At 43.3% G+C, this 72089-nt stretch overlaps 3 protein-coding genes across 3 annotated transcripts in view; all 3 read right to left on the bottom strand.

Moving 5' to 3' along the window:
• Nucleotides 1–3084: 3084 nt before the first annotated feature.
• Nucleotides 3085–9638, bottom strand: LOC115197586 (aurora kinase B). Its single transcript, XM_029759245.1, has 9 exons — nt 9513–9638; nt 9233–9271; nt 6186–6270; nt 5999–6047; nt 5650–5838; nt 5247–5385; nt 4859–5007; nt 4374–4548; nt 3085–4188 (listed from the first exon to the last, which is right to left on the bottom strand). The coding sequence occupies exons 1-9, from the start codon at nt 9519–9521 to the stop codon at nt 4015–4017; spliced, it is 1008 nt and encodes a 335-aa protein (XP_029615105.1). The 5' UTR covers nt 9522–9638; the 3' UTR covers nt 3085–4014.
• A 3063-nt stretch (nt 9639–12701) lies between these two features.
• On the bottom strand, nt 12702–50960 carry LOC115197585 (alpha-1,3-mannosyl-glycoprotein 4-beta-N-acetylglucosaminyltransferase C-like). The gene is made up of 5 exons (XM_029759244.1): nt 50752–50960; nt 43374–43446; nt 14390–14532; nt 14163–14310; nt 12702–14047 (listed from the first exon to the last, which is right to left on the bottom strand). Coding segments are annotated over exons 2-5 (1479 nt in total). The 5' UTR covers nt 43375–43446; nt 50752–50960; the 3' UTR covers nt 12702–12860.
• An 18206-nt stretch (nt 50961–69166) lies between these two features.
• Nucleotides 69167–72089, bottom strand: part of borcs5 (BLOC-1 related complex subunit 5) — a 6781-nt gene continuing 3858 nt past the window's right edge. The window contains exons 3-5 of the mRNA XM_029759243.1: nt 70650–70793; nt 70310–70467; nt 69167–70069 (exon numbers count right to left, since the gene is read on the bottom strand). Of these exons, the coding sequence (XP_029615103.1) occupies nt 69836–70069; nt 70310–70467; nt 70650–70793 (536 nt within the window). The 3' untranslated portion in view covers nt 69167–69835. The remainder of the gene's footprint in view (nt 70070–70309; nt 70468–70649; nt 70794–72089) is intronic.

Raw genomic sequence — 72089 nt, 5'->3', positions numbered from 1 at the left:
TACAAATTATTTGACTAATAAGAACATGAATATTCCAGATCCCTTCATCTCTCTGAGCCATTTTCAAATGTTTGTCACCCCATGTGGCTCAGTTGCTGTATTAGGCAGGACATCAAGTCCCCATCAGTTCCACTCATTCATCAACAGACTAAAAGGCCCATCTCAGCCTGTCTTCTATGCATCTGTCTCTCTATGTCTAGGTACCTGTAATGGATCTTCTCCCCTGACAGTCCTGATTAGGTGAACCAGCTTGTTTAATGTCTGTGGACTGGGTGCTGACTGTCTATCAGTGCCCTTTACTAAGCATTCTGCCACACACTCAAACCCTGCAGATGCTAACCAGAAGAAGTAGTGAACACAAATACAGACAGGCCAATGGATATTATGGGGATTGTCAGTTATTAATGTGTGGTATCAACAAAGAACACATAGCAATTCCGTCATCTGTAAGAAGTGAACCCAACTACAGAGCCAATGGATATTACAGGCTGTCAGTTCGCTTTTAATCTGTGGTATCAACACCTACTGGCCAATATTCAGTAGAGGTGATGAAACAAATAACTCTCATACACCTAGAGACATTTAAGACTGAAGGGAGGTTCATGATGTGAGAGGACATTGTTATGATTTCCACAGCATTCAGGCATATGTTCGTAATGGACAGGAGGTGGCTGGTGTGGTGTTTCAGGTCTATATAACTCAGCAGGACAGCTCCACAACATCATGGAGTTCTCCTCAGAATGCTATTGACCCCTGTGTGACCACATGTTCTGCTTCAGTGGGCGCCATATTAATCCTGATAGCATTCCATCACTGCCAGTAGCAGATGTAGGGTTTGGTCAACCTTATAGGACCAGCTCTAGACAACACACTTTATTACTGAGAGCTCAGATTGTGGTGTCCAATTCACAGAACAAGAATAAGATTATATTTCTATGGTCCACCCCCCCAGTCAGAAACACATTTAGTTGCTTATTTGTTTACCAACAACCTCGCAATCTTCTCCAAATCTCTCCTTTCCCCTGTCACCAATGGTTGACCTCCACTGTGGAATCTCCTGTATCCACTCAGCCACAGCGAATACACCCATAAACATACATGTTTATATACATCATTGGAATACACCCTGGAGGTCTGTCTGCCCTTGGGCCAGGCAATGGTTTCCTTTATTACCTCCATCAGAGCAATATGGCCTCTGTGCATTGACTGCACGGCCCAGCAGAGTACAGCCCTCATCTGTAATTTAAAATGTAATTTCACAGTCCGCTGCTGCCTCACTTCACCTGTAGCAGAGACATCTGTAGGGAGAATTATATCTGACATCTCCCACCATGTAGTCTCCTCGCTACAATGCTGCAGCCACAGTTCAGCTCAAGGACCATTTCCTCCTGTTTTGTTACTGTTCTTTTTACTCGATGGTTGAACGACTGTGAAGGTGTAGCTGTGTGGCTGTGATAGTGATGGTGTGTGACTGTGATAGTGTGTGACTGTGATGATGTGTGACTGTGATAGTGTGTGACTGTGATAGTGATGGTGTGTGACTGTGAGCTTCAGACCCACTGACAGGATGAGTGATTACTGTGTACGTCCTCAGCGTCTCTAAAGCTCCCAGCAGAGATAATGAGACCCAGGAGGCAATGGGATTTCATTTATCTTCTATTTTCCCCTCTCCTCACACACAAACCGAGCAAACGATCTTGCTGAACACTGGGAGAGACAGACAGACAGACAGACAGACAGACAGACAGACACACACACACACGACTAGACTTATTGAGGTCAGTAATCATTGGATAAAAGGTAGATTTGACGTACTAACTCATTTGGGCCACTCCCCTTGTAGTAAAAGAGAGCAAATACATTAGGGTACTGCTAAAGCAAAAGGTATAAATAAATGGTCAATGTATATGTTAACTGCATATTCAAGCATGTAATACAAATGGGAGTTCTTATAACATTTTTTTTTTTTAAACAGATCTGCATACATTTCTATTGAGCTTATAAGACCGGTAATTTCCTCTAGATCAAATTCTGGTTTCGAGGCGTAGCCCATTTGGCATTTTTTTGGTTTCACACTGTATCACGGCTCATTTACAGATGCCTGTATGATGCATTGCCACACTTTCAGCTAGTCAAAGACTGAGGCTGTGGTCATTCAACCAATGTGGTACTATTCATTTCATTGCAATTTGGGCAGAAATACTGTACCTCAGATGGAAAACGTAAAGTAATATCAAGTTTAATGAAAGCTTTGGATTTAAAGTCAAGTGCCTCGTTAGAGAGCTGAGAGTCCTCCAAACCAGAAGTATTAAGAGAGAGCCCCGTTAGAGAGCTGAGTCCTCCAAACCAGAAGTATTAAGAGAGAGCCCCGTTAGAGAGCTGAGAGTCCTCCAAACCAGAAGTATTAAGAGAGAGCCCCGTTAGAGAGCTGAGAGTCCTCCAAACCAGAAGTATTGAGAGCCTCGTTAGAGAGCTGAGTCCTCCAAACCAGAAGTATTAAGAGAGAGCCTCATCAGAGAGCCGAGAGTCCTCCAAACCAGAAGTATTAAGAGAGAGCCTCATTAGAGAGCTGAGAGTCCTCCAAACCAGAAGTATTAAGAGAGCCAAGAGTCCTCCAAACCAGAAGTATTGAGAGAGCCTCATTAGAGAGCTGAGAGTCCTCCAAACTAGAAGTATGGATGGGAAAAGACAACAGAAGTCTTTCCTCCAGCTATAGATAAATAACTTGCACACCCATTAGATTACCAGGTTCATGGAGAATATATTTCCTAGACATACAATAACAAAATGGGGTTATAGGTCAAGCTAAAAGAGGGTTTAAACATGGGTCCATTCACACGGTATAGAACTTGCCAGTGGCGCTCTGGGGTTGCTTTTAACTGAATCTCCCAAATGGCCTTTTCTTTTTAAACACATGACCTCTCACTGGGTACTGACTGGGGGATGAAGTGTGTGTGTGTGCGCGCTTTGGTTGGGCTCGGGGTCTGAATAAAATAAAGGCTCTTTCAATGAGCATCGCATTCACCTCATAGCCTCCATATTCAATCTCTGCATTGTTCTGTTATCACGACAGCCAGACCGTGTTACCAGACAGTAGAATTACTCAGTGTATTTATTACAGTCACAGCAATGCTTTACAATGTATTAAGAGTTATCCTTATCTTCCTCTGTCAGTGTCCCAGGCTGTGTAACAAATCTATTCACTATAGACAGCACTCCTTTTGACCAGGGCTATGGCCAGCTCAGATACACCCTATTCAGTCCCCAGACAAAAACTGTCACCCCATGACAGGAATCATTTGCAGAACTGAGGATAATGATACTCCCAGTGGACCACAGAACAACACTGACATCAGCTGGAACAAGGAAGGTAAGACATGGAATTTCACCCGCTACTACATTCAGAACTTTAATTGATACTTGCCACTCTTTTCTATAAATCAATTTGGCATCATCCTGTGAAGCAACCAATGCTATTTTTATTTCAAAACAGTTGCAAAAGGAATACATATAAAGAAAAAGCTTGGTAGAGGATGTTTCATGCAGGCTGTATAAAAAGGTATGTTGAAAAGAGAAAAAAAGGAAACCAAAGACAAAGTAAATACATTTATAAAATCTATTTAAGAAAGGCAAGAAATAAATCTCCACAGTAGAGGGCGCCCTTGAATTGTTCTGGGACTGAATGTAAATTAAAATTAGAGTAATCTAGTCGTTTGGTTGTCCCAGCTTAACAGATCTATCTATCTATATCTGCGAGTGAAACTAAAAGTTTGTGGATGAAGATTGTCCGGGTAAGTAAAAAAAAAAAAAGGTGAAATCCCTGAAAGTTGGAAAGTCCCAATCAGCAGGGTAAAAGTCAGTCCTCCACCCAGGTAGAAGGCAGGCTGGAACCTACTGGGTGATGTTCAATTATTTATAAAACATGAATATTTAATTATTTATAAACATATGAATATGTTGGTCTATGGTGGTTTTGGGGTTTCTTGTTAGTGTAGACAGGCTGGAACATTGGAGTTAGGGTTTCTTGGGAGCAAAGACGACAGGTAGTACCCGCCGGGAGTTGCTTTTCACCCAGGGGTGGGTGATGACGCTCTGCAGGGGGAGGCGCATAGAGGGACTGTGGCGGAGCAGCTTAGAGACCAGGTCCCGAGCACCATCAGACACCACCTTGGGGAACTGCAGGTCAACCTGACAGATGGGAGGTCATTCACCGTTTAAAAGCTGTGCCTTGGGTAAATATCTAACTACTACATTCTATTTAAAAACAGATGTTAGTCAGAAATCACAATGGAACTACTCAAGCGATTACACCCGAATTAGGGATAATATTACTACTGGATATACAAGTAATTGACGATAAAAAAAATGCAAACCTTTGTGATGCGCTTGTACGTGTCAGAGTGGCTGGCAGTTTCAAACGGGGGGTTTCCAACAAGGCACTCATAGCAGAGCACCCCGATGGACCAGAGGTCCACCTTCTCATCGTGGATCTTCCCCTCAATCATCTCTGGGGGCAGGTAGTCCAGCGTTCCACACATTGTGCGGCGCCTAGAGGGGGTAAGACAGCAGCTAGATAAGTGACAAGGTTTTCTAATGGCAACATGTCTACAAATAGATAGTCAAGATGGAAGAAAAACCCAGTGAATTCATGACATTCAGTGCATTTGAGGAGATCAGTTTGAGCTAGACAAGGTGCAGAATCTACAGTCTTGTTGACATAAACAAGTAGTTATTTGGGATGCAACAAGGTGATTTGTAGATCAGTGATTCTGTACAGTCTCAAACATACAAATGGACAGTATTTAGTTGTGAAGCAAACATATGAGGCTATAGAGGGTTGGGTTCAGGGTTCTCTCACCTTAAGGATGGGGCATGGACAGACCAGCCGAAGTCTGCTATCTTCAGCTCCCCACGGAGCCCCAGCAGCAGGTTCTCTGGCTTGATGTCCCGGTGAATCACCTTCCTCTCATGGCAGTACAGCAGCGCATCAGCCAACTCCTCCATGTACTAACAAAGGACATACAGATATTAGACATGACTCATTTCCACATTGCAATTCAAATGCAAATAAAGTAATGCCAACTTAAATCAATGGCAAAACGTAGCTACCATTATCAGACCAAAATATTACCTTATTATTACAAATATACTATCTAACAACCAAATGCCATGATTGGAGGATACTGATTATTCAGAATAGATTAATTAGCTTGTCTATGCAACAATAAAATGCCAACTTCTCTTACCGTAGCAGTGCGCTGGTCATCGAAGCGACCACATTTCTGCAGCTCTTTGTACATCTCACCCCGTGGGGCGTACTCCAGGATCAGGAAGACCCTTGAGCGGTCATGGAAGTAGTTGTAGAAGCGCAGGATATTGGGGTGTCTAAAGGAACAGGAGGAAGGAATGATTTAAATCTACCTTCTCCAACCTGAGAAAATAATACACCCTGAATTATAGAGGGAATACTGGTCAGTTTCAAAACGCCAGCTTAAAGCCACTCACTGAAGTACATTTCATAATGTTGGCGTCAACTAGCACGTCAAAACATTTCCCACAGAGAAATCATTATATTAAGGCAACAACCTATACCCTTACTAGGCTAGATTGAAAAAGTTGAGAAAAATTCCAAATCAGGGTACTACTGACCTAAGATGGGACTGAATCTCAATCTCTCTTCGGAGCTGGTGCTCCACACCTTCCTTCTCCATCTGAGACTTGAAGAGCACTTTCAGCGCCACAATGAAATTCAGCTTCTTATCCCGTGCAACGTACACGTTCCCAAACTTGCCCTTGCCCAGGGGCCGCCCGATGTCAAAGTCATGGATGGTGAATTTCCTGATGAGGAGAGACGTAGAGGTCGTAAAACCACACCTTCATGACACATCTAGTTGATAAAACCAAAAAATGCTAAGGAGAATTGACCCTTTTTTCTTAAACAAATTCCAAATGCACAACATCAGGGTGAGGTGACGATATTACTGGGCAAAAGACTTACTTTGCCGGAGCGGCACCGGAGGAAGAGGTGACAGGCTCTCTCCCAGGACCTGTAGTGACATTATAGGGATTCAGAATTGAGCAAAAAACATATTTGGTACATTGTTAGCACCATTAAAAGTGGTGTGATGTGTTTCTATACACTTTTAGATGGTATATCAGGCAGAATGGTAGCTATTGAAATGTACCTGTAATTGCGTTTTTGTCTGTAGCCTCTGGGGCAGATGGTATTTGAACTCTCTGAGGACCCACAGAAACCATTGAAGTTGCCATCTATCAGGTAGAAAAACATCCTAGATTAAACCTAATTGCCTCCAGCTCCCCAGTACTGGTTCAAAGTCAAGAATTCAAAATGGTAGCCAGCCAAATGGGCAACTTTATTTTATGGCAACTAGCTAGTCAGGAATGGAGTAGATGGGGTTCCAACTCCACGATGTACATCACGGTGGAGTTGGGTTGCGACGACTGTGGGCAGAGTGTACCTCCGACTAGATCAAGTCGCCCTCAGTCAATACGAGGAAACAGTTGGTGGTTGTATTTGATTAACGTTTTATTAAGAAGGATGGATTTCAGCAACAAACAAAAAAAAGCTGCAGAGGACAAACATTATGTACACAGTAAGGGTTTCAGAATGTACATTTTAGAAGTACCGACCAACAGCGACACGATGTAGTCAGAGCTACAGGGTTGTCACTAGTTACCACAAAGTCATAATTATGGATAAACCTCACCTTCTTCTACACTGTTTCTTCTTAAAGGGAAATGTAAATGTTTGAACTCCATATTCATCATCTCCAGCACCACCCCAACACACAAACTAGGTGGACACCGCTTCAAAATGAGTGGATTCGGCTATCTGCCACACACGTGGCTGACCGGTGTATAAAAACCAACACACCGCCATATCAATCTCCATAGACAAACATTGGCAGTAGAAGGGCCTGTACTGAAGAGCTCACTGACGTTCAACGTGGCACCGTCATAGGATGCCACCTTTCCAACAAGTCAGTTCAAATTTTTGCTAGAGCTGCCCTGGTCAACTGTAAGTGCTGTTATTGTGAAGTGGAAACGTCTAGGAGCAACAACGGCTCGGCAGTGAAGTGGTAGGCCACACAAGCACACGGAACAGGACCGCCGAGTACTGAAGCGTGTAAAAATCAACGGTCCTTGGTTGCAACACTCAATACAGAGTTCCAAATTGCCTCTGGAAACAATGTCAGCACAAGAAGTGTTCGTCGGGAAATGGGTTTGCATGGCCGAGATACATCACACACGCCTAGGATCAGCATGTGCAATGGCAAGCGTCGCCTGGAGTGGTGTAAAGCCTGGACTCTGGAGGAGTGGAAATGGGTTCTCTGGAGTGATGAATCAAGTTTCACCATCTGGCAGTCCAACACACAAATCTGGGTTTGGCAGATGCCAGGAGAATACCACTTGCCCCAATGCATAGTGCAAACTGTAAAGTTTGGTGGAGGAGGAATAGTGGTCTGGGGCTGTTTTCATGGTTCAGGCTAGGCCCTTTAGTTCCAGTGAAGGGAAATCTTAATGCTACAGAGCACAATGACATTCTAGACAATTCTGTGCTTCCAACTTCGTGGCAACAGTTTGGGGAAGGCCCTTTCATGTTTCAGCATGACAATGCCCTGTGCACAAAGCGAGGTCCATACAGAAATGGATTGTCGAGATCGGTGTGGAAGAACTTGACTGGCCTGCACAGAGCCCTGACCTCGACCCCATCTAACACCTTTGGGATGAATTGGAACGCCGACTGCGAGCCAGGACCAATCGCCCAACCTCACTAATGCTCGTGGCTGAATGGGAGCAAGTCCCTGCAGAAATGTTCCAACATCTAGTGGTAAATATTCCCAGATGAATAGAGGCTGTTAAAGCAGCAAAGGGGGGGGACCAACTCCAGATTACCCATGATTTTGTTCGCAGAGCAGGTGTCCACAAGCTACATGACCAAAAGTATGTTGATGTTGGGGTGGTGTAGAGATTATGAATATCACACAAAAACATTTTGAATTTAAACCTAACCACACTACTAACCTTATGCCTAACCCTGCCCTAGCTTGTGGGTTAGAGATCTAACGCCAAGGATGCTCCGATTCCAACATACAGCTCTGCAAGCGTATTAATGTCAAAATACATTTCTCACTCACCAAATAATAAAAGTCTGTAGTAAGTACAGGCTTAGGAGATCTTATACGTTTTGTTCTATGAAAATCTTTATCAGAAGCTTTTTTTTAATAAGCACATGAATGCTTTAAAATTCAGAGGTTAACTGACTGATATCTCAGAACAAAACATATAATATCTCTTAAGCCTGTGTTAACCTCAGACCTTATTTTCTGCGTTTAGTCATCCGTCACCATCATCTCATGTTTCAGCATGATAATACACAGCCATGTCGTAAGGATCTGTACACAATTCCTGGAAGCTGAAAATGTCCCAGTTCTTCCATGGCCTGCATACTCAGATATGTCACCCACTGAGCATGTTTGGGATGCTCTGGATCAACATGTACAACATGGTGTTCCAGTCCCTGCCAATACCCAGCAACTTCATACAGTCATTTGAAGAGGAGTGGGATAACATTCTACTGGCCACAATCAGTGTGATCAACTGTTATGCTGCATGAGGCAAATGATCATCACACCAGATACTGACTGGATTTCTTAACTATGCCCCTACTTAAAACATACATAATTAAAAAAAAATATATATATATATATATATATCTGTTACCAACAGAGGTATATCTGTATTCCCAGTCATGTGAAATCCATAGATTAGGCCTAATGAATTTATTTGAATATGAACAGTAACTCGGTAAAATATTTGAAATGGTTGCATTTATATTTTTGTTCAGTATACATACCGGCCATAACGGGAGTAAATGAAAATAGTTGCTCAGCGAAACTCCATATTTGGTGAGTAACTTACGTATTTTCACATAACGATTGCAGAGCTGTCTAATGGGAGTTTGGTTTGTTGCTTCCAGTGCGTTAGTTAGGAGAACCGTAATACCCATCATATCTAACGCACAGATACTGGGGCAGCCTAACCTTAAATTAAGACCAAAAAGTTAGTTCACACGATATAGCCATTTTGACTGATTGTGGTAACTAGTGACACTAATTCCATTGATGTAGCTACATCGTGGAGTTGAGAAAACTCGGCTAGGAAAGAAGGGAATCACAAAGGTAAACAGGACCAGTGTGGCGAAACTTACCGGTCTTTGTAGGCCTTTAGGGTCACAATTCTCCTTATTCTGCAAAGATATTGAATAGTTTAACAAGCTAAATTGGCTAACGTCATCATTGGCACTGCCCAGAAGTTGACGTTAGCCATAGATAAATGTTTTAACTAACTAGCTATTACCCTGGCTAATGTTAGCTAGCCAAAGCCATTTTTCAAACAAAGCTAACGCAAGCTATTAGCTACAGTGTTAGTTAGAGACAACAGTAATGTAGGAAGAAACTTTAGTAATTTAATTACAAATAAACTCTTACCTGCATCATACTGACGCATTTAGCTATATGTTAAGTACAATAACTTTAAAACCAAACGGCACCCTGTCCTTTGGGCTTCGACCGCCAATCTTTCAAATCCACTGTCGTTGTGTGTGATTGGCTAGATCAAATGTACAACTCCTCGTCGATTAGTCAGCCCAGTAGTGACGCGCTTCCGTTTTACTTCCTATTCGCGTGTGTTTTTCTGTTGTTGATGTTTGTGGTGTCGAGGTAGCGAGCTAGTTGTGGTGAGTTCCACACAAAACAGGCGAATATGATGACCATAATCAGAGGATCCCTCGCGTCATTGTTATCTAAATATTGTTTTTACACTGGCAAATATATTTATTTACACAATATTTAGATAACAATGACGCGAGGGATCGAGCACACAGCCATGTAATCTCCATAGACAAACAATGGCCGTAGAATGGCCTTACTGAAGAGCTCAGTGATCTTCAACGTGGCCACCTTTCCAACAAGTCAGTTCGTAAAATGTCTGCCATGCTGGAGCTTCCCCGGTCCACTTTAAGGGATGTTATTGTGAAGTGGAAACATCTAGGAGCAACAATGGCTCAGCCGCTAAGTGGTAGGTCACAGAACGGGACCAAAATTGTCTGTCCTCAGTTTGTGACAACCCTCCCACTCTGTCGGCCGTATTCTTTCTCTTTGCTCTTGTTTTCCTTAATAGGATGTCGGTGGGTGGAGCTGGGAGGGTCGTCAGCGACATGGGACACACCTGGGCCCGGGTGTGTCCCGGGATAAATACACCTCTTCCCCATTCATTGAGGAGACTCCATGCAGACACACTGTTAGATTTTAGTTGTGGCTGTTTGTTTGGCACCTTTCAACAACCCTCATTATCACATTTATGCACGCACTCACTTACACTACTGATTACACACACCATTGTTAATTGTATTTAGTTTACGTCAGTTAATAAATAGATTTTGTTATTCCTTATCTTCACGTTGTCTTCCTTTTTGTTATGAACTTCGAGATGGTTTGTGAGAAGTTGATGATCCAGTCTGGTCCCAGATCTGTTTTAGCTCTTGCCAACTCCATTGCTGTCATTGTCAAGCCAAACATTCTTTGTCATGATAATGAGTGACAAGGAGTTGGCATGATAGTACACACACACACAATGGTACTACTGATGAGGCAAGCGCTTTTAATGATCCAGGAGATCATAGAGCCTAATCAGGAAGTCTTGAGGAAGTAATGCTGCCATTGAACCTATTTTCCCAACAATGAAGCAACATTTCTGCTAATGATAAACATAATGTTGATTACTACTGATTTCAAGAGTTATGTAAATGAAGGACAATCTATTTGACTACCAATATGTTTTGCTTTGTGTTCAACAGGCCCTGCCACACATGGATGAGTGTTTCCTGTTCATGACTCGTCTTGCACTGGGCCTGAAGCAGAGGGACCTGGCCAATCGCTTCAGTATCTGCCAGTCCACCGTGAGCCGCATCATCACTTCCTGGGCCAAAATCCTGTACTGCCTGCTTGGCTCCGCCTCCATCTGGATGTCACCAGGGAGCATCAGGGCCCACCTGCCCCTGGAGTTCAAGGACTATGCAGACATAACGGTTCTGGTAGACTTTACAGAGCTCCGCTGCCACTCACCATTCTCTTATCAGCGGTACAGTCTTCCTCCACCTTCAAGGTAATGGTGGGGATGGCACCACACGGCACAGTCACGTCTGTATCTGCACTCTATCCTGGAGCTGTAAGTGTTGAGGAGATTTTACTGTAGTGTGGCATCGTTCCCCTACTCACCACAGACGCGGCCATTATGGTGGATAAGGGCCTTGGTGTGGACGACCTTGTAAGGTTCACCGGCCAACTTCCTGGTCAAAGGGCACACAGATGCCAGCAGGGCGCAATGTGATGGATGATGAAAGGGTAAGGGGGATACCTAGTCAGTTGTATAGGGAAAGGGGGATACCTAGTCAGTTGTATAGGGAAAGGGGGATACCTAGTCAGTTGTCCAACTGAATGTATTCAACTGAAATGTGTCTTCCGCATTTAACCCAATCCCTCTGAATCAGAGGTGCGGAGGGCTGCCTTAATCAACATCCATGTCTTCGGCGCCCGGGGAACTGCCTTGCTCAGGGGCAGAACGACAGATTTTTACCTTGTCAGCTCGGGGACTCGATCCAGCAACCTTCCGGTTACTGGCTACCTGCCGCCCCTGCCGGATGAGACACAGATCATTGCAAAACTGAGGGGACCGGTAGAGAGGACAATGCATAGAGTCAAAGACCACAAGCTCTTTGAGACAGTGATGTACCTGTCAGATATAATCATTCAACTGTTCACAGTGGCATGCCTGCTGGTCAACTACCAACATGAACAACTACCAGCAAATAAAGTACCAAGGCACAGGCGGAAAGGAAGTGAGGGGGGAGTTGGGCCTCTTGCTCGGTCTACTCCTCTCTGGCCAAATACTGTACTGCTGGAAAGGGTTTTGAAGAACCAGTAGGGGGCACTACTCTCCTCTCTTGGTCTAAGTAGAACACAATACCCCACAAATGATGCAGTTCTTCAAAGAGATGTTCAACCAGCGGAGGCTGGTGGGAGGAGCTATAGGAGGACAGGCTCATTTTAATGGCTGGAATGGAATAAATTAAATGGTATCAAATATATCAAACATATGGAAACCACACATTTGACTCCGTTCCATTTATTCCATTCCAGCCATTCCACTGTTCAACCAATGCTCAAGAGCTTCACTAAGGTGTTGTTGGTTGTTTTTTTTTTTAGAGAAAATGTTTAATGTAATTCCAGGAAAAGAGGGCCACACAGCACCCAATTCACCGAAGTCAATACTGTACATGTAGAAAGCTCTACCTCATTCCTCAGAGTGATTTGGACTGTATCACAGCTCCTCTGAAGATGGGAAAAAACAAGTGTTTTGTTCTCCACTTGACAATGAAATAACACAGTCATCTTAAAACACACTTGTGTCACTATAATTGCTGCAACATTAAATACATGGCTGCTATATATCGGCTATTGAGAAAACATATGAAGAAAAGCAATCACAGGTCATTCCTCTGCAAATTAGATATTGACTGGTTTATGAACGGTTTGTCATGATAGAGATGGTATTTTCTGTAAAACTGTGAAAATCACTATTTTTGATAAGTACTCTTTTACAAATGGAAACACATTTGTCTGCATTTTATTTTATAACAAAAATACAACGTTGACAACCCAATTAACTTTCAAATCCTCAAAAATGTACTGTATGTCAAATATAATGGATAATAAAATAAACCATAGAGCATCCAACATATAATCAATCTAAATTAATAGGCACATGAATAAAAAGCTTTAGTCTAAATGGTATGGACCCTCGGTGTCCCATTGACTGGGAGGTTGTGTAGTCCACAGACTTATAGTCCTAATGATCAGCCATTCTTTCTGACTGGCAGTCACCACAATACGAACACACTCAATGTCAAAGGCAATCTTGTGGTCCACGTCTTGAACCTCAATGTTTCCATATTTAAACTCCCCTAACGTGATGTAGGAAGAACACTGCCTTCCTCTCTTTGTCCCCACCAGCTTCTCTCCTACTTCCAGAGCTCCATGGTGCAGGATATCGTTCTGACGATCGTCCGTTCCTGTCACGATTTTTATCTTGCTGATTTTAGTTGATTTGTTAAAGACTATAACAAAGAAGTCTCCGGTAGAAGGGGGTTTCCCCCAAAAGTATTCGTCCACGCTGCTATAAGCCTTGGTGGCGTCATAGTTTTCAAATACATGAATGTTTGTGTACAGGCTAGCAGGAGGGTTGTCAGGGATATCAATGGAGTCTTCTTCAAAGTCATCATCCTTCAACTTGTTCTCTGCCCCTTTATATGAGGAGTAGTAGCCCATGTGCTGGAACAAGGAGGGCTTGAAGCGGATCACATCTTTCTGGGCAAGCAGGTCCCGGAAGTGAATGAGGAGCCAGTCACAGGGCATCTCCTGGTAGAACATGAGCAGGAAGTGGGCCAGGCGTGGCAGGTCTCTTGAGTGGTAGAGCTTCCCTATGTAGCCAAGCTTGGAGAACTCCAGCATCACCCAGTAGGAGCCTTCCCTGGAGGTGACCACCTTCTTCAGGGATGTCAGAAAGTTCCGTGAGCAGCGCACATCATCCTCCAGCATCATGTAGAAATCAGAGAGGTTGGTGCAGAAGTTGAGTAGAAAGGCGTAGTCCACGTTCTGCTTGGAGCGGAATCGTACCCTGTCATCTGGGTCATTGTAGTTCCTTTTTAGCCCATCCAGTGATGGATAGTACTCCTCAGGGGCATGGATCACCAGGAGATGCCCAGCGATGATGTGGTGGGCAAACTTCCTGGAGATGTCCTGCACCAGGTTTTCACACCAGGCCAGGTCAAAGTCTGCCAGGTGGACCACCACCACAATCTCTTTCAGCTCCTCATAACTGGACTGGTCAAAAATGGATTTGATCGTCTCCATGAGGTAATTCCCTTTTTTTCTTTTGACGGATGACAATCCAATGGTTAGATATTCTGTAAAGACAAACATTGATATGACTATATAAATAATAATAATAAAAAAGACAAATAAATGCCTTTCAGGATGAAATACATGTGTATCTACAGGTATATTAAAAGGTACATTTACTCTTTCGAGGCAGTGGGTTCCCAGCGAGGTAACGATATGTGACGTTTATGGTTCCAGAGAAATTAGTGAGGTCTCTGAAGGTGTGAACATATCTCTCAGTGTTTGAAGGATGCATTGGTGTCTCTCTCAGCGGTTTTTTACCCGCCTCCTAAAAAACGACAGCATTGTTACTTAAATGTAAAATACAAATATGACATCATAGGAAGAAAGATCCAGAGACAGCCTACCATCATGTATCCATCCTCCATGTAGAGATTGAAGAAGAGGAGACAGGTGATCAGGACCCCCAGGAAGGGGATGGTGGAGCGTTTACGGAAACACCTCATCTTGTCCAGGGACTTCCACACCAGCTTCATGATGGTGACAGTCACTGGGGAAGAGAAACAACAACATTAAAACAGCCTAATCAGTTAAAGCAAAAGATATCCTTGATGCGCACAGATTTCCTGTAGAGCTCACTGGAAGATTTTTATTTAATCCCCTAAAGCAAGTTGTTTGAACATATTGGTAGTTTTCATTCGCAAAAGACTGTCTGAGTAGGTAGGTATTATTGATCTACATCCCCGTAAAGTCAATCCAGTTTTCTTGAATGTACAGTATGTCTATGTGAGTGCGTACACAGAACTGCCTGTACCATGTGTTTTTTGATGTGCTTGTTTGAAATCAGCAGTGCATGTATGCATATGTAAGGTATGTACAGCTCTGGAAAAAATTAAGAGACTACTGCAAAATTATCAGTTTCTCTGGTTTTAGTGTTTATAGGTATGTGTTTGGGTAAAATGAACAGTTTTGTTTTATTCTATAAACTACTGACAACATTTCTTCCAAATTCCAAATAAAAATATTGTCATTTAGAGCATTTATTTGCAGAAAATGACAGCTGGTCAAAATAATAATAAAATGTGAAAATAAGTTTATATTTATTTTTAAACAACAAAATACTAATGTTTTATCTTAGGAAGAGTTCAAAATCTATATTTGATGGAATAACCCTGATTTTCAATTACAGCTTTCATGCATTTTGGCATGCTCTCCACCAGTCTCTCACATTGATGTTAAGGGACTTTATGCCACTCCTGGCGCAAAAATTCAAGCAGCTCGGCTTTGTTTAATGGCTTGTGACCATCCGTTTTCCTTTTGATCACATTCCAGAGGTTTTCAATGGTGTTCAGGTCTGGAGATTGGGCTGACCATGACAGGGTCTTGATCTGGAGGTCCTCCATCCACACCTTGATTGACCTGGCTGTGTGGCATGGAGCATTGTCCTGCTGGAAAAAACAATCCTCAGAGTTGGGGAACATTGTCAGAGCAGAAGGAAGCAAGTTTTCTTCCAGGACAACCTTGTACGTGGCTTGATTCATGCGTCCTTCACAAAGACAAATCTGCCCAATTCCAGCCTTGCTGAAGCACCCCCAGATCATCACTGATCCTCCTCCAAATGTCACAGTGGTTACGAGACACTGTGGCTTGTAGGCCTCTCCAGGTCTCGCACGCTCTGTGAAACTTGGCGGAGGATCGGTGATATGCATATGTATACATGTAATGTACTGTGTGTTGTGCATGTGTGTGCGCTGAGACATACACACACTTGTACAGTGTGTTGTACAGCCCTCCATCTCCAGCCATTCCCAGTGGGCCTCTGGCAGAGTGCTAATCTGGGTCAAAGTGCAAACTACTGAGAAGGGCCTGGGAGAGGCTCGCTTACACATGAATCATTTCTCCCGTCCTCGTTACGCTCACCACTGATGGAACCACAAAGCCTTTCATGTTTCCTTCTGATCTTAAAGGTAAATACTCAGAGAGCTTTCACTCTGGAAGCAGCTTGGATCAAAAGCCTTATTCAATAGGAGCATATTGTTCCCCAATACAGGACAGAAGTGGGAGAGAGGTTGGTGTACCTGGAAGTGTTGCTGACAGACCTGCAGTATATTGGTAGAAATATGAGCTGTGCTATTGCAGGGGTGGCTGATTACAAATGAACATTTTATGTAATGTACAGTATAAACAGCCTCTGAGATGGATGTATGCTGACAGGAACAAATTGATCGTACTCGTCCCATAAAAAAAACATATTATTGAAGAGGTGAATATATTCTTTACAGACAACTAACTGCCAGCACACCAGTCGAGGTCCACCTTTGGCTCATTTTCTAACAATATCCAAACTTCCTGTAAAATTAATATGAATATACATCGCTGTTCGAGTGAATCCATTTGCAACACAGAATGATAATGAAGAAAAAGTGCTTTCAAAAAAGCCAATTAATCTTATGTAAAACGGCTGCTCAATGCGGCTAATGAGATGCCATTTTAATAAGCGGGTGTGTTGTACAACAAAGCCATTTTGGTAAACACTATTGTTCATTTGTTTGATGACAACATTCAGGTAACATGCAGCCTAGGCGCCAGTCTGTTTCTGCATCAGCCAACTTGTTGTTGCCTTGTCAAACATGGGGACCAGTGAGTCAAGTTTAAAGTTCTCCAAGCTTTGGACCGGCCTCTTCAAATATTCATGCCCAACACTGTGTGTAGTCTTCAGCACATTAATGTAATGTTACAGTGTGGGCTGAAGCACTGCAACCAGCCAGCCACAGAAGAGCTTCACTGGTCTTAAACCTACAATTTCATCAAATCCAACACTAAAAATACAAAATTATACTACAAATTACAGTCACATTTACCCTGTAAAAATGACAAGTAGCCATCATGTGACACCAATCTCTTCAACCAGCCCAGTCAGCTACTTGATCTATGAGGCCCTTATTGACTGGATGATGACTGTTATTATCCATAGCCTTAAAATATGATATTCAACATATGATCATGGTGTACATAAAGCTAAGCCATTTATTCACTCAGCTATAGCAGTCCATAAAAAATGGTCACGTCTCTCTCCTTCCAAATGGCAGTGATGCTAAATATGGTTATGGTGTCATTGAGTGTCCTCTCACATTTCCCTCCTAGCTCAGTGCTGCTGGGCTGTGACGGACTGTGGAGTCCATTTTGTCACCTTGTTTCATTCTGTCTCAGATTGGAAATGCATGGAGGATTATTGCCTGGTGTTCAGGATGAGTGATGATGGGCACTGAGCCTGGCCTGCTCTTTCTCTCCTCTTGTGTGTGTGGGGCTGTCAGAGCTCAGCTGGAGGAGGGAGAAATCCATGATCTGGGTCATGGGTGTTAGTGGACATTTCAGTTTGTTTTATTGTGTCTCGGGGAAAACATTCATAACGTCACTAATAACAAAAGCAATGACTATTGAAACAACAAAGAAGAGGAAATAGGGAAGGAAGATGGGGTACTTTTTCCAAATGATATGGATATATCCATCAGACATGCACACAGGTATGAGGAGCTGGAAATGCAGCTGAGATTTGCTGGCCAATACGTATGTAGCCACAGGATTCCTTTATTAAAACCTCTTAGATATAAGGTGTCCTTTCTGGTACCGATTCCGACCGTCATTTTCGCTTAAAAATCGACATGTAGATCAAAATGGCTTGCATTGAGCAAAACGCCTGGTTCCCACGGACACAGTCATTTTTTTCTGTACCTGTGTGAAGTAGTATGTGAAATCTGAAACCACTTGAAGCTGGGATGTCCCACCTACCATTTCATTCACTCTTCCGACTGTCCATCAACTCTTGGCTCCTACAGCTCAGCCACTGACAAAGAATACTATCGTTACATTGTAGCACATCCCGAGATTTATAGCCATTCATCTAAAATAATTAATAGATTTTAAACCAAAAAACACTTTCTGTTTGCCATAGACTGAGATGAAAGGCGAGTTCCTAACGAGTTCAGGAAGCCAAGCTAGAGCTCTGTGAAACATTTTGACCTAAAGAGACTTAGAGAAAATGTGTATATTATTTAACACTAAACATATCAGTGGAGGCTCCTCTGAGGAGGAATGGGAGGACCCTCCTTTTGCAAAAAGTGAAATTTCAACCACTTAATTATGTCATCATGGGAACCAATTTTCAACATAGACAAACCCTGTATGAAATGTGTTGAATTTGATCATACATACATCATAAATGGATTATTTCTGTAATTTGAAAGTTACATATCTTGAAAACGTCATTGCTGTCAAGCAAAACATGTTAGAACTATGGCAACAATGGACTAATGAAACGAATCCCAAAATATAGTTTTGGGAGGAATTTTCCTTTAATAATGAATATGTTGGATTCATTTCAACCAACATCTAAGTTAAAGAATAGGACTAAATCAAATAAAACTTTATTAAATGTGCATTTAAAGTTAGATTTGATGTCCTTTTCTTTAACTTAGATTTTTGGTTGAGATGGAGACATGAATGCAACATATCAATTATATATTTGTAGACAAACTGGAGTTAAAATCACACTAGGTCACTGGCACAAAATATACATCTCCTTCAAATGTTGATATTTTGTTGTGTTGACAACCAAACACAACTCAATATCACTTTTGCAAATACAGTAAATAGCCTATTAACTTGTCAACAAGTTATCAAATGATATGTTGGATTCACATCTCCAACTAAACCAAAAATAAAGGTAAAAAAATAAGATTAAGCCAGTAGCTCAGATGAAACTATCCAAGCATTAGATACAATGCATTCAGAAAGTATTCAGACCCCTTGACTTTTTCCTCATTTTGTTACGTTACAGCCTTACTCTAAAATTGATAATTGTTTTTTTCTCCTCATCAATCTACACACAATACTCCATAATTACAAAGCAAAAACAAGTTCTTAGAATTTTTTGAAAATGTATATAAAACCCCCCCGGAAATATCACATTTAGATAAGTATTCAGACCCTTTACTCAGTACTTTGTTGAAGCAACCTTGGCAGCGATTACAGCCTCGAATCTTCTTGGATATGACGCTACAAGCTTACCACACCTGTATTTGTTGAGTTTCTCCCATTCTTATCTGCAGATCCTCTCAAGCTATGTCAGGTTGCATGGGGGGCGTCGCTGCACAGCTATTTTTAGTTCTCTCCAGAGATGTTTGACCGGGTTCAAGTCCGGGCTCTGGCTGGGCCACTCGAGGACCTTCAGAGACTAGTCCCGAAGCCACTCCTGCGTTGTCTTGGCTGTGTGCTTAGGGTTGTTGTCCTGTTGGAAGGTGAAACTTTGTCCTAGTCTGAGGTCCTGACCGGGCTTTCATCCAGGATCTCTCTGTACTTTGCTCCGCTCATCTTTCCCCCGATCCTAACTAGTCTCCCAATCCCTGCTGCTGAAAAACATCCCCACAGCATGACGCTGCCACCACCATGCTTCACCGTAGGGATGGTACCAGGTTTCCTCCAGGCGTTATGCTTGGCATTAAGGCTAAATAGTTCAATCTTGGTTTCATCAGACCAGAGAATCTTGTTTCTCATGGTCTGAGTCCTTTAGGTGCCTTTTGGCAAACTCCAAGCGGGCTGTCATGTGTCTTTTACTGAGGAGTGGCTTCCATCTGGCCACTCTATCATAAAGGCCTGATTGGTCGAGTGGTGCAGAGATGGTTGTCCTTTTGGAAGGTTCTCACATCTCCACAGAGTAACTCTGGTGCTCTGTCAGAGTGACCATTGGTTTCTTGGTCACCTTCCTAACCAAGGCCCTTCTCCCCCGATTGCTCAGTTTGGCCAGGTGGCCAAGCTCTAGGAAAAATCTAGGTGGTTCCAAACTTCTTCCATTTAAGAATGATGGAGGCCACTGTGTTCTTGGGGACCTTCATTGCTGCAGAAATGTTTTGGTACCCTTCCCCAGATCTGTGCCTCGACACAATCCTGTCTCGGAGCTCTACGGACAATTCTTTCAACCTCATGGCTTGGTTTTTACTCTGACATGCGCTGTAAACTGTGGGTACTTATATAAACAGGTGTGTACCTTTCCAAATCATGTCCAATCAATTGCATTTACCACAGGTGGACTCCAATCAAGTTTTTGAAACATCTCAAGGATGATCAATGGAAACAGGATGCACCTGAGCTCAATTTCGAGACTCATAGCAAAGGGTCTGAATACTTATGTAAATAAGGTATTTCTGTTTTTTATTTGTAATACATTTGCAAACATTTCTAAAAACCTGTTTTCACTTATTCATTATGGGGTATTGTGAGTGGCGCAAAAGTCTAAACCACTGCATCTCAGTGCAAGAGGCGTCACTATAGTGCCTGGTTCGAATCCAGGCTGTATCACATCCGGCCGTGATTGGGAGTCCCATAGGGCGGTGCACAATTGGCCAAGCGTCGTCCGGGTTTGGCCGGAGTAGTCCGTCACTGTAAATAAGAATTTGTTTCTTAACTGACTTGCCTGGTAAAATAAAGAAGAGGGGGGATGGAGAGAGAAAACACTGCTATCTCTCCCTAGGCAGGGTGAAATAGATACTTATCAGGACCAACCTCAAAAGGTACAGGGAGTAATTAATCAGCTTTCCTTTAGTGGTATCATGTGGGAACAGCGTGTGTCTGATACACATCAGTAGCATGTCTTAGGAACAGCCAGATAATGGGGTTGTATGGGGTTTAGTGAAGCGTGAGCTCCTCACACTTTGGAATAAAGCTGTAACGTAACAAAATGTGGAAAAAGTCAAGGGGTCTGAATACTTTCAGAATGCACATCTCCTTTAAATGTTGATATTTGGTTGCATAGTCAATGTATCACAATTCAATATGACTTTTGTAATACAGTAGATAGTCTAAAGTTAAGGCTATCTTACAAACTAATGTAACAACCTTAAAATGAGTAACTTATTCATGGCCACATCTTGAGGTTACTGTAACTATAAAAGTCTTATGTAATCATAGAAAGCATACATGGTCAAAATAGCATGCAAAGGTCGCAGCTCTGTGGAGATCTTCACAATATAAATATGTCAGAATCTCCAACAGCATTGATCACTTGCACTATGTACTTGTAATGTAATCTCAACTGCCATCCAGGTCATTTGGTTCTGCTAGATGAAGCACAGTGGTAACACATTAAGTTGCTGTATAAATACAAAACATCTGATATTGTATTCCCATTTGAATTTGGTTGTGCTTTTAGATGGTTGAAAACATAGTGATAACACATTGGGAATTCAACAAACTTCTGCCGGTCCTTTTGACTGGGTGAATAAAGGTTGAAATCTGACTGTGTCAACCAAAAATGGCCCACTTTTCTACAGTACGTTGAAATTACGTTTTTTTTTAAAATTGTTTACTCAATCGTTAATCTCGGCACCCAGAACAAAATTGCTCAATTGTTGATGTATTTGTCTCATGAATCATCCATTGGCCCAATAAGCATCGATGGGAGGTGAGTCGCATCTTGGCATGTGGGTGGGTACTCTACTCACAACACATTTGACTGAGGTCACTGCTCAGTCTGGTCTCCAGCGTAGATATAATCAATCCCCTATTATTGCATTATTCCAGTTGCTTGAGGCCCTGGGCCATCAGGCTGTGGAATATGATATTGCTGGAGACTTTCCCAGCGTGATGACTGTCTGTCAGAGTTGCACCAGGAGGAGGATTGGGAACTATCCAGCTAGTCTGAGTCCCATTTCCAATGACGAATAGCCCTCTTGTGACAAGTCAATAATGCCCTGAGGGACCATACTTGCCATGGATCATTCTGGAGACGTGACAGTGTGTGTTGTTGCACAAATGCCAAGAAGAGAATAGGGGTGATATCAGACTGTGGGAAAATCTGTTATTTAGATTTTTCATTTAATTTCAAATGATTTTACATATGAGAGAATGGCTGTAGATACAACAGGGAAGAACATTATTAGGTAAGATATTATTACAGATGAAAATGACAACTTTTGCTAAATCCATCACATTGACATTGATGTGAACACTGACACGTTGTGTAATGTTCCCTGCCCATGTCAAATAAAACCTGTATTCACAAGCATATTGTCTTGTAAGCACCTCACTTCCCTCCCTTATACTACCTTGTAGTCAAATTCACTGGGCATGTTTTGTTAGTGTTTACAACCCAAAAATACCAATAAAAATCACTACAGTCTTGAGGTTAACATTTCAGGAGAGAGTAGGTGAAGATTCAATGATGCAGAATACAGGTCTTGATTAGATGTGGTCACTATAGAGACAAACTAGAGTAATTGTAAGGTAGCATCAATAAGTGGGTCCTGCAGGGTTGATCTCAGTGGTACAGGTAAAGAAAAAAAATGATGTAATGACTGATGAACATCGTTATATACAATTGTTTCCAACAGGCAGTGTTGATTAATCACACAGGGGGTTGGTGACACCAGACCCAACCCCCTCTATTGTAGCTGGGTAGTGAGGCTGCAGGGAGACGCTGCTCTAGGACACAGAGACACAGTGGCTCAGATGACAGGAGGGGTGAACATGTCATCTTTCCAGGAAACCTATGAACAGACAGAATGACAGACTGAGGGATGTGAAGGGATGTAGTAGCAGAAGTATCTGAGTTGGGTTCAGGATCAGGATCAGAATCAGGGACAGGATCAGGATCAGTGACAGGATCAGGTTCAGGGACAGGATCAGGTTCAGGGATAGGATCAGGGACAGGATCAGGATCAGGGACAGGATCAGGTTCAGGATCAGGGACAGGATCAGGATCAGGGACAGGATCAGGTTCAGGGACAGGATCAGGATCAGGGACAGGATCAGCATCAGGGACAGGATCAGGGACAGGATCAGGTTCAGGGACAGGTTCAGGGACAGGATCAGAGTGTGTCAGGCAGCAGCAGTTATTTATTGGTAGAACACTGATGAAGGGGTGATATTCCCCATACTACCCGTCCTGTATCCACAGAACTCGCACTGTCTGCTTTGCCATCACAAACACAGTTTGGGTGGAACTAAGTGTGGAAAACCCAATCCCCTTTTATCCTACTAGGATTACTTGTAGGAAAGGCTGCCAAATAGTTCTGCAGAGAATGATGAGGCAACCTAACAGCCAACTCTGCCAAAACGACACCAACAACTAACTGGCACTGAACAGCCAGACTCAATTAACCGGAGTCATTCTATCATGCCTAGCCTGTCTGTCTAGTTCCTAATCTGCTCCTCTGTAGGCCTGTCTGTCTAGTTCCCAATCTGCTCCTCTGTAGGCCTGTCTGTCTAGTTCCCAATCTGCTCCTCTGTAGGCCTGTCTGTCTAGTTCCCAATCTGCTCCTCTGTAGGCCTGTCTGTCTAGTTCCTAATCTGCTCCTCTGTAGGCCTGTCTGTCTAGTTCCCAATCTGCTCCTCTGTAGGCCTGTCTGTCTAGTTCCCAATCTGCTCCTCTGTAGGCCTGCCTGGTCGAAAAGTCTACCCATGTTCTCACCAAATCAATTCTAATTGGTTTCTTTCGGTCGATAATTTGCTCATTGCTCTGCTATTTCAGTCTAAATGCAGCTCAATGCATCAATCTACAGGTTATGTGGTTAAATACAATTTCTAACAGTTGTATAACCTTGTAACAATGTGTGGAAAGTGTAAGATGTAAGTGAACAGGGCTGTGGTTGCCTATGTATGCCTCTTAAAAGGTTCACCCACGGGTTCACCACCAGGTTCACCACCGGGTTCCACCACAGGTTCACCCAAAGGTTCATCCACATGTTCATGCACAGGTTCACCCACAGGTTCACCACCGGGTTCCACCACAGGTTCACCCACATGTTCATGCACAGGTTCAACCACAAGTTCACCATCGGGTTCCACCACAGGTTCACCCACATGTTCATGCACAGGTTCACCCAAAGGTTCACTAACTGGTTCACCCACAAGTTCACTAACTGGTTCACCCACAGGTTCACCCACGGGTTCCACCACAGGTTCACCAAAGGTTCACGACCGAGTTCACCACCGGGTTCCACCACAGGTTCACCCACAGGTTCATCCATTGGTTCACCTACAGGTTCACCCACTGGTTCACGCACTGGTTCACCACCGGGTTCACTGAAAGATTCACCACCGGGTTCAACCACAGGTTCACCACCGGGTTCCACCACAGGTTCACCACCGGGTTCCACCACAGGTTCACCACCGGGTTCCACCACAGGTTCACCACCGGGTTCCACCACAGGTTCACCCACAGGTTCACCCACAGGTTAACGCACAGGTTCACCCACTGGTTCACTAACTGGTTCACAACCGGGTTCACCCACAGGTTCACCACCGGGTAAAAACAGCATCACTCAAATTAATAAGAGCAACACTGAAGGTTCAGCTCTGGTACACCTGAGGCCAGATGGGAGTCCACAGACAGACAACAGGTAGACTGTCTAGGACATGTTTTTTTCTCATTTAGATATCACATCAGAACTGTGTGGTTCCCCAGACCTGGCATACAGGAGATGCAGCCTGTCTAGTACTTAAAAAGCTCAGTCAGTGATGATTTCAGAGAATGTGTGAATGAATGCTACGAGTCAGACGTACATACCTCCAGCTAAGACAAAGGTGCGATGTAGGAGATTGTCCACATAAGCAGAAAAGAGAAAGGTGCCATACATGTACTCGCTCCCAGTGATGTTGTGACAAGGGAATGTGTAATTTATGTGATAACGACTGTTTATGAGAGCGCTAAGCCAAGGCATTGATGGGCTCTGCGATGCTGGAGAGAGGCCAGACAATAAAGAGCAGTCAGGATCAGTAGAGCTGGTCTCCACTGACTCTCTGCAGTCAGGATCCGTAGAGCTGGTCTCCACTGACTCTGCAGTCAGGATCAGTAGAGCTGGTCTCCACTGACTCTCTGCAGCCAGGATCAGTAGAGCTGGTCTCCACTGACTCTCTGCATTGTTGATGCTTCGCTCCCTGGGAGTCTCGCTACGTTATCAGTGATCATCAAAGGCACTGTCAAGAAAAATTTAAACTGGGGCTTTCAGAGGCTGAAACTGGGGCTTCCAGAGGCTGCCTGCGACGCTAGACACATCTAAATGAGACAGGCTTATTAATTCTTCAAAAGCCACCAAGCTTCCTTTTCCCCAAGACTGATTTTGGTACACTTAAAAAGTGTAGAAACTCGGTTTGTGTTAATTTTACTTGAGGTAAACCTGCGAGAGTGTTTTATACTTATGGGGTCAAGAAAATAACCTTGCACAATGCACATCTACGTACATATGAAGTGTGAAATCTACATCACAACTGTCTGAAACATCAAAGCTTTAGTTATCTATATGATTGCAAAGTAGACAGACTCTTTAAACAAGAGAGAAGAAGCCAGTACTTAAAAATGCACATAATTTAATACCACCCGATATTTAATTGGTGAATTAATTTGAACTTGAGAGGCTTTAATAATCATCATGTTTGTACTTAGAGTAGCTCTCTCTCTCTCTCTCTCTCTCTCTCTCTCTCTCTCTCTCTCTCTCTCTCTCTCTCTCTCTCTCTCTCTCTCTCTCTCTCTCTCTCTCTCTCTCTCTCTCTCTCTCTCTCTCTCTCTCTCTCTCTCTCTCTCTCTCTCTCTCTCTCTCTCTCTCTCTCTCTCTCTCTCTCTCTCTCTCTCTCTCTCTCTCTCACTCTCTCACTCTCTCTCCTCTCTCTACTCTCTCTCTACTCTCTCTCTCTCTACTCTCTCTCTACTCTCTCTCTACTCTCTCTCTACTCTCAGCAAAAACCAAATATTCTTGAGAAAATCTTGTTGACCATTTCATTGGTTCTGTGGTGTGCTTCTCTTCCCAGTAGTAGCGTTTCAGCACAAGCTCAGGCCCAGTTTCAGCAGTGTCACTTTCTGGACTGAGTCCATCAAGACTGTAGGCATAAACTATTCTCTACTTCAGCTAGAAGAGCACTTTGGAAGGGAGGATGAAGATGCTGATAAGCTCTGGACCTCCCTCTCCACAGGAAGATAATGGTCTTCTCCTTACCTGGAGAGATGAGTGGATTTCTACCAAGGGCTCTCCCCTCTTACAAATCCCACGAAGTCAGAGTGGTTTTTGAAAATGTCTCAAAAGAAAAAGGGAAATGTTAATCGCAATAACTTGAAAATAATAATAATTAAATTTGGTGGGTGCTTGTATTTGTCCAATTTCGCACATGCACAAGTGTGCATTAATTAACATGTGTGAATTAGAGAATTGGAATGACTCAACCTGACAAAGGAACGGAAACAGAGCTCATTCCAAACCGACAGGTCATTTATTCTACACTCCAGTTCCCGACACTTGCAGTAACTCAATTATCCCATTTTTGGTAAGTTAGCTGACTAGACTATCTAAACTTGTAGTAATCATTTTCAAATTACTGACTGGACACACCAGGCACGTGCCCAGTTAGTTAGTCTCACACAGATATCATATTAACATGGCATAAGTCCTGGCAAAATGTGTAGAATTGTGGGAAATTATCTTAAAAACAGCAAAAAATATTTCTCCACCTTATGGCAAAATGTGTAGAATTGCAGCAAACTTGCTGTGAAATTAGTTATAAAATTGCAAACTCTCTAAATCTGCTTAGGACCCCCAAAATGCTAGGACTCCCTCCCTTCTCACACCTCCTCTCTACTCCATGCCTGGAGCCAGACTCTTGTGTTGTCTACCTCAGAGAAGCTGGTGCTTGGCATAAAGAAGAGGCTCCAGTGGATTCTGTGCTCCGCCTGCCAATGGGCTCTTTTGATCAGCCGCCAGGTGATGACAGGTGATGACAGACAGGTGATAATCTTTCCGTCCCTTTCTATCTTATTCCCTTTCTATTTGTTTTTGTGTTGTGTATTCTCTCTCTTTTATTCTCTCTCTCTTTTATTCTCTCTCTCCTATTCAATTCAATGGGCTTTATTGGCATGGGAAACATATGTTTACATTGCCAAAGCAAGTGAAATAGATAATAAACAAAAGTGAAATAAACAATTAAAAATGAACAGTAAACATTACATACACAAGTTTAAAAGGAATAGACATCTCAAATGTCATATTATGGCTATATACAGTGTTATAATGATGTGCAAACATCCCCCCACTTCCTCTCTCTGTCTCCCTGATCTGGAATGTGAGCACACAGGCTTTGGTTCCTGTTGTCTGTCCTGTAGGAAGAACAGCTGTTTGCATGAATCTTTAATGCACATTGTTCATTCGCCCACATCAGTGTTTCTCCATTCTAGCAGATGTATATCTGTATCCCCTCATTCTCACTTTAAACAGCTTCAAGAGCTGGTTATTCATAGTGCACAAATCTGTATTCACTCATCATTTTTCTATTCTATGGGGATTGCTCAAATTGAACTCTTGACGTGATCATTCAAATGTTTTAAAAGCTTTTCAACAACTTGCCAGTGGTAGTGAGACAAAATAAGATTAAGAATAACAATCTCCTCAGGATATCACAATCACATCTGCATTCACCTAAAGTGTGATGCTATTAGTGGCTTTTGTTTGTCCATAAATATAATAGGGAAAAGGGGATACCTAGTCAGTTGTATAGGGAAAGGGGGGTACCTAGTCAGTTGTATAGGGAAAGGGGGATACCTAGTCAGTTGTATAGGGAAAGGGGGATACCTAGTCAGTTGTATAGGGAAAAGGGGATACCTAGTCAGTTGTATAGGGAAAGGGGATACCTAGTCAGTTGTATAGGGAAAGGGGGGTACCTAGTCAGTTGTATAGGGAAAGGGGGATACCTAGTCAGTTGTATAGGGAAAGGGGGTACCTAGTCAGTTGTATAGGGAAAGGGGGAAACCTAGTCAGTTGTATAGGGAAAGGGGGATACCTAGTCAGTTGTATAGGGAAAGGGGATACCTAGTCAGTTGTATAGGGAAAGGGTGGATACCTAGTCAGTTGTATAGGGAAGGGGGATACCTAGTCAGTTGTATAGGGAAAGGGGGATACCTAGTCAGTTGTACAGGGAAAGGGGGATACCTAGTCAGTTGTATAGGGAAAAGGGAAACCTAGTCAGTTGTATAGGGAAAGGGGGATTCCTAGTCAGTTGTATAGGGAAAGGGGATACCTAGTCAGTTGTACAGGGAAAGGGGGATACCTAGTCAGTTGTATAGGGAAAGGGGGATACCTAGTCAGTTGTATAGGGAAAGGGGGATACCTAGTCAGTTGTATAGGGAAGGGGGGATACCTAGTCAGTTGTATAGGGAAATGAGGATACCTAGTCAGTTGTATAGGGAAAGGGTGATACCTAGTCAGTTGTATAGGGAAAGGGGGATACCTAGTCAGTTGTATAGGGAAAGGGGGATACCTAGTCAGTTGTATAGGGAAAGGGGGATACCTAGTCAGTTGTATAGGGAAAGGGGGATACCTAGTCAGTTGTATAGGGAAAGGGGGATACCTAGTCAGTTGTATAGGGAAAGGGGGATACCTAGTCAGTTGTATAGGGAAAGGGGGATACCTAGTCAGTTGTATAGGTAAAGGGGGATACCTAGTCAGTTGTATAGGGAAAGGGGGATACCTAGTCAGTTGTATAGGGAAAGGGGGATACCTAGTCAGTTGTATAGAGAAAGGGGGATACCTAGTCAGTTGTATAGGGAAAGGGGATACCTAGTCAGTTGTATAGGGAAAGGGGGGTACCTAGTCAGTTGTATAGGGAAAGGGGGATACCTAATCAGTTGTATAGGGAAAGGGGGATACCTAGTCAGTTGTATAGGGAAAGGGGGATACCTAGTCAGTTGTATAGGGAAAGGGGGGTACCTAGTCAGTTGTATAGGGGGATACCTAGTCAGTTGTATAGGGAAAGGGGATACTTAGTCAGTTGTATAGGGAAAGGGGGATACCTAGTCAGTTGTATAGGGAAAGGGGGATACCTAGTCAGTTGTATAGGGAAAGGGGGATGCCTAGTCAGTTGTATAGGGAAAGGGGGATACCTAGTCAGTTGTATAGGGAAAGGGGGATACCTAGTCAGTTGTATAGGGAAAGGGGGATACCTAGTCAGTTGTATAGGTAAAGGGGGATACCTAGTCAGTTGTATAGGGAAAGGGGATAACTAGTCAGTTATACAGGGAAAGGGGGATACCTAGTCAGTTGTATAGGGAAAGGGGGATACCTAGTCAGTTGTATAGGGAAAGGGGGATACCTAGTCAGTTGTATAGGGAAAGGGGGATACCTAGTCAGTTGTATAGGGAAAGGGGGGTACCTAGTCAGTTGTATAGGGAAAGGGGGATACCTAATCAGTTGTATAGGGAAAGGGGGATACCTAGTCAGTTGTATAGGGAAAGGGGGGTACCTAGTCAGTTGTATAGGGGGATACCTAGTCAGTTGTATAGGGAAAGGGGATACTTAGTCAGTTGTATAGGGAAAGGGGATACTTAGTCAGTTGTATAGGGAAAGGGGGATACCTAGTCAGTTGTATAGGGAAAGGGGGATACCTAGTCAGTTGTATAGGGAAAGGGGGATACCTAGTCAGTTGTATAGGGAAAGGGGATTACCTAGTCAGTTGTATAGGGAAAGGGGGATACCTAGTCAGTTGTATAGGTAAAGGGGGATACCTAGTCAGTTGTATAGGGAAAGGGGGATACCTAGTCATTTGTATAGGGAAAGGGGCTACCTAGTCAGTTGTATAAGGAAAGGGGGATACCTAGTCAGTTGTATAGGGAAAGGGGGATACCTAGTCAGTTGTATAGGGAAAGGGGGATACCTAGTCAGTTGTATAGGGAAAGGGGGATACCTAGTCAGTTGTTATAGGGAAAGGGGGATACCTAGTCAGTGGTATAGGAAAAGGGGGATACCTAGTCAGTTGTATAGGGAAAGGGGGATACCTAGTTCAGTTGTATAGGGAAAGGGGGATACCTAGTCAGTTGTATAGAGAAAGGGGGATACCTATTCAGTTGTATAGGGAAAGGGTGGGTACTAGTCAGTGTATAGGGATAAGGGGGGGTACCTAGTCAGTTGTATAGGGGGATACCTAGTCAGTGTTATGAAGGGAAAGGGGATACTTAGTCAGTTGTATAGGGAAAGGGGGATACCTAGTCAGTTGTATAGGAAAGGGGGATACCTAGTCAGTTGTATAGGGACAGGGGGATACCCTAGTCAGTTGTATAGGGAAGGGGATGCCTAGTCAGTTTGTATAGGGAAAGGGGGGATACCTAGTCAGTTGTATAGGGAAAGGGGGATACCTAGTCAGTTGTATAGGGAAAGGGGGGTGGTACCTAGTCAGTTGTATAGGGAAAGGGGGGTACTAGTCAGTTGTATAGGGAAAGGGGGGATACTTAGTCAGTTGTATAGGGAAAGGGGGATACCTAGTCAGTTGTATAGGGAAAGGGGGATACCTAGTCAGTTGTATAGGGAAAGGGGGAATACCTAGTCAGTTGTACAGGGAAAGGGGGATACCTAGTCAGTTGTATAGGGAAAGGGGGATACCTAGTCAGTTGTATAGGGAAAGGGGGGATACCTAGTCAGTTGTATAGGGAAGGGGGATACCTAGTCAGTTGTATAGGGAAAGGGGGAAACCTAGTCAGTTGTATAGGTAAAGGGGGGATACCTAGTCAGTTGTACAGGGAAAGGGGGATACCTAGTCAGTTGTACAGGGAAAGGGGGGATACCTAGTCAGTTGTATAGGGAAAGGGGGATACCTAGTCAGTTATATAGGGAAAGGGGGATACCTAGTCAGTTGTATAGGGAAAGGGGGGATACCTAGTCAGTTGTATAGGGGGATACCTAGTCAGTTGTATAGGGAAAGGGGGATACCTAGTCAGTTGTATAGGAAAGGGGGATACTAGTCAGTTGTCTATAGGGAAAGGGGGATACCTAGTCAGTTGTATAGGGAAAGGGGATACCTAGTCAGTTTATAGGGAAAGGGGGATACTAGTCAGTGTACAGGGAAAGGGGGATACTAGTCAGTTGTGTAGGGAAAGGGGATAGCTAGTCAGTTGTATAGGGAAGGGGATACCTAGTCAGTTGTATAGGGAAAGGGGGATACCTAGTCAGTTGTTTAGGGAAAGGGGGGTACCTAGTCAGTTGTATAGGGAAAGGGACACCTAGTCAGTTGTATAGGGAAAGGGGATACCTAGTCAGTTGTATAGGGAAAGGGAGATACCTAGTCAGTTGTATAGGGAAAGGGGATACCTAGTCAGTTGTATAGGGAAAGGGGGATACCTAGTCAGTTGTATAGGGAAAGGGGGATACCTAGTCAGTTGTATAGGGAAAGGGGGATACCTAGTCAGTTATATAAGGAAAGGGGGATACCTAGTCAGTTGTATAGGGAAAGGGGGATACCTAGTCAGTTGTATAGGGAAAGGGGATACCTAGTCAGTTGTATAGGGAAAGGGGGATACCTAGTCAGTTGTATAGGGAAAGGGGATACCTAGTCAGTTGTATAGGGAAAGGGGATACCTAGTCAGTTGTATAGGGAAAGGTGGATACCTAGTCAGTTGTACAGGGAAAGGGGGGATACCTAGTCAGTTGTGTAGGGAAGGGGATAGCTAGTCAGTTGTATAGGGAAAGGGGATACCTAGTCAGTTGTATAGGGAAAGGGGGGATACCTAGTCAGTTGTATAGGGAAAGGGGGGATACCTAGTCAGTTGTATAGGGAAAGGGGATACCTAGTCAGTTGTATAGGGAAAGGGGGATACCTAGTCAGTTGTATAGGGAAGGGGGATACCTAGTCAGTTGTATAGGGAAGGGGGGATTCCTAGTCAGTTGTATAGGGAAAGGGGGATACCTAGTCAGTTGTATAGGGAAAGGGGGATACCTAGTCAGTTGTATAGGGAAAGGGGATACCTAGTCAGTTGTATAGGGAAAGGGGGATACCTAGCCAGTTGTATAGGGAAAGGGGGATACCTAGTCAGTTGTATAGGAAAAGGGGGATACCTAGTCAGTTGTATAGGGAAAGGGGGATACCTAGTCAGTTGTATAGGGAAAGGGGGATACCTAGTCAGTTGTATAGGGAAAGGGGATACCTAGTCAGTTGTATAGGGAAAGGGGGATACCTAGTCAGTTGTATAGGGAAATGAGGATACCTAGTCAGTTGTATAGGGAAAGGGGGATACCTAGTCAGTTGTATAGGGAAATGAGGATACCTAGTCAGTTGTATAGGGAAAGGGGGGTAACTAGTCAGTTGTATAGGGAAAGGGGGATACCTAGTCAGTTGTATAGGGAAACGGGGATACCTAGTCAGTCGTATAGGGAAAGGGGGGTACCTAGTCAGTTGTATAGGGAAAGGGGGGGTACCTAGTCAGTTGTATAGGGAAAGGGGGGATACCTAGTCAGTTGTATAGGGAAAGGGGGATACCTAGTCAGTTGTATAGGGAAAGGGGGGTACCTAGTCAGTTGTATAGGGAAAGGGGGGTACCTAGTCAGTTGTATAGGGAAAGGGGGGTACCTAGTCAGTTGTATAGGGAAGGGGGATACCTAGTCAGTTGTATAGGGAAAGGGGGGTACCTAGTCAGTTGTATAGGGAAAGGGGGATACCTAGTCAGTTGTATAGGGAAAGGGGGGTACCTAGTCAGTTGTATAGGGAAAGGGGGATACCTGGTCAGTTTGATAGGGAAAGGGGGATACCTAGTCAGTTGTATAGGAAAAGGGTGGATACCTAGTCAGTTGTATAGGGAAAGGGGGGATACCTAGTCAGTTGTATAGGGAAATGGGGGGTACCTAGTCAGTTGTATAGGGAAAGGGGGATACCTAGTCAGTTGTATAGGGAAAGCGGGGTACCTAGTCAGTTGTATAGGGAAAGGGGGATACCTAGTCAGTTGTATAGGGAAAGGGGGATACCAAGTCAGTTGTATAGTGAAAGGGGGGGTACCTAGTCAGTTGTATAGGGAAAGGGGGATACCTAGTCAGTTGTATGGGGAAAGGGGGAGACCTAGTCAGTTGTATAGGGAAAGGGGATACCTAGTCAGTTGTATAGGGAAAGGGGGATACCTAGTCAGTTGTATAGGGAAAGGGGGATACCTAGTCAGTTGTATAGGTAAAGGGGGATACCTAGTCAGTTGTATAGGGAAAGGGGGATACCTAGTCAGTTGTATAGGAAAGGGGGATGCCTAGTCAGTTGTATAGGGAAAGGGGGATGCCTAGTCAGTTGTTATGGGAAAGGGGGATACCTAGTCAGTTGTATAGGGAAAGGGGGATACCTAGTCAGTTGTATAGGGAAAGGGGGGATACCTAGGTCAGTTGTATAGGGGAAGGGGGGGTACCTAGTCAGTTGTATAGGGAAAGGGGGGTACCTAGTCAGTTTGTATAGGGGAAAGGGGGAAGGGATACCTAGTCAGTTGTATAGGGAAAGGGGGATACCTAGTCAGTTGTATAGGGAAAGGGGGGTACCTAGTCAGTTGTATAGGGAAAGGGGGGTACCTAGTCAGTTGTATAGGGAAAGGGGGGTACCTAGTCAGTTGTATAGGGAAAGGGGGAGACCTAGTCAGTTGTATAGGGAAAGGGGGATACCTAGTCAGTTGTATAGGGAAAGGGGATACCTAGTCAGTTGTATAGGGAAAGGGGGATACCTAGTCAGTTGTATAGGGAAAGGGGGGGTACCTAGTCAGTTGTATAGGGAAAGGGGGATACCTAGTCAGTTGTATAGGGAAAGGGGGGTACCCTAGTCAGTTGTATAGGGAAAGGGGGATACCTAGTCAGTTGTATAGGGAAAGGGGGGTACCTAGTCAGTTGTATAGGGGGATACCTAGTCAGTTGTATAGGGAAATTGGGATACTTAGTCAGTTGTATAGGGAAAGGGGGATACCTAGTCAGTTGTATAAGGAAAGGGGGATGCCTAGTCAGTTGTATAGGGAAAGGGGGATACCTAGTCAGTTGTATAGGGAAAGGGGGGATACCTAGTCAGTTGTATAGGGAAAGGGGGAAACCTAGTCATTTGTATAGGGAAAGGGGGATACCTAGTCAGTTGTATAGGGAAAGGGGGATTCCTAGTCAGTTGTATAAGGAAAGGGGGATACCTAGTCAGTTGTATAGGGAAAGGGGGGGTACCTAGTCAGTTGTATAGGGAAAGGGGGATACCTAGTCAGTTGTATAGGGGGATACCTAGTCAGTTGTATAGGGAAAGGGGGATACTTAGTCAGTTGTATAGGGAAAGGGGGATACCTAGTCAGTTGTATAGGGGAAAGGGGGGTACCTAGTCAGTTGTATAGGGAAAGGGGGATACCTAGTCAGTTGTATAGGGAAAGGGGGATGCCTAGTCAGTTGTATAGGGAAAGGGGGATACCTAGTCAGTTGTATAGGGAAAGGGGGATACCTAGTCATTTGTATAGGGAAAGGGGGATACCTAGTCAGTGTATAGGGAAAGGGGGATTCCTAGTCAGTTGTAAGGAAAAGGGGGGATACCTAGTCAGTTGTATAGGGAAAGGGGGGTACTAGTCAGTTGTATAGGGAAAGGGGGGTACCTAGTCAGTTGTATATAGGGGGATACCTAGTCAGTTGTATAGGGAAAGGGGGATACTTAGTCAGTTGTATAGGGAAAGGGGGATACCTAGTCAGTTGTATAGGGAAAGGGGGGTACCTAGTCAGTTGTATAGGGAAAGGGGGATACCTAGTCAGTTGTATAGGGAAAGGGGGATGCCTAGTCAGTTGTATAGGGAAAGGGGGATACCTAGTCAGTTGCATAGGGAAGGGGGATACCTAGTCAGTTGTATAGGGAAAGGGGGATACCTAGTCAGTTGTATAGGGAAAGGGGGATACCTAGTCAGTTGTATAGGGAAAGGGGGATACCTAGTCAGTTGTATAGGTAAAGGGGGATACCTAGTCAGTTGTATGGGGAAAGGGGGATACCTAGTCAGTTGTATAGGTAAAGGGGGATACCTAGTCAAGTTGTATAGGGAAAGGGGGATACCTAGTCAGTTGTATAGGGAAAGGGGGGATACCTAGTCAGTTGTATAGGGACAGGGGGATACCTAGTCAGTGTATAGGGAAAGGGGATACCTAGTCAGTTGTGTAGGGAAAGGGATAGCTAGTCAGTTGTATAGGGAAAGGGGGATACCTAGTCAGTTGTATAGGGAAAGGGGGATGCTAGTCAGTGTTTAGGAAAGGGGGGTACCTTAGTCGTTGTACAGGGAAAAAGGATACCTAGTCAGTTGTATAGGGAAAGGGTGATACCTAGTCAGTTGTATAGGGAAAGGGTGATACCTAGTCAGTTGTATAGGGAAGGGGGATACCTAGTCAGTTGTATAGGGAAAGGGGGGGTACCTAGTCAGTGTATAGGGAAAGGGGGGATACCTAGTCAGTTGTATAGGGTGATACCTAGTCAGGTGTATAGGGAAAGGGGGATCCTAGTCAGTTGTGTAGGGAAAGGGACTAGCTAGTCAGTTGTATAGGGAAAAGGGGATACCTAGTCAGTTGTATAGGGAAAGGGGGGATACCTAGTCAGTTGTTTAGGGAAAGGGGGTGACCTAGGTCAGTTGTATAGGGAAAGGGACACCTAGTCAGTTGTATAGGGAAAGGGGGATACCTAGTCAGTTGTATAGGGAAGGGGGATACCTAGTCAAGTTGTTTAGGGAAAGGGGGGTACCTAGTCAGTTGTATAGGGAAAGGGACACCTAGTCAGTTGTATAGGGAAAGGGGGATACCTAGTCAGTTGTATAGGGAAAGGGGATACCTAGTCAGTTGTATAGGGAAAGGGGGATACCTAGTCAGTTGTATAGGGAAAGGGGATACCTAGTCAGTTGTATAGGGAAAGGGTCGATACCTAGTCAGTTGTATAGGGAAAGGGGGATACCTAGTCAGTTGTATAGGGAAAGGGGATACCTAGTCAGTTGGTATAGGAAAGGGGGATACCTAGTCAGTTGTATAGGGAAAGGGGGATACCTAGTCAGTTGTATAGGGAAATACCTAGTCAGTTGTATAGGGAAAGGGGATATCCCTAGTCCCGTTGTCTAGGGAAAGGGGGATACCTAGTCAGTTGTATAGGGAAAGGGTGATAACTAGTCAGTTGTATAGGGAAAGGGGGATACCTAGTCAGTTGTAAGGGAAAGGGGGATACCTAGTCAGTTGTATAGGGAAAGGGTCGATACCTAGTCAGTTGTATAGGGAAAGGGGGGTACCTAGTCAGTTGTATAGGGAAAGGGGGATACCTAGTCAGTTATATAAGGAAAGGGGGTACCTAGTCAGTTGTTTGGAAAGGGGGATACCTAGTCAGTTGTATAGGGAAAGGGGGATACCTAGTCAGTTGTATAGGGAAAGGGGATACCTAGTCAGTTGTATAGGGAAAGGGGGTACCTAGTCAGTGTCTAGGGAAAGGGGGATACTAGTCAGTTGTATAGGGAAAGGGGGATACCTAGTCAGTTGTACAGGGAAAGGGGGATACCTAGTCAGTTGTGTAGGGAAAGGGGATAGCTAGTCAGTTGTATAGGGAAAGGGGATACCTAGTCAGTTGTATAGGGAAAAGGGGGATACCTAGTCAGTTGTATAGGGAAAGGGGCATACCTAGTCAGTTGTATAGGGAAAGGGGATACCTAGTCAGTTGTATAGGGAAAGGGGGATACCTAGTCAGTTGTATAGGGAATGGGGGATACCTAGTCAGTTGTATAGGGAAAGGGGGATTCCTAGTCAGTTGTATAGGGAAAGGGGGGATACCTAGTCAGTTGTATAGGGAAAGGGGATACCTAGTCAGTTGTATAGGGAAAGGGGATACCTAGTCAGTTGTATAGGGAAAGGGGGATACATAGCCAGTTGTATAGGGAAAGGGGGATACCTAGTCAGTTGTATAGGGAAAGGGGATACCTAGTCAGTTGTATAGGGAAAGGGGGGATACCTAGTCAGTTGTATAGGGAAAGGGGGATACTAGTTAGTTGTATAGGGGAAAGGGGATACCTAGTCAGTTGTATAGGGAAAGGGGGATACCTAGTCAGTTGTATAGGGAAATGAGGATACCTAGTCAGTTGTATAGGGAAAGGGGGATACCTAGTCAGTTGTGTAGGGAAAGGGGGTAGCTAGTCAGTTGTATAGGGAAAGGGATACCTAGTCAGTTGTATAGGGAAAGGGGGATACCTAGTCAGTTGTTTAGGGAAAGGGGGGGTACCTAGTCAGTTGTATAGGGAAAGGGACACCTAGTCAGTTGTATAGGGAAAGGGGGATACCTAGTCAGTTGTATAGGGAAAGGGGGATACCTAGTCAGTTGTTTAGGGAAAGGGGGGTACCTAGTCAGTTGTATAGGGAAAGGGACACCTAGTCAGTTGTATAGGGAAAGGGGGATACCTAGTCAGTTGTATAGGGAAAGGGGGATACCTAGTCAGTTGTATAGGGGAAAGGGGGGATACCTAGTCAGTTGTATAGGGAAAGGGGATACCTAGTCAGTTGTATAGGGAAAGGGACACCTAGTCAGTTGTATAGGGAAAGGGGGATACCTAGTCAGTTGTATAGGGAAAGGGATACCTAGTCAGTTGTATAGGGAAAGGGGGATACCTAGTCAGTTGTATAGGGAAAGGGGGATACCTAGTCAGTTGTATAGGGAAAGGGGGATACCTAGTCAGTTGTATAGGGAAAGGGGATACCTAGTCAGTTGTATAGGGAAAGGGGGATACCTAGTCAGTGTATAGGGAAGGGGATACCTAGTCAGTTGTATAGGGAAAGGGTCGATACCTAGTCAGTTGTATAGGGAAAGGGGGATACCTAGTCAGTTGTATAGGGAAAGGGGATACCTAGTCAGTTGTATAGGGAAAGGTGGATACCTAGTCAGTTGTATAGGGAAAGGGGGATACCTAGTCAGTTGTATAGGGAAAGGGGGATACCTAGTCAGTTGTATAGGGAAAGGGAATACCTAGTCAGTTGTATAGGGAAAGGGGGATACCTAGTCAGTTGTATAGGGAAAGGGGGGATGCCTAGTCAGTTGTATAGGAAAGGGGGGATCCTAGTCAGTTGTATAGGGAAAGGGGGGATACCTAGTCAGTTGTATAGGAAAGGGGGAGATGGTACCTAGTCAGTTGTATAGGAAAGGGGGGTACCTAGTCAGTTGTATAGGGAAAGGGGGATACCTAGTCAGTTGTATAGGGAAAGGGGGGGTACCTAGTCAGTTGTATAGGAAAGGGGATACCTAGTCAGTTGTATAGGGAAAGGGGGATACCAAGTCAGTTGGATAGGGAAAGGGGGGTACCTAGTCAGTTGTATAGGGAAAGGGGGGTACCTAGTCAGTTGTATAGGGAAAGGGGAGACCTAGTCAGTTGTATAGGGAAAGGGGATACCTAGTCAGTTGTATAGGAAAGGGGATACCTAGTCAGTTGTATAGGGACAAGGGCGATACCTAGTCAGTTTATAGGGAATGGGGGGGTACCTAGTCAGTTGTATCAGGGAAATGGGGATACCTAGTCAGTTGTATAGGGAAAGGGGGATACCTAGTCAGTTGTATAGGGAAAGGGGGATACCTAGTCAGTTGTATAGGGAAAGGGGGGTACCTAGTCAGTTGTATAGGGGGATACCTAGTCAGTTGTATAGGGAAATTGGGATACTTAGTCAGTTGTATAGGGAAAGGGGGATACCTAGTCAGTTGTATAGGGAAAGGGGGGTACCTAGTCAGTTGTATAGGGAAAGGGGGATACCAAGTCAGTTGTATAGGGAAAGGGGGATACCTAGTCATTTGTATAGGGAAAGGGGGATACCTAGTCAGTTGTATAGGGAAAGGGGTATTCCTAGTCAGCTGTATAAGGAAAGGGGGATGCCTAGTCAGTTGTATAGGGAAAGGGGGATACCTAGTCAGTTGTATAGGGAAAGGGGGATACCTAGTCAGTTGTATAGGGTAAGGGGGATTCCTAGTCAGTTGTATAAGGAAAGGGGGATACCTAGTCAGTTGTATAGGGAAGGGGGGTACCTAGTCAGTTGTATAGGGAAAGGGGGATACCTAGTCAGTTGTATAGGGGGATACCTAGTCAGTTGTATAGGGAAAGGGGGATACTTAGTCAGTTGTATAGGGAAAGGGGGGTACCTAGTCAGTTGTATAGGGAAAGGGGGATACCTAGTCAGTTGTATAGGGAAAGGGGGATGCCTAGTCAGTTGTATAGGGAAAGGGGGATACCTAGTCAGTTGTATAGGGAAAGGGGGATACCTAGTCAGTGTATAGGGAAAGGGGGATACCTAGTCATTTGTATAGGGAAAGGGGGATACCTAGTCAGTTGTATAGGGAAAGGGGGATTCCTAGTCAGTTGTATAGGGAAAGGGGGATACCTAGTCAGTTGTATAGGGAAAGGGGGATACCTAGTTAGTTGTGTAGGGAAAGGGGATAGCTAGTCAGTTGTATAGGGAAAGGGGGATACCTAGTCAGTTGTATAGGGAAAGGGGGATGCCTAGTCAGTTGTTTAGGGAAAGGGGGGTACCTAGTCAGTTGTACAGGGAAAAAGGATACCTAGTCAGTTGTATAGGGAAAGGGTGATACCTAGTCAGTTGTATAGGGAAAGGGGGATACCTAGTCAGTTGTATAGGGAAAGGGGGGTACCTAGTCAGTTGTATAGGGAAAGGGGGATACCTAGTCAGTTGTATAGGGGGATACCTAGTCAGTTGTATAGGGAAAGGGGGATACTTAGTCAGTTGTATAGGGAAAGGGGGATACCTAGTCAGTTGTATAGGGAAAGGGGGGTACCTAGTCAGTTGTATAGGGAAAGGGGATACCTAGTCAGTTGTATAGGGAAACGGGGATGCCTAGTCAGTTGTATAGGGAAAGGGGGATACCTAGTCATTTGTATAGGGAAAGGGGGATACCTAGTCAGTTGTATAGGGAAAGGGGGATACCTAGTCAGTTGTATAGGTAAAGGGGGATACCTAGTCAGTTGTATATGGAAAGGGGATACCTAGTCAGTTGTATAGGGAAAGGGGGATACCTAGTCAGTTGTATAGGGAAAGGGGGATACCTAGTCAGTTGTATAGGGGAAAGGGGGATACCTAGTCAGTTGTATAGGGAAAGGGGGATACCTAGTCAGTTGTATAGGGAAAGGGGGATACCTAGTCAGTTGTGTAGGGAAAGGGGATAGCTAGTCAGTTGTATAGGGAAAGGGGGATGCCTAGTCAGTTGTTTAGGGAAAGGGGGGTACCTAGTCAGTTGTACAGGGAAAAAGGATACCTAGTCAGTTGTATAGGGAAAGGGTGATACCTAGTCAGTTGTATAGGGAAAGGGGGATACCTAGTCAGTTGTATAGGGGGATACCTAGTCAGTTGTATAGGGAAAGGGGGATACCTAGTCAGTTGTGTAGGGAAAGGGGATAGCTAGTCAGTTGTATAGGGAAAGGGGATACCTAGTCAGTTGTATAGGGAAAGGGGGATACCTAGTCAGTTGTTTAGGGAAAGGGGGGTACCTAGTCAGTTGTATAGGGAAAGGGACACCTAGTCAGTTGTATAGGGAAGGGGGATACCTAGTCAGTTGTATAGGGAAAGGGGGATACCTAGTCAGTTGTTTAGGGAAAGGGGGATACCTAGTCAGTTGTATAGGGAAAGGGGGATACCTAGTCAGTTGTATAGGGAAAGGGACACCTAGTCAGTTGTATAGGGAAAGGGGGATACCTAGTCAGTTGTATAGGGAAAGGGGGATACCTAGTCAGTTGTATAGGGAAAGGGGATACCTAGTCAGTTGTATAGGGAAAGGGACACCTAGTCAGTTGTATAGTGAAATGGGATACCTAGTCAGTTGTATAGGGAAAGGGGGATACCTAGTCAGTTGTATAGGGAAGGGGGATACCTAGTCAGTTGTATAGGGAAAGGGGATACCTAGTCAGTTGTATAGGGAAAGGGGATACCTAGTCAGTTGTATAGGGAAAGGGGGATACCTAGTCAGTTGTATAGGGAAAGGGTCGATACCTAGTCAGTTGTATAGGGAAAGGGGGATACCTAGTCAGTTGTATAGGGAAAGGGGGATACCTAGTCAGTTGTATAGGGAAAGGGGATACCTAGTCAGTTGTATAGGGAAAGGGGGATACCTAGTCAGTTGTATAGGAAAGGGGATACCTAGTCAGTTGTATAGGGAAAGCGGGATACCTAGTCAGTTGTATAGGGAAAGGGGGATACCTAGTCAGTTGTATAGGGAAGGGGGGATACCTAGTCAGTTGTATAGGGAAAGGGGGATACCTAGTCAGTTATATAGGGAAAGGGGGATACCTAGTCAGTTGTATAGGGAAAGGGGGAAACCTAGTCAGTGGTATAGGGAAAGGGTGATACCTAGTCAGTTGTATAGGGAAAGGGGGATACCTAGTCAGTTGTATAGGGAAAGGGGGATACCTAGTCAGTTGTATAGGGAAAGGGGATACCTAGTCAGTTGTATAGGGAAAGGGGGATACCTAGTCAGTTGTACAACTGAATGCATTCAACTGAAATGTGTCTTCAACATTTAACCCAACCCTTTTGAATCAAAGAGTTGCAGGGGGCTGCCTTAATCCACATCCACGAGGGTTAACTGCAGTGGGTTAACTGCAGTGGGTTAACTGCCTTGCTCAGGGGCAGAACGACAGATTTTTCCCCTTGTCAGCTCGCCCAATGCTCTAACCACTATGCTACCAGTCAAACATATTTATTTTGCCACATGATGGGGCTGTGTGCTTAACCCTGTGTTGTTGCCTGCAGCAAGTCAACATATTGTAGCCTGATAGTATAGGGATGCCTCACTGCACAGAGATGCTCTTGTACATAGAGCAAATTAGTTGACTTTCCTTTGGGATGTAGTTCAGTGGATTTTTCAAAGACTACTTGGTATAATCTTATTACTACTGTGTAAGTGTGTGTTTGGTGTTGAAAGGACTTCTCTGCTAACCGGCCAGGGATCCTTCCAGTCAAAAGGACTTAAGCCATCCCAGGCTCATTATGGCAAATCTCCAAAAGCATAGATGGAAATAAAAATGTTCTTATGACTTTAGAAGAGGCTTATTACTGAAGAAATCAATCCAAAATGCATTTATGGCATTTAGGCATGTATCAGAAGACATACCTGCTTGCTAAAGTCAATTTACTTTGTGGGTTGTAGGAGAGCCTAGGCTGGCGTCATAGATGAATACATTAATGACTCTGTCATTAGTTGTGGCGGACTGTGAAAACAAGAGCAATGATCAACAACATAACCTCATTACCTTGGTGTTTTCAAAAATCACAAGTTTTGCATGCCTCTTTCCAGAGATTCTGGGATCTTCACAGGGAAGTGAATGGCCTGAGGGTGAAGGAGAAAGAGTAAACCGGAGAGAGGGAAAAGGAGAAAGAGGGTGGTCCACAAGGCCCATCTCATTATTCAGAGAGACACTCGAGGCCACCGGAAAAAGCGCACTTCATTGTTCTTGTCAAACTCCGTCCGGCTTAATGGCATGTTCAGTTCTTAGGGCCTCAGCTAGTGGAGAGATAATGGTTGTGGTGTGGCTGGGCCAGATGTAAAGAGAGAGAGACGATCTGATCACCCTGTTTCATACACAGTGCTGCCTGACCTCAACACAGTATTTTGATATTAACTCACAGCCATAGACGTACGACTGATATATTGTCTTTTCTCACAGCTCTAAGTATAAATGTTACTGCATGACTTCATTAAAAAGCCATTACCAGGGACTTTATGTAATGGATTTTGGCCAAAACAAAAAGAGAAATGTGGACTAAACTAGATATACACTGGTAATGACATTAGGAAGACACACGTCTGATACATACATACAGTAGAACATTTCAAACCCACACATATTATGGTAATATCACACACTTAAAAATACAGTGATGCTCAGGCTTATCCTTAAGCTGTTGTATGTTTCCACAAAGTGAAAGGCCACTACAGATTTCTTGAACACACTACCGTCTCTGCCACCCCTTAGTGAAATAGATTGGCTTGTTACTCTGGATGCTACTTCTCTCATCAAACTTCTAGAGCTCACAAAGGGAGTTTTGGTATTTTACCTCCTTTTTCACCCCAATTTCGCGTTATCCAATTGCGATCCAATTACGATCCAATTACGATCCAATTACGATCCAATTGCGATCCAATTGCGATCCAATTACGATCTTGTCTCATCGCTGCAACTCCACAACGGGCTCAGGAGAGGTGAAGGTCGAGTCATTCGTCCTCCGAAACATGACCCGCCAAACCGCACTTATTAACACCTGCCTGCTTAACCCGGAAGCAAGCCGCCCCAATGTGTCAGAGGAACTGACGACCAAAGTCAGCCTGCAGGCGACAAGGAGTCGCTAGAGCGCGATGTGCCAAGTAAAGCCCCCCCCCCGGCCAAACCCTCCCCTAACCCGGACAACACTGGGCCAATTGTGCACCAACCTGTGGGACTCCCAGTCACGGCCGGTTGTGACACAGCCTGGGATTGAACCCGGGTCTGTAATGACACCTCAAGCTGCGCCACTCGGAAGGCCCCCGTTAATAGGATCTGTGTCTTCAGAGCTTACAGAGTGAAGCAGAAAGTCAGATCCTATTGAAATAAAATGAGTGAAGAATCCACCAAGAGGCTCTTACTTTGTCAGCTTCTCCTTTGTGCCAATGTGTGTGACCCGCTGGTCGCTTTTTCACAGATCAAACAGTCACGCATCTGAAAAACAAAAAAACAAACATAGAAGTTAGCCTTAAAGCCATAGACACATACCAGACACATTTTCAGCTGGTATCTATCAAATCAAATCAAATCTGATTGGTTAGCAGATGTTAATGCGAGGGTAGCAAAATGCTTGTGCTTCTTGTTCCAACAGTGCAGTAATATTTAACAAGTCATCTAACAATTCCCCAACAACTACCTAATACACACAAATCTAAAGGGATGGAATAAGAATATGTAGATATAAATATATGGATGAGCGTATCTATGTACTGTATATTGGTGGGGAAAGAGGAATATGTTATTTTTCCATTAGACTAACTGGGTGATACACAGATACTGGGCACCTGTTCAACCTGAGGCCTTTCAGCACTACTCCCCAGCTGAAGGTTTTTAGAATGTCATTTGTGCCTAATGGCCACACTCATTAGTGGCATCTCAAAAACATTGTGGTCATTACCGAAACACATTTGCAGTGTGACTTAAACCATCAATCACCCTTCATTCCATGGCAGTTGGTTGGCAAAATATAATTAATGCAAAGCCAGAATGTTCTAATAATCTGTAAAGCGCTATCCTTACACGATCCCTGCTATCCTTACACGATCCCTGCTATCCTTACACGATCCTTGCTATCCTTATACTATCCTTGCTATCCTTACACGATCCCTGCTATCCTTACACTATTCTTGCTATCCTTACACTATTCTTGCTATCCTTACACTATTCTTGCTATCCTTACACGATCCTTGCTATCCTTACATGATCCTTGCTATCCTTACACGATCCTTGCTATCCTTACACTATTCTTGCTATCCTTACACTATTCTTGCTATCCTTACACTATTCTTGCTATCCTTACACTATCCTTGCTATCCTTACACGACCCCTGCTATCCTTACACGATTCTTGCTATCCTTACACGATTCCTGCTATCCTTACACGATCCCTGCTATCCTTACACGATCCCTGCTATCCTTACACGATCCTTGCTATCCTTACACGATCCCTGCTATCCTTACACGATCCCTGCTATCCTTACACGATCCCTGCTATCCTTACACGATCCTTGTTTGGGAGTTGAATGTGCAGGAATAACCCAAATGGACCAAATAAGAAGGTAGAAGGTGAGTGAGTACACATAAGGCACCTTTCATTAACACCTTTCTGACACTATTTATGACACCTTTTTGAGTGTTGCAGTATCATTCACAACAACCTTCATAACAACTATCTCCATCAGTATTCCATTTTCCAGTGAGCTTGTTTTGACTAGGGATAATTGTTGTCAATGTAGCGAGAAACCTGGTTTGAGGGAAACATCCATCATTGATGCAGAACAGGCTGCTACACTCCTACATGCTGACCACACCGCCCACGTTGCATGCGCGAGCATTGCAAAATACATTTACACATATGTTATTCAACCATTGCACCCAAACTACTCGCGCACATCAATGAGCGTCTGCGTAGCCATGCGCTAAAATAGAACTTAGTTCGATTTGTGATGCTTCACGCACTGCAAGTCCCGCCTCTCCCATCTCCTCATTGCTTTTTAGGAGCATATACCCATGTGGGTGACTGAAAGATGAACTGAGGACCACACTCCGGTCCAGTTGGTGGTGGTAATGCAGCTTAAAGTTGGTTGCCAACCTCCATATAAAGTCCAAAGAAGAATAAGAAGCCTGAAAGAGGAGAGATTAGTAGAAACAAACTCGGGTTTACCCTTTAATCTGTGGATTATTTTTTTAAATGTATTTTATTTCACCGTTATTTAACCAGGTAGGCTAGTTGAGAACAAGTTCTCATTTACAACTGCGACCTGGCCAAGATAAAGCAAAGCAGTGCGACACAAACAACAACACAGAGTTACACATGGAATAAACAAACATACAGTCAATAACACAATAGAAAAAAAATAGTTGGAGTAGAGGACCTTGTGCATTTCAGGTATATATGTTGTTAAACCAGGACAAATTAGTTGCAACAGCAAGCTAGCTAGCTAAATTGCCATAAATGTTTAATGCTTTTTTGACTGCGTGTCCTGATCGCGTCTGGTGTGGTTGGACAAAATCAACATGCGTGCGAGCGGTGTGGTCAGCATGTAAGAAAAAAGGGTTTCAAATGGGTTCTTGGGCTGTCCCCATAGGAAAACCCTTTTGGTTCGAGGTAGAACCCTTTTTGGTTCAAGGTAGACAGCCGAAGAACCCTTTAATTCTTAAAGGCCTAAGCTGTTAGGGGGGTGCTCTCGAGTGGCTAGATGTTCTTTACCATTTGGCCATTAGATTTACCACCAATGCTCCTTATAGGACACATCACTACACTCTATACTCTGTAAATTGGTCATCTCTGTATACCCGTCGCAAGACCCACTGGTTGATGCTTATTTATGAAACCCTCTTAGGCCTCACTCCCCCCTATCTGAGATATCTACTGCAACCCTCATCCTCCACATACAACGCCCGTTCTGCCAGTCACATTCTGTTAAAGGTCCCCAAAGCACACACATCCCTGGGTTGCTCTTTTGAATTCGCTTTAGCTAGCGACTGGAACGAGCTGCAAAAAACACTCAAACTGGACAATCTCTTCATTCAAAGACTCAATCATGGACACTCTTACTGACAGGTGTGGATGCTTTGCGCAATGTATTGTTGTCTTTACCTTCTTGACCTTTGGGCTGTTGACTGTGCCCAAAAATGTTTGTACCATGTTTTGTGCTTCTACCATGTTGTGTTGCTACCATGTTGTTGTCATGTTGTGTTGCTACCATGCTGTGTTGTCATGTGTTGCTGCCTTGCTATGTTGATGTTTTAGATCTCTCTTTATGTAGTGTTGTGTGTCTCTCTTGTTATGATGTGTGTTTTGTCCTATATTTATATTGTATTTATTTTTTTAATCCCAGGCCCCCGCAGGAGGCCTTTTGCCTTTTGGTAGGTCGTCATTGTAAATACGAATTTGTTCTTAACTGACATGCCTAGTTAAATAAATGTTAAATACAAATAAATAAATAGACACACAATGAATAAAACATTCATAAATGTCAAAAAAAGAGTGTTAAAAAAATAAATCATAAGGTTTGGAAGTATCTGTCCTAAATCTAGGAGATATAAGAAAGCTCAGGAAAAATATATCTTTACACATACACTGCTCAAAAAAATAAAGGGAACACTTAAACAACACAATGTAACTCCAAGTCAATCACACTTCTGTGAAATCAAACTGTCCACTTAGGAAGCAACACTGATTGACAATAAATTTCACATGCTGTTGTGCAAATGGAATAGACAACAGGTGGAAATTGTAGGCAATTAGCAAGCCACCCCCAATAAAGGAGTGGTTCTGCAGGTGGTGACCACAGACCACTTCTCAGTTCCTATGCTTCCTGGCTGATGTTTTGGTCACTTTTGAATGCTGGCGGTGCTTTCACTCTAGTGGTAGCATGAAACGGAGTCTACAACCCACACAAGTGGCTCAGGTAGTGCAGCTCATCCAGGATAGCACATCAATGCGAGCTGTGGCAAGAAGGTTTGCTGTGTCTGTCAGCGTAGTGTCCAGAGCATGGAGGCGCTACCAGGAGACAGGCCAGTACATCAGGAGACGTGGAGGAGGCCGTAGGAGGGCAACAACCCAGCAGCAGGACCGCTACCTCCGCCTTTGTGCAAGGAGGAGCAGGAAGAGCACTGCCAGAGCCCTGCAAAATTACCTCCAGCAGGCCACAAATGTGCATGTGTCTGCTCAAACGGTCAGAAACAGACTCCATGAGTGTGGTATGAGGGCCCGACGTCCACAGGTGGGGGTTGTGCTTACAGCCCAACACCGTGCAGGACGTTTGGCATTTGCCAGAGAACACCAAGATTGGCAAATTCGCCACTGGCGCCCTGTGCTCTTCACAGATGAAAGCAGGTTCACACTGAGCACATGTGACAGACGTGACAGAGTCTGGAGACGCCGTGGAGAACGTTCTGCTACCTGCAACATCCTCCAGCATGACCGGTTTGGTGGTGAGTCAGTCATGGTGTGGGGTGGCATTTCTTTGGGGGGCTGCACAGCCCTCCATGTGCTCGCCAGAGGTAGCCTGACTGCCATTAGGTACCGAGATGAGATCCTCAGACCCCTTGTGAGACCATATGCTGGTGCGGTTGGCCCTGGGTTCCTCCTAATGCAAGACAATGCTAGACCTCATGTGGCTGGAGTGTGTCAGCAGTTCCTGCAAGAGGAAGGCATTGATGCTATGGACTGGCCCGCCCGTTCCCCAGACCTGAATCCAATTGAGCACATCTGGGACATCATGTCTCGCTCCATCCACCAACGCCACGTTGCACCACAGACTGTCCAGGAGTTGGCGGATGCTTTAGTCCAGGTCTGGGAGGAGATCCCTCAGGAGACCATCCGCCACCTCATCAGGAGCATGCCCAGGCGTTGTAGGGAGGTCATACAGGCACGTGGAGGCCACACACACTACTGAGCCTCATTTTGACTTGTTTTAAGGACATTACATCAAAGTTGGATCAGCCTGTAGTGTGGTTTTCCACTTTAATTTTGAGTGTGACTCCAAATCCGGACCTCCATGGGTTGATAAATTGGATTTCCATTGATTATTTTTGTGTGATTTTGTTGTCAGCACATTCAACTATGTAAAGAAAAAAGTATTTAATAAGATTATTTCATTCATTCAGATCTAGGATGTGTTATTTTAGTGTTCCCTTTATTTTTTTGAGCAGTACACTTAACCCCTTATTTTTGTTAGCACAAAACGACGTCCATACTTCCATTAATTTGTATGGGTTACCTATAGATGAACGTTTAATATATATCTCCATACTTCCATTCATTTGTATGGGTTACCTTCAGATGAAGGTTTAATATATATCTCCATACTTCCATTCATTTGTATGGGTTTTGGGTGATGGATTTTGATCGGGATTTTTTTTATTATGTTACTTAGATCGATGCACCGGTGCGTCAATAGACTCTATTGTTATTTTACTGCTGCACGTTAATTATTTGTTACTTTTATTTCTTACTTTTTTTGAAGGTATTTTCTTAAAACTGCATCGCTTGGTTGAGGGCTTGTAAGTGAGCATTTCACTGTAAGGTCTACACCTGTTGTATTCAGCGCATGTGACAAATACACTTTGATTTGATGTCTCTAAGGAAGAAGCATGGAACACTATGGGGTCAACAGTTACCTCTGATCATGAATATATCTGTGAAAGATAACATCTGCTAGGGGCAGCCATGGCAGCTTTGATATAGATACAGTTTGACCATGGGAAGTCACATCTTCTGGTGTGGTTGGGAGAGCTTAACGTGTGAACCAATTAGGACCAAATCTTAACTTGACATCTGCAATCACAGCAAATATGCGGATTTAAAAAATCTTGGTGTTGAGGCACTTACGCACTCACTTGGTGAAGGCTACAGGACGGCAAGCCATCTGTCACTAGCAAACACAGTCATGGGTGGTACTGGTTCCTCGAAAATTCACTCGAAAAGCACCCTTGGAAATAAATGTGCAAATAAGGCTTCACACCCTACAGTGTTAACACAACCACTAAAAATGAGTTACTGTAAAATCACTGGTGTTAATTCCTTAACACTGAGAAAGTGCAACATCATCAGCTCCAGTAAGGTGTTAATTTAAGTTGGAATTTGCAACACCCATGATGTAGGGACCCAGCACGCTTGGGGTGTTATTTTAACACGATTTTAGTGGTTCACAGACACACACTACGAAAGTGTTAAATGTAACACTGTGGGTCTTAAAATTCTGATCTCAAATTTGCTGTGCACCTAACTATAACTTTCGCGAAATCTTCAATTGACATCAACGCATGACAGAATCTTTTTCCATCTCCTCTACAGATAACTGCCTCTCAGGTATTAGATTTGTCAGCGTCACTTTCTCAGATGATCTGACAGGTCCATCTCAGTGCTAGAATAGCACCCCACATAGCGCCCATCCAGCCTGGTCACTGTCTCATTACACCCCACACAGATCAACAAAGAAAAAGGTGGCATAACTATTGATTTTTATAGTCAATGTTTCAGTCAATGTTTCAACAGGTCTGGCCCTGACCAGAGTCAGTCAATACAATCCTGTTACGATGCAACTCCAGCCCAGCTTTCGTGGTGAGACTGATAGAAAGGGAACAATAAAAGAGATAAGCTACATTTGCAATAAGAGCCACAGTTGATAAGTATCCAGTGGCCAGGCCAAAATACATGAAAATAGCCCCAGGTACATCCTTTACCCAAACAAGTTTGCGTCTCAAATGGCATCATATTTCCTTCTTAGCGCACTACTTTGTATTGTTTATTTAACCAGGCAAGTCAGTTAAGTACAAATTCTTATTTACAATGACGGCCTACCCTGGCCAAACCTTAACCCGGACGACGCTGGGCCAATTGTGCACTGCCCTATGGAACTCCCATAGGCCGGTTGTGATACAGCCTGGAATCGAACCAGGGTCTGTAGTGATGCCTTTAGCACTGAGATGCAGTACCTTAGACCACTGTGCCACTCAGGAGCCCCCAGGACTGATAGGCCTCTGTTCAAAAGTAATGCACTATATAGGGAATAATTGAAATATTATATTTCCTGCGTAATGCACTACTATAGACCAGAGCCAATTCTTCCCTTTTGGTCAAAAGTAGTGCACTATATAGGGAATAGGGTGCCATTTGTCTAACACCTCGGTTAGTACCGGGAGGTGTAGGGGGTCACCAACATAAGTATCAACTGGTTTGGCACGTTCTAACACAGTGTGCTTAGTGGAAGCCGCTCAAATCTGTGCAGTCTGACAGGGAAGAGAACACACCATCTAGGACACAACATAGGATGCCATTAGATGACGCTATTATAGGTCGAGCCAGCCACAAACACCCTGGCTGACAGAGGTGAGAGCAGTAGTGCATCATCTCAGTGTTTAATCTGGCGGGGAGATGAGAGCAGGTTATTCCCACATCGCTGAGAGGAATGGGATTTGTGTCACCAGCAAAGCCATGATAAAACCCGGGACACAGCGCCATCATTTAGGATAAAGCGGTCTCAGTTAGAGGAAAGTGGGTTTACAATGGAACAGTAGTTCAATGGAACCAACACATACCTATGTTAGCATTTTTACATTACAGCACAAAATGAAGAGGTAATAACATGGTAATAGTATGGCAAAAGTTATAGTTACTCACAGAGAGAGAGACAGAGAGACAGAGAGAGAGAGAGAGAGAGAGAAGCATTAAAGCACAGAATAGAAGAGCAGAATCTGCTTCAATAGCCCATGCAGCTACAGGCATACTTACCTGCCTGCTGTACGTCTCCTGTTGTCAGTGTGAGGAGCGTGAGGGAGTTCTGCCGATGCTCTGTGCTGCACGCTGCCACCAGTCTTAATAATCTCCATGACTCACACAAGAGCAGATCATTGGCTCTCAAAACAGTGCAGTAAACACTCATCATAATGCCGGTCTCCTGCTACTAGCCTCTCTCTCTGTCTCTCTGTGTCCATTCCTCTCTCTCTCTCTGATCTCCACCTCTCTTTTTCAGCCCTCTCCCTCTCTTCCTCTCTCTCCACCTCCCTGCCCCTCTCTCTGACTCCCCTCACCAAGGTGTCACTAACTGTGTCTGCACACCCTACTTCTCATTGGTTGTCCGTTTTTCCTTCTCCTAACCCTCCTCCCCTTTCCAATTTTCTGTCTTAAAGTCGCAACATGTTGAAATGCACCCCTCAGCCTCAACTCCCCGTGGCTTGAGCTAAGCCTCTCACTCTCTTTCAGACAGGGATTTAAATCAATCAAAATTCAGCCAAAGAGCATATTTTAAGGTCGTTAAGGGACAGATTTCAGTGATTGTAAAGAGAGTACTGGTGCATGATTGAAAGTAAAGAGCCAGTCCCCGTACTTATTTAGAATTAAAATGTGTCTTTCTACACCTTAAAATGTAGATATATACAGTACATATTCTACTGTGCCATCCATGGTGTGCTCTCTCTCATGCAATATTTATAATGCCTAGATATGTATCCTAGATTAATGTGTGAATATTGAATAATAACAATGGCAGTGGTGAGGCTTTGTGCTGTAAAGTGCTCTGCGTACTTATGGTGTTACTAAGGCATTTCAAATGAGCTGCTGCAGTTTAAATGGAACAGTGTCGTCTAAATCATTCAACGAATACCATGTAGCAGGCACAGCTAGAACACAACGCCTAGGATATTACATTGCTCGTCTTGAACACAATGACACACAAGTGAAGTTCACCGCTGTAAAGCATGAACCCAATTCAACTGTGCTTTATTTAACCATGTTATCCTACCTACAACAGGAACATCACCTAAGATATTGTAATACTCTAATATAATGCAATGTTCAAAAGAAGTATGAGGTAAAACGGTAACTCTGATTTTAACAGTCTAGGTTGAAACTTCAGGTTGAGCCCGGGGGCAAATCGCCCCGGGGTGAAATTGCCAGCAGTGTGAAAACACCTCAAGTATACTCTGTCTGCACTCTACAGCAATGTCACCCTCAGCGAGAATAGACAACAAGCTCCGAACAATTACCATGCCTGATTATGAGCGACAGACAGTCTGCTCCGTAGTCTGTTGGTTAAACTGGGGCTCTTTGTGTACTTAGGATATTCTTCATGTGTACTTTAGAAATGAGCTTGGCTAAGTTAATGAATAGATGAATAAATACATAAAAAATTCATGTTGTGATATCATGTTCTCTCAAGGGCATCCATGGATGACTAACACCTTGCAACTTAAATCCAGCACTCGGTTAAAACTGGTTGAGTCAACGTTGTTTCCACATAATCTCAACCCCCCCAAAAATCTATGTGATGATGTTGAATCAATGTGGAAAACTGATTGGATTTGTATAAGTCTTCAACTTAAGGGCATTTCTTTTTTTCACTCAACTTTTGACCTAAATCCAATGACATGGTGACATTTGTTGTTGATTTCACATTGAATGCACGTTAGTTGAAAACTCAACCAAATGTAAATCAAAAATAGATGATGTACTGACATCTGTGCCCAGTGGGAGGGAGTTTAAAGCAATGGCTGCCTCCCCCTCAACTTTCCCCAATAAAATCAAATGGTAAAATAAGGACAGAGGACAGGAGGCTTTGACAAAAGATGATGGCTTGGCCAACGAACATACGACTATTAACTTGTTATGGATAGGGGGCAGTATTTTCACGGCCGGATAAAATACATACCCGATTTAATCTGATTATTACTCCTGCCCAGAAACTAGAATACGCATATAAGTATTAGCTTTGGATCGAAAACACTCCAAAGTTTCTAAAACTGTTTGAATGGTGTCTGTGGGTATAACAGAACTCATTTGGCAGGCCAAAACCTGAGAAGATTCCAAACAGGAAGCGCCCTCTCTGACCATTTCTTTGCCTTCTTGATCATCTCTATCCAAAACAGGGGATCTCTGCTGTAACGTGACATTTTCTAACGCTCCAATAGGCTCTCAGAAGGCGCCAGAACGTTGAATGATGACTTTGCAGGCCATGGCTGAAAAACAGTAGCGCATTTGGTAAGTGGTCGATCTGAGAACAATGAGACTGGCGCGCGCGTGCACGAGACGACTCCATGTTTTTATTTTCAGTCTTTGAACGAAAACAACGACTCCCGGTCGGAATATTAGCGCTTTTTTACGAGAAAAATCGCATAAAAATTGATTTTAAACAGCGTTTGACATGCTTCGAAGTACGGTAATGGAATATTTTGAAATTTTTTGTTACGAAACGCGCCGGCCGTGTCACCCTTCTTTACCCTTCGGATAGTGTCTTGAACGCACAACAAAACGCCGCTATTTGGATATAACTATGGATTATTTGGAACCAAACCAACATTTGTTATTGAAGTAGAAGTCCTGGGAGTGCATTCTGACGAAGAACAGCAAAGGTAATCCAATTTTTCTTATAGTAAATCTGAGTTTGGTGAGTACCAAACTTGGTGGGTGTCAAAATAGCTAGCCATGATGGCCGGGCTATCTACTCAGAATATTGCAAAATGTGCTTTCACCGAAAAGCTATTTTAAAATCGGACACCGCGATTGCATAAAGGAGTTCTGTATCTATAATTCTTAAAATAATTGTTATGTTTTTTGTGAACGTTTATCGTGAGTAATTTAGTAAATTCACCGGAAGTGTTCGGTGGGAATGCTAGTTCTGAACATCACATGTTAATGTAAAAAGCTGGTTTTTGATATAAATATGAACTTGATTGAACAAAACATGCATGTATTGTATAACATAATGTCCTAGGAGTGTCATCTGATGAAGATCATCAAAGGTTAGTGCTGCATTTAGCTGTGGTTTTGTTTTTTGTGACATTATATGCTAGCTTGAAAAATGGGTGTCTGATTATTTCTGGCTGGGTACTCTGCTGACATAATCTAATGTTTTGCTTTCGCTGTAAAGCCTTTTTGAAATCGGACAGTGTGGTTAGATAAAGGAGAGTCTTGTCTTTAAAATGGTGTAAAATAGTCATATGTTTGAAAAATGGAAGTTTTCGGATTTTCGAGGACTTTGTATTTCGCGCCACGCCCATCATTGGATATTGAAGCAGGTGTTCCGCTAGCGGAACGTCTAGATGTAAGACAAACCTGTACTTTACTGACATGCTAAGTGCCATATTATAAGGTCATGTATGATTTTGACCGTTCTTACAATGCTTTTAGAGCTGCATCACAATGCATTACACCTGCAGGCTAATCAAAGCCTAACCGACACATTGTATTGATTGCTTTGTAACACTCAGTGAGTCATAGCCTTCTTGACAGACAGGTATGTGATTACTAGCCTAGAGGGTCAGGCATTAAAAGGTTGGAGGTAAAAGGAGGGGTTAGGAACATCTCTTCTTCTCCAATACACCTTCCTCTGTTGTTCCTGCAATGCTTTAGTAATTCCCCAGTCAGACACAAGCTGTCTGACAACCTCCAGTCAGTCTAATCACTCTCACAGTAACCTCCAGTCAGTCTAATCACTCTCACAGTAACCTCCAGTCAGTCTACTCACTCTCACAGTAACCTCCAGTCAGTCTAATCACTCTCACAGTAATCTCCAGTCAGTCTAATCACTCTCACAGTAACCTCCAGTCAGTCTAATCACTCACAGTAACCTCCAGTCAGTCTAATCACTCTCACAGTAATCTCCAGTCAGTCTAATCACTCTCACAGTAACCTCCAGTCAGTCTAATCACTCTCACAGTAACCTCCAGTCAGTCTAATCACTCTCACAGTAATCTCCAGTCAGTCTAATCACTCTCACAGTAACCTCCAGTCAGTCTAATCACTCTCACAGTAACCTCCAGTCAGTCTAATCACTCTCACAGTAACCTCCAGTCAGTCTAATCACTCTCACAGTAACCTCCAGTCAGTCTAATCACTCTCACAGTAATCTCCAGTCAGTCTAATCACTCTCACAGTAACCTCCAGTCAGTCTAATCACTCTCACAGTAACCTCCAGTCAGTCTAATCACTCTCACAGTAACCTCCAGTCAGTCTAATCACTCTCACAGTAACCTCCAGTCAGTCTAATCACTCTCACAGTAACCTCCAGTCAGTCTAATCACTCTCACAGTAATCTCCAGTCAGTCTAATCACTCTCACAGTAACCTCCAGTCAGTCTACTCACTCTCACAGTAACCTCCAGTCAGTCTAATCACTCTCACAGTAACCTCCAGTCAGTCTAATCACTCTCACAGTAACCTCCAGTCAGTCTAATCACTCTCACAGTAACCTCCAGTCAGTCTAATCACTCTCACAGTAACCTCCAGTCAGTCTAATCACTCTCACAGTAACCTCCAGTCAGTCTAATCACTCTCACAGTAATCTCCAGTCAGTCTAATCACTCTCACAGTAACCTCCAGTCAGTCTAATCACTCTCACAGTAACCTCCAGTCAGTCTAATCACTCTCACAGTAACCTCCAGTCAGTCTAATCACTCTCACAGTAACCTCCAGTCAGTCTAATCACTCTCACAGTAATCTCCAGTCAGTCTAATCACTCTCACAGTAACCTCCAGTCAGTCTAATCACTCTCACAGTAACCTCCAGTCAGTCTAATCACTCTCACAGTAACCTCCAGTCAGTCTAATCACTCTCACAGTAACCTCCAGTCAGTCTAATCACTCTCACAGTAATCTCCAGTCAGTCTAATCACTCTCACAGTAATCTCCAGTCCGTTTAATCACTCTCACAGTGTGGATGGATGTAAACTAATTTACATTTCATTCTGTCTGCCTGAAAGTATTTTATACCAGCAGGTACAGCAAAGAGGCAACCTTATCTGTGTAATTGCCTGTTTAGTGATAAAATGGACACTTGTTGGTTAAGAGTCACTCCCAAAATAAAATGTGAATGTAGAGAATCAGAGAAAAGGTTGACAGGACATTCATGTCAATGTTATATTGACACAACCATGCAGCATTGTAGGGCCATTCAGCTTTTCAGAAAAGCCATTTTTGACAGAACATTTCAAAATGTCAATTTTTATTTATCCTTCATCCACAAAACAAGTGAATTGTCACTACTGCCATTGTTGGCCGTGGTTATGGCAATGAGCCACCACGACGACCATGTGTATTGGCAGGAATAATAGTGGTCAGATCTGTGTCTGGGTCCCTCTACAAAATGAACAAAACTACTACTTCATTTACTATTCTGATCATGAAAGAGGAATGTTTCCATTGGGTCTTTGAGGCCAAGATGAGAGCAATACAATTTTTTTTCAATCACTTTGGTTACATTTTCAGATGTAAGTGGTATATTTTCAAAACTCTAAGTGCGTGGGTGTGTTGTGAGTGTGGGAAATGTGAGTGTTATTGAGGGTTCATTCAGGTGAAAGATTGTTCGCATCAAATCCATCACAACTGTCACGGGCGTCGAAAGGATTAGACCAAGGCGCAGCGTGGATAGTGCTCATTCTTGATTTATTTTATGAGAACACTTCAAGCAAAATAACCAACGACCAACAGTTCCGTCAGGTAAAACAACTAAACGGAAAATAACCACCCACAAAACCCAAAGGAAAACAGGCTGCCTAAGTATGGCTTCCAATCCGAGACAACGAAAGACACCTGCCTCTGATTGGAAACCATACTCAGCCACACATGGAAAATGAAACATAGAAACAGAAAACTAGAACAAATTCCCCTAGAAACAAACCAACCCCAAAACACACAAAACGACCCCCCTGCCACGCCCTGACCATACTACTATGGCAAAATGACCCTTCTCACTGGTCAGGACGTGACAACAACCCCATGCTAGGTAGGCAGGACAATTCAATTTTATAGCCCGCCCATTTCCTCAGATGGCCTGGGAATATTCAGGGTTGATAGGATGTTCCTGTGGCTTCTTCACATACTAATGCGAGACAACCAGGGTGAAAGTGAATATATGTCCTTTCCACAGACCTTAGAGCAAGTGAATATGATACTTACCTATCCATTGGATAGCATAATGGAGGAGTGCCCTCAAATTGTGTCAAACAGTATTGATTATATACTTTATCTATAGGAATGTAGGACAGGGTGCTGCACATCATAGGTGCCTGTGTTTTATAAATATGTTATGCAACAAGGAATCATTGTAACACAGACTGGAGATGCCAGGGGGTAAAGCGCAGAGGTGCACTTTTTGGAACCTATGCTATCACACAATCTTGAGTCAGATGATGGACATTATGAGTGAACAAAAAGAAATAGCCTTTATGAATCTATGTCAAGCAGAGCGTGGGCTGGGTTGTACTAGGCCCCTGGAGTTCACACCTCAATTGAGCCAATCACAACTATCCTGAAAGCCACTCATTCATTTCAAAATGTTTTATCCAGTGATATTTTCTTAAAGTGTAAGGGGGTTTGGTATGGGCGTGGTTATAAAGAAATGGACTGGTCAGTCACTGTAGGCGATTGTGTTACAATTCTTATTAGAAAACCAAAGACACTGTGTAATCATTAAACACCCATAGACCTGTATGAGACATTACCTACACTCCTCACAACGCAGTAGGTGGCATCACTTATGATAACATATCATTAAATCAGCTTTAGGTGTTTAATGATTACAGTCTTTGGTTTTATAATAATAATAATTGTAATAATACTAATATTGTTTGTATTTATTTATTCATTCATTAGGTGATTGTGTTGAAGCAGAATGTGTAGTGGTCATGCCGAGGTTAAGCTCAGCATATAGATCCAGCACCCGTAGGAAGGTTGGGAAAAGGAGACATTTCACTGTGTATGTAGACCTGTTTAACTACAGGTATTATAATAATCTACTGATAATAGGTGTTTTAAAATCTATTCTGGTAAAACATGTAGAACATCTTGTTTTGGACATCTCAACCATTGGGGTCATTTGCGGTACGACAATGAACTAAAAGACCTGCAACCCTGGCCAGAACATTTCTTACATTTTAGTCATTTAGCAGACGCTCTATCCAGAGCGACTTACAGTAGTGAATGCATACATTTTCATAGTTGTTCGTACTGGTCCCCCATGGCATTGCAAATGCCATGCTCTAGCAACTGAGCCAGATAGTACCAGTGCAACCGATAAGACCGGTCGCAGTAGTGTTGCCACGAATACAGGACCATTCAGTGCATCAGATGAATTCCTTGGAAGAGGCTTCAGTGAACTGTATCATCGGCGAACAGAACATTGTTGAGGCTCACATTCCCCTAGTACCACAACACAACAGTTAACCAACAGGTTATCATTGACCCGTAAGCAGAGATCTAAAAGACCTGTTAAGCCTTGTGAGAACTCTGACAAACTTGGAGGAATTCAACACCAACCTCAACCATAACACCAACCCTGTCACGGCTAATCTGATCACAACAAACCCCTTGACATCCATTACAGCCACACCTGTTGGCACACACAGTCACTCTACGGGCCCTCTGTCTTCAGGTTTAATACTACCCCATTATGAGGCATCTGTTTCTCAAACTAGACACTCTAATGCACTTACATTTACATTTTAGTCATTTAGCAGACGCTCTTATCCAGAGCAACTTACAGTAGTGAATGCATTTCATTTCATGCATTTTTTTTTTTTTTTGTACTGGCCCCCCATGGGAATCGAACCCACAACCCTGGCGTTGCACACACCATGCTGGCGTTGCAAACACCATGCTCTACCAACTGAGCCTCAGGGCCTCTTGTCCTCTTGCTCAGTGCATCGAGGCCTACCACTTCTCTTTCTATTCTGGTTAGAGCCAGTTTGCGCTGTTCTGTGAAGGGAGTAGTACACAGCGTTGTATGAGATCTTCAGTTTCTTGGCAATTTCTTGCATGGAATAGCCTTAATTTCTCAGAACAAGAATAGACTGACGAGTTTCAGAAGAAAGTGCTTTGTTTCTGGCCATTTTGAGCCTGTAATCGAACCCACAAATGCTGATGCTCCAGATACTCAACTAGTCTAAAGAATGCCAGTTTTATTGCTTCTTTAATCAGAACAACAGTTTTCAGCTGTGCTAACATTTTCAAAAGGGTTTTCCAATGATCAATTAGCCTTTTAAAATGATAAACTTGGACTAGCTAACACAACGTGCCATTGGAACACAGGAGTGATGGTTGCTGATAATGGGCCTCTGTACGCCTATGAAGATATTCCATTAAAGAAATTAAGAAATCAGCCATTTCCAGCTACAATAGTTATTTACAATATTAACAATGTCTACACTGTATTTCTGATCAATATGATGTTATTTTAATAGACAAAAAAAGTAGCTTTTCTTTCAAAAACAAGGACATTTCTAAGTGACCCCAAACCTTTGAACGGTAGTGTATATATATATATTTGCAAAATAATAAATGGGAGATTGGAAGTGATTACATTGATGGAAGCTACAATCTATTTGCAATATTAAAGCTGATCTACCCCTAAAAATAAATACATAAATAAAATAAAAATTGTCATCATATTAGTACATTCGAGTAAACCGTATTTCATACTTTGTTTCTACAGAAATACATTTTCATTATGTAGTTCTCAAAATCTGCACTAGACAAACCAGTTGACATGTAAATTATATAGGTTTACCAAAGTGATCATCAATAAAGAGTAGTTGGATTAAGAAATAGTCAAATGTATTTTAACAAAAAAGAAGAGCATTGCATTGTAGAAGGCAATTACTTTATATGAACATGCATTGCAATGTGAAACATGTATTTCTAGATGAAACACTGATTAAGTTTGGTGAAAAAATTACTTTGAATTTGTTTGTTGTAATCAGTCAATTGAAAATGTGCTTAGAGTTGTTTTGAAACATGAGACATTTTGACGATCTGTTTTGTTTTTTGGGCTTAGTTGTGAAAATGTACTACATACTTGTGAAAATTGCACCAAAGTGATTGAAAAAAAAAAAACTAAAAACTAAATAGATAACTTATGTATTTTATAAACATAACTGCATTTGGGTTTCCCTTAAATAGTTTTTATTTTGAAACGTTAAATAGGTAAATCACTAAATAAAAACTGGATTGACATTATGCTGTTCTTATAGTAGGACATTTTAACCAGGGCAAAGTCAATGTTACGCTTCCCTGATGCTAATTACTGTCTCTTTGCATACTCTGTGATTACACGCTTGGATTGACAAGCATCAAGGTTATCCTTTAGTGTCAGGTTAGTGTTACTCAAAGGTGAAAGCATAGTTGAGTGCATGTGCAATGCTTTGAGAGCAAAGGACTTCTTACAAAGGTCATCACTCAAATCAGCCTGCCAACCTGCCATGTAGGTTCAGGCTGGCTATCCCTGTGGAGTTGGAAGAGTCAGAATTTTTCATATCCTCTATTTTGAGGTGTTGTGGGAAATCCTAGTTTCACTGAATATTCAATGAAGCAGAGCGGCACCCAGATTCAGATTCCACGTAAGTGGAACAGGAAAATATCCTCTTTCTACTGTACAAATGTTTTCCTTCAGTTTTCTTTTTTTTCAGCAGCGGTGGCAGAGATAGGGGGCGGTGCTACACTTCCAGTATTATAAGATACCTAGATAGTTACCTTGGAGGCTTCTCGGATGATCTGATGAGAAGAGAGAGATACAGTGGGGGGAAAAAGTATTTGATCCCCTGCTGATTTTGTATGTTTGCCCACTGATAAAGAAAGGATTAGTCTATAATTTTAATGGTAGGATTATTTGAACAGTGAGAGACAGAATAACAACAAAAATATCCAGAAAAACGCATGTCAAAAATGTTATAAGTTGATTTGCATTTTAATGAGGGAAATAAGTATCTGACCCCCTCTCAATCAGAAAGATTTCTGTCTCCCAGGTGTCTTTTATACAGGTAACGAGCTGAGATTAGGAGCACACTCTTAAAGGGAGTGCTCCTAACCGCAGCTTGTTACCTTTATAAAAGACACCTGTCCACAGAAGCAATCAATCAATCAGATTCCAAACTCTCCACCATGGCCAAGACCAAAGAGCTCTCCAAGGATGTCAGGGACTAGATTGTAGACCTACACAAGGCTGGAATGGGCTACAAGACCATCGCCAAGCAACTTGGTGAGAAGGTGACAACATTTGGTGCGATTATTCGCAAATGTAAATGGAAGAAACACAAATGAACTGTCAATAACCCTCGGCCTGGGGCTCCATGCAAGATCTCACCTCGTGGAGTTGCAATGATCATGAGAACGATGAGGAATCAGCCCAGAACTACACTGGAGGATCTTGTCAATGATCTCAAGGCAGCTGGGACCATAGTCACCAAGACAACAATTGGTAACACACTACGCCGTGAAGGACTTAAATCCTGCAGCGCCGGCAAGGTCCCCCTGCTCAAGAATACATATACATGCTCGTCTGAAGTTTGCCAATGAACATCTGAATGATGCAGAGGACAACTGGTGAAAGTGTTGTGGTCAGATGAGACCAAAATGGAGCTCTTTGGCATCAACTCAACTCGCCGTGTTTGGAGGAGGAGGAATGCTGCCTATGACCCCAACAACACCATCTCCACCGTCAAACATGGAGGTGGAAACATTATGCTTTGGGGGTGTTTTTCTGCTAAGGGGACAGGACAACTTCACCGCATCATTTGACGGGGACATGTACTGTCAAATCTTGGGTGAGAACCTCCTTCCCTTAGCCAGGGCATTGAAAATGGGTCGTGGATGGGTATTCCAGCATGACAATGACCCAAAACACACGGCCAAGGCCACAAAGGAGTGGCTCAAGAAGAAGCACATTAAGGTCCTGGAGTGGCCTAGCCAGTCTCCAGACCTTAATCCCATAGAAAATCTGTGGAGGGAGCTGAAGGTTCGAGTTGCCAAACGTTAGCCTCGAAACCTTAATGACTTGGAGAAGATCTGCAAAAGGAGTGGGACAAATCCCTCCTGAGATGTGTGCAAACCTGGTGGCCAACTACAAGAAACGTCTGACCTCTGTGATTGCCAACAAGGGTTTTGCCACCAAGTACTAAGTCATATTTTGCAAAGGGGTCAAATACTTATTTCCCTCATTTAAATGCAAATCATTTTATCACATTTTTGACATGCGTTTTTCTTGATTTTTTTGTTGTTATTCTGTCTCTCACTGTTCAAATAAACCTACCATTAAAATTATAGACTGATCATTTCTTTGTAAGTGGGCAAACGTACAAAATCAGCAGGCGATCAAATACTTTTTTCCCCCACTGTAATTTGAGGCTGTTCTGATGGCAAAAGGGGGTGCAACTCAATATTAGGATGGTGTTCTTAATGTTTTGTACACTCTGAATATATTTTTTGTTTTTTGGGAGTGGAGGCAACAATTTAACAGCGGTGGTACGCCACTACTAAATGAATATAGGAGAAACACTGACTGCGCAGATCAGATACAGTCAGTGTGTATCTCTGGTTGTGAGATTCACAGAAATATTCAACACAATTATTTATATGTGTTATAAGTACATTAGCACTGATGACCTGAAAAACAGGGGGAGTGAATAGGGCACCATCAGCATGCTCTAAATGACCTACTGCCAAAATCACCTTAAAGTAACTGGCAGCAAACCAAGTCATTAAGAGACAGACACAAAGCACTCTGGGAACTGATTTGTAATAGAAGAGAATAGAGTATGCTTTGCTAGAGGTTGAAATTATTTGGGTAGACAGTCGGAGCATGGGTGAACTATCTTGTCATAGACAGCTCAAGTTTAGCTCACAAAGGTTATTTAAGGTCTATTCAATCAAACCCACAAATTCGGTTTCTGAAATTTTGATTCAAAGAAGTGTAATTCTCCAATTATGCAAATATACAGTACCAGTCAAAAGTTTGGACACAACTACTGATTCAAGGGTTTTTCATTATTTTTTTCTTTTTTCTACATTGTAGAATAATAGTGAAGACATCAAATCTATGAAATAACACATATGGAACCACCAAAAAAGTGGTAAACAAATACAAATATATTTAAAATTCTTCAAAGTAGCCAACCTTTGCCTTGATGACAGCTTTGCACACTTTTGGCATTCTCTCAACCAGCTTCACCTGGAACGCTTTTCCAACAGTCTTGAAGGAGTTCCCACATATGCTGAGGACTTCTTGGCTGCTTTTCCTTCACTCTGTGGTCCAATTCATCCCAAACCATCTCAATTGGGTTAATTAAGGTCAGGTGGTTTAAAAGGCCAGGTCATCTGATGCAGCACTCCATCACTCTCATTCTTGGTCAAATAGCCCTTACACAGCCTGGAGGTGTGTTGGGTCATTGTCCTGTTGACAAATGAAATGATAGTCCCACTAAGCCTAAACCATATGGGATGGCGTATCACTGCAGAATGCTGTGGTAGCCATGCTGGTTAGCTGTGCCTTGAATTCTAAATAAATCACAGACAGTGTAACCAGCAAAGCACCCCCACACCATCACACCTCCTCCTCCATGTTTCACGGTGGGAACCATACATGCAGAGATCATCCGTTCACCTACTCTGAGTCTCACAAAGACACGGCGGTTGGAAACAAAAATCTCAAATTTGGACTCATCAGACCAAAGGACAGATATCCACCGGTCTAATGTCCATTGCTCGTGCTTCTTGGCCCAAGCAAGTCTCTTCTTCTTATTGGTGTCCTTTAGTAGTGGTTTCTTTGCAGCAATTTGACCATGAAGGCCTGATTCACGCAGTCTCCTCTTAACAGTTGATGTTGAGATGTGTCTGTTACTTTTACAGTTAACTCTAATGAACTTATCCTCTGCAGCAGAGGTAACTCTGAGTCTTCCTTTCCTGTGGCGGTCCTCATGAGAGCCAGTTTCATCATAGCGCTTCATGGTTTTTGCGGCTACACTTGAAGATTCTTAAATTATTTTTATGTTCCACATTTACTGACCTTCAAGTCTTAAAGAAATGATGGACTGTGGTTTCTCTTCGCTTATTTCAGCTGTTCTTGCCATAATATGGACTTGGTCTTTTACCAAATAGGGCTATCTTCTATATACCACCTCTATCTTGTCACAGCACAACTGATTGTCTCAAATGCATTCCACAGATTAACGTTTTACAAGGCACACCTGTTAATTGAAATGCATTCCAGGTGACTACCTCATGAAGCTGGTTGAGAGAATGCCGAGTATGCAAAGCTTAACACTTTTTTAGTTACTACTTGATTCTATATGTGTTATTTCATAGTTGATGTCTTAACTATTATTCTACAATGTAGAAAATAGTAAAAATAAAGAAAAACCCTTGAATGAGTAGGTGTGTCCAAACTGTTGACTGGTACTGTACGTCTATTGATCTCTCATTTCCACCCAATTATAGACATTTAGTCAGTTGATTTGAACACTTAATAAAAATAATTATGAAGGATATACTCTGCATAATTAATAATATGCATTGTGATGGGAAAAACCCTGCCTCTTGTTTTCCTTTCAATGTGAACTTCAAAGCAAAAAGCATCAACCAAGAGTGGCTGTTGAAGAGTTCTCCTAAAACAAAGTAATAATCTGCATTTGAAAGGAAGAAATAATGGATTTCCAATCAGGCATTGTTCAATAGAGCACGCTCCAACGGTAAGTGCTCCAACGTAATTATGGTTGCATTACATTAGGTGGTTCCTCATACCCAATATTGGGGGTTGTTGTCACTGATGTATTCAATTCCATCTAAATCCAAATATTGTGTTAACGATGAATATTAAAGGCAGAGCCCAGTCACAGGTTAATGTGGAAGCGGGGGTCAATGACTGTTTAAGGTTAGAATACATAACAGGAAGATCACAATTCATACGTTTATGACAGGATAGGCTGCACATTATTAACAACAGTGGCTTTATAGAACATGTCTTGGTAGTAACAGCTCCTGACGTAAAGTCATTAACAAGAAGTAGATTCAAGTGCCATTTTATCAAGAGCAAATGGAACAACTGATCTGGCTCATTGTATTTTCAAACTGATTAAATATTGCACTGCATAAGAACATAGATAAACTTTCATCAGGAATGTACATTTTAAATATGGTTTCTGATCACAAGAAGTGACATGGACTCCTCCACTGCAGGTTTACCAGACTAGGGGCTTGACTGGCTCAGTTGTCTCTGTGAATAACACACAGAGACTCTGACAGACATGAGTCCTGTCATGTGGGTTTTCTTCAACTCTCCTCCAACAGTATAATCATGGGTGATGTGAGCAACAGAATTCAACCAAAATACCATAGCCTTTACAGAAGTAAAAAAAACTAAAACAGACTAAGTAACTACAAAACCAGACTGCAGAGCAGTAATATATTTCAAGATGAATCATCTAATGTAGGCCTGCTACGTGTAGGGTTGTCTTGACCTGCTTGAGCCCACTTGAATTGTATTTCAAGGTTTTTAGCTGAATTCTGGTGAGCGGTAATAAATGAAACGTAAGATGACAAAGTAATTATATTCCATGCGTTTCATTAATGTGACCCAATGTCACCTTGTTCTCGGACAGAAACAAAAACACAGAGCAGAGCAGAGCCATAATGAGATGTTTGGCCACAGGCCTTTAAAGGAGCAATGATGCTGTCACTCTGCCGTCATGACAACTGCCCCTGTGGCACTGAATCACTGACACCCTCAATCCTGTATGTTTCGTAGAGGGCAAGGAGGAACTAGTTGATCTGAGCATTTACCTTACCAAGTCTATTCTCTACACCAGTGGATTGAGTTCTGATGGGTTTTTGGAATAGCCAGTACTTTTATGCAGTATATCATATGGTCTCCTCTACCTTCTTGCCCTTTGTGCTGTTGTCTGTGCCCAATAACATTTGTACCATGTTTTGCATTGCTACCATGTTGTGTTGCTGCCTTGCTATGTTGTCACTCTTTATGTAGTGTTGTCTCTCTTGTCGTGATGTGTGTTTTGTCCTATATTTATATATTTTTAATCCCAGTCCCCGTCCCCGCAGGAGGCCTTTTGGTAGGTCATCATTGTAAATAAGAATTTGTTCTTAACTGACTTGCCTAGTTAAATAAAGGTTAAAAAAATGACAAATAAACAAACCAACTTATAAATGTGGTGGCATTTCAATAAAAAGGGAAATGTAATGTGTTGTCTGGCTGTGAATTTTGTTGTTGACATCTATGAGCAGAACGTTCCCTGCTGTGTGTGATTGTAACGTATACACAGGGAGTCAGGAAGCAGGTGCAGAAGGTGTTTAATAATAAGAAACATAAGATAATACAAACCAGGAGAAGCGTACTGGGGGCCCCTCAGGGTAGCGTGCTCAGTCCCCTCCTGTACTCTCTGTTCACTCATGACTGCACGGCCAGGCACGACTCCAACACCATCATTGAGTTTGCCAATGACAACAGTGGTAGGCCTGATCACCGACAACGACGAGACAGCCTATATAGGGAGGTCAAAGACCTGGCCGTGTGGTGCCAGGACAACAACCTCTCCCTCAACGTGATCAAGACAATGGAGATGATTGTGGATTACAGGAAAAGGAGGACCGAGCACACCCCCATTCTCATTGACGTGGCTGTAGTGGGGCAGGTTGAGAGCTTCAAGTTCCTTAGTGTCCACTTCTCCAACAAACTAACATGGTCCAAGCACACCAAGACAGTCGTGAAGAGGGCACAACAAAACCTATTCCTCCTCAGGAGACTGAAAAGATTTGGCATGGGTCCTCAGATCCTCAAAAGGTTCTACAGCTGCACCATCGAGAGCATCCTGACTGGTTGCATCACTGCCTGTTATGGCAAATTCTCGGCCTCCCACCACAAGGCACTACAGAGGGTAGTGCGTAAGGCCCAGTACATCACTGGGGCCAAGCTTCCTGCCATCCAGGAACTCTATATCAGGCAGTGTCAGAGGAAGGCCCTAAAAACTGTCAAAGACTCCAGCCACCCCAGTCATAGACTGTTCTCTCTGCTACCGTATGGCAAGTGGTACCGGAGCACCAAGTCTAGGTCCAAAAGGCTTTGAATTGCCCCCTCTTTTACGCCGCTGCTACTATTTGCAGTCACTTTAATAACTCTACCTACATGTACATATTACCTCGACTAACCGGTGCCCCCGCGCATTGACTCTGTACCGGTACCCCCTTTACATAGTCTCACTATTGTTATTTTACTGCTGCTCTTTAATTATTTGTTCCTTTTATTTCTTATTTGTATCTTTTAAACTGCATTGTTGGTTAAGTAAGCATTTCACTGTAAGGTCTACACCTGTTGTATTCTGCGCATGTGACCAATACAATTTGATTTGAACGTAATACTGCCTGAAGACTGAGGCTACTGAGGGCTAAATAAAGAGGAAGTAATCAAGGTCAATTATGAACTCCAGGAGTGCATAATGATGGGGAGCAGGTGTGCGAAATTATGGTTGCCAGGTGTGCGTAATGTGGGTTGCCAGGACTGGTGGTTAGTAGACCGGCGACGTCGAGCGCCGGAGAGAGGGAACGGGAGTAGGCGTGACAGTGATGATGTCATATTCCTGAGTCTCTTGGCTGCTTCCTAGTGGGTTGTGTCGCAGTTGTATCAAACACTCCAGGATGAAGTTTCCCCTCGGTACAGAGCTAGAATCAGCTTTCTCTCCCCCAATCCTAACTCTAACCATTTGTCCCAAAAGATACTAAACTGACGAAAGATCAGCATGTAGGGGCAACTTCACCCTATAACATATCAAACAATTGAGGTGACTATGTCAAATAGCAGAAAGTGCTGAATCATATTCCAACTGAAACCCTGACCGTCAATGCATGCAAATCGGCTGATCTTCATTCCTCTTCTGGCAATATATTAAAAGTTACAACCCAATAAATAATTCAAACAAAGGTATAATAGCCTGTTCAGAGAAACATTGAATATTTATCCAATTTGAAATTATAATCAAGGTATTTGACGTAAAAGGGTTCTTTACAGCAGAGTATTCAGGCAGCTAATTGCGCTGCTCATTAGTATGCACCTAGTCCAGCCTCAGACAACGAGAGAACCATGGTTCTGTACATTTTACAGCAGGCCATTTCAATCTTCTCTCACTCAGATTCCTAGCTATGGATCGATTCTGAATACAGAAACAAAGTATAAAAACTGTCCCTTTTATATTCAAATGAGAAGTAAGCCTATATGGGGAAATTGGATTTCTCAGAAATGAAATTGTTTTGGATTATCTTGGTGTATTAATATTCAGGCTATGAAGATCAGTTGGCTAGGCCCATTCTTCACTTCACAGCACAAAAGGCAGGTAGAGTAGAACACTCAGTCCACAAAGGAACTGCACTAAAATGATGTTCTCTGTTCAGACTGACTTGCATTTCCATTCCAGTTTCAATGTTCAAACAATTCCCCTTAAGCACGTTAAGGGATATCCTCCTTGTTAATTTACATATGAAAAGGCGCTGACGGATCACTAGAATTAGATGCCGATTTTGGACATTAGAAAAGGTCCCAAGAACGTTGATATGCCTTCCTCTGCCAGACAGACAGACAGAGGCAATCATAATTCAAATTAGGATACATTGAACGTTACAGAGAAGAGAGAACTTTGCTCAACAATTTTAAGTATTTCAGCTCTTACCAAAATTCAATGGCCACATCCTCACAGAACAAGGGGAACCTTCACGGAGTGCACAAAACATTAGGAACACCTTAATATTGATTTGCACCCACTTTTGCCCCCAGAACAGCCACAATTTGTTGGGCATGGTATCTATAAGGTGTCAAAAGCGTTCCACAAGGATGCTGGCCCATGTTGACTCCAATGCTTCCCATAGTTGTGTCAAGTTGGCTGGATGTCCATTGGGTAGTGGACCATTCTTGATACACACTGGAAACTATTGAGTGTGAAAAACCCAGCAGCGTTGCAGGTCGTGACACGCTCAAACCGGTGCGCCTGTCACCTATTACAATACCCCATCAAAGGCACTTTTTGTCTTGCCCATTCACCCTCTGAATGACACACATACACAATCCATGTCTCAATTGTCTCAAGGATTAAAAATCCTTCTTTAACATGTCTCCTCCCCTTCATCTATAATGATTGAAGTGGATTTAACAAGTGACATCAATAAGGGATCATAACTTTAACCAGGATTCACCTGGTCAGTCTAGGTCACGGAAAAAGCAGGTGTTCATAATGTTTTGTACACTAAGTGTATATACTATAACACCAAATGGCAATATCCTATAACCAATCATCATATCCAAGTGAGAGGGTCAGTATCTGATTATTTAACTTGATTCTTTAAACAGAACAGTATAAGAACCTTTATACACTTTGCAAGAAATTGAAATGATTCAAATTTCTCAATAATTTATTTATTTCCCAAATAAACATTTGCATTTGTTGTTATGTAAGCCATTTAAAATACTCACGGAGAATCCAACATATTCAGTCACCTAACACTCAAAATAATTTAGCGAAATAACAATATTTCCCCCCCAAGACAAAAATACTGCCAGTTCAAGCTCCAGGAGTTTATCTTCGGAGCTCATCTTTGACTAATATTACTTCTGGAGATTCAGTCATTTTTGGAAGTCATTTTGTCACCACACTCCTTGTGGTGTCTACAAAGTGCCAGTAATCAAAGATGCAAGCAGGTTCCCTTCAGTGAATCATCATGTAAACTTCCTGTTTTACAGTCTTCCAATTCACTCAGACATGTAAACCCCTGATGTAGCTGTCCCAGAAACCCACTACGTCTGCTGGATGGGGAGGGGACTGCTTGTGCTGAGTGGCTGAGCTAAATGTCCAGGGCCGGTGGGACGGTAAGTTGTGGATGTGAAGGGTTTAGGATGGATTGGGGAGCAAGCTGGGCAGTCTTTCTTTCTTTCTTTCCCTCCCTCCCTCCCTTCTGTTCAACATGAATGGTTCAATAAAGAGCTTTTAAAATGGCAGAGGCATTGAAGACTAGACTAGATGGCCATGACAGTGAGTGTATCAGCATACCCAGGCAGAGATACTTCTACTTGGCTGCAACGTCCCCATCCGGCCTCATGCTGAAGGGCTCCAGGCGTTCGCACTCCGGCAGCAGGTTGTTGAGCCTCTCCATCAGGGGGACGGTCTGGTCAATGCCCATCTGGATACGTCTCAGGATCATGGACATCTCGTTCACCTTCTGGATCTGCTCAGCGTACTTAGCATAGCGCTTCTGACGCTGCTGCATGATGCTGAACAACGTCTCCACAGACAGGTCCATCTGGGAGGGAGGGAGAGAAAGTGTGAGATCATTCTAACAACTTCACATTGTCTATATTTCAACAGACTAGCGTGGCTTCTTCCCCTCCCTTATTAATGCACATATGAAAACCAAAGACAAATGAAAGAAGATGGAGGCCTATTGGGGAAGCTGCTTTCACCGGACTCCGGTCTGTCAGACTAGTGCAGATGAAGGAAAGGAGAGGTGCCTGCATGCACAGACAGGGGAGGTGATTTTAACCTCTTTGATCCTCTTGACCAGGGCGTTCTGGTCGAAGGCCACGGCCTCGGCACACTGGTGCAGGTGGTCCTGGTAGCGGATGCAGAGCTGCAGCACCTGGGCAGAGTCCAGCCTTTCTAGACACAAACTGCTGGGGGACATCTGGCCGCTCAGCACACCTAGAGACATGGACAGACTGACCCTCAAAGCATAATCTATGATCACTCTTTCTGTCGACTTCATGGTCATAAAGGAATGTCTAGGCCTATCCATAATTGTACACATTCTCATATGGAACATTATTACAATACTGTAGAGATAGAGGACATGTCTAGAGCTTGATGAGAGGCCCTTAGCTTACCTTTCAACAAGGGCTGAAAAGTTGGGATTTCCTGAAGCTTGATGACATCAGGGTCATTTTGGATGTTGCGCAATGACTGTGTACCCTGAGCCACCACCACAATGTCGTCCATTTTAGCCTTCTGCTTCGCTGGAGAGGGCACCACTGCAACAACAAAGCATTTCAATACATTTTCCCATCTATTAGTAATTGTTTTTGTGTTGAAAGATAGCTAACCGCTAGAGAGGCTCCAAAGAAAATGACATGAGACTATGGGCCCTGGTCAGCAATAGTGCACTATATAGGGAATCATTTGAAACATCCTGCAAATATGAAACAAGGCACTTTTAACCAATGTTCCCTCAAAAAATGTTCAGCACTGAGCACATTTCAGGTCTGCTGAACGCAAATTGAACACTGTGAAAATTCTGTGCAACTTCCAACGCATGTTTACTGTGAACACTGAAGCTGTACACTTTAAATTACAGTTATAACAGTGGCCAAGTAGGCTACTGTGCCAATTTGATCATAATGTAGGCTTACCAGAGAGGACTACCATCAAAAACAATTGCAAAAACATAACATTTTAACATGGAAATAGTTGTTCTATCATTCAAATCAAATGTTATTAGTCACATGCACCGAATACAACAGGTGTAGTAGACCTTACAGTGAAATGCTTACATACGAGCCCCTAACCAACGATGCAGTTAAAAAAGTATGGATAAGAATAAGAAATAAAAGTAATTAAAGAGCAGCAGTAAAATAACAATAGCGAGACTATACACAGGGGGGTACCGGTACAGAGTCAATGTGCAGGGGCACCAGTTAGTTGAGGTAATATGTACATGTAGGTAGTGTTATTAAAGTGACTATGCATAGATGATAACAACAGAGAGTAGCAGCGGTGTAAAAGAGGGGGGGCAATGCAAATAGTCTGGGTAGCAATTTGCTTAGGTGTTCAGGAGTCTTATGGTCTTGGGGTAGAAGCTGTTTAGAAGCATCGTGGACCTAGACCTGGCGCTTCGGTACCGCTTGCCGTGCGGTAGCAGAAAGAACAGTTTTTAGGGCCTTCCTCTAACACTGCCTGATATAGAGTTCCTGGATGGCCCCAGTAATGTATTGCCAAGCAGTTGCCATACCAGGCAGTGATGCAACCAGTCAGGATGCTCTCGATGGTGCAGCTGTAGAACCTTTTGAGGATCTGAGGACCCATTCAGCCTACAGTAGCAACCAATGTGTGGTGTTTAATGTAGGCCTACATTCCATAGCACTTTTGGAGAAAAAAACAAACATACAGGGCTTGACATTAACCTGTTTATCCACTTGGTCTTCAGACAAGGAGGTGACTAAAAGTGTTTGACGCAAGAAACAACTTTACAAAATAAAATGCATTATTATTCCCATACCATTATTACTGAGAGTCTGACAAATTATGCTACACTCTGCCTAACTTCTACT

The sequence above is a fragment of the Salmo trutta genome, chromosome 7 (assembly GCF_901001165.1).
Source record: "Salmo trutta chromosome 7, fSalTru1.1, whole genome shotgun sequence".
NCBI lineage: Eukaryota > Metazoa > Chordata > Actinopteri > Salmoniformes > Salmonidae > Salmo > Salmo trutta.
The sequence above is the reverse complement of the archived record's forward strand: the minus strand, read 5'-3'. Positions and strand labels throughout refer to the sequence as shown.

Excerpts from the sequence above, each read along its gene's own strand:
- LOC115197585 (XM_029759244.1), bottom strand. Across the intron at positions 14,311-14,389 it reads TGGAGGATGGATACATGATG|GAGGCGGGTAAAAAACCGCT; the intron begins GTAGGCTGTCTC and ends GTCGTTTTTTAG. Across the intron at positions 14,048-14,162 it reads GAACCCACTGCCTCGAAAGA|AATATCTAACCATTGGATTG; the intron begins GTAAATGTACCT and ends TTGTCTTTACAG.
- LOC115197586 (XM_029759245.1), bottom strand. Across the intron at positions 5,839-5,998 it reads TCCGGTGCCGCTCCGGCAAA|GAAATTCACCATCCATGACT; the intron begins GTAAGTCTTTTG and ends TCTCCTCATCAG. Across the intron at positions 5,386-5,649 it reads GAGATTCAGTCCCATCTTAG|ACACCCCAATATCCTGCGCT; the intron begins GTCAGTAGTACC and ends CTGTTCCTTTAG.